We start from the raw sequence: 63,333 nt of genomic DNA on the forward strand, positions 1-63,333 counted from the left end.
TACGTACAGTCACCGGCAATAAAAATGAGACACCTAGATCCTGAAATACTTGCTTCCCTGCAAGACGTTTCTACGACGGAGGTAGAAGTTGCTATTGAAAGTTTGCTATTAAAGTCCACTTATCGCCGTAGAGCTAGGAAACACTCACAACGTCTTGCAGGAAAGCGAGTATGTGCTCCGTGGTTGCATACACACAGGATAACACTTCATTTATTTTCGACAACTCTTTTAGATGAAGCCTCAAGGACAAGGTGTTATTAGGATAAAGTAGTGGCAACACCCTTATCTACGTATTTACCAAATGTTTTCTACATCAACCAAACACACACACACACAAGATAGTGCTGTTAGAATTATAAGAACAAAAAAACAAACAAACGAACATAAAAATGAAAGACATGATTCTACAATAACTATATTTATCTCGTTCAACTCATCTAGTAACATTGATCATTATACACAGCTCGTCTACCACATTCACCAAAGAACACATTTCCTTACGGGGTTCATCCTAGAGCCCACGGGACAATTCCATGCTCTGGCGAATCCTTCCGAATTGCTGACGGAGCCAAGGATGCGAAATTTCCCCGGGCTGTGGACATCCGACAGAATGTCATTCAGGAGGGCCTGCGGTGTGGCCATGCTGCAGAACACCTGCGGGAAAGATACCTGGAATCAGTAAGCTGGAATCTGGTGCTACTCTGAAACTTGATCTATCGTGCAAACCATGCGTAACTTGGGACCTAACTTTGGGGGCGGAGTGGGGGGGGGGGGGAGAATCAAACTTGGGGCTTAACTTTGGGAGGGAGAAGAATGGAAAAGTATTCTATCCAAGACTATTTTCTTAAATAACTGTTGCATTTGAAAAATCATAAAAAAATTAATAATTACTCTGCTCCTTTTCAATAAACCTAAAAATTGCGGGGGGTGGCGCAAATGCTTCCCCTTGCCCCCGCCAAGTTACACCTATGGTGGAAACCGAACAGCTGAATCGCCACTGAATATCGAAACGATTACGAATTGGAACGATGGAACTCTGAAGGAACGAACATACTGCACTCTCGTGTACTGCTTGTATGCAGATGGGTCTGTGTGATCGTAGTGGTACAACTTATTTCGAACAGGCTAACGAACATTATCTGTTATTTTCTGAGACATAATTCTAAAATAACTATATTTATATCTTAGTTTCCGCTAAATACGTTCCGCTGCATTAAACCAATACCTTCATTAGGTTGGGAGTGATGCAAGTGATGTGAAAATTTCGAAATCTTCTTTGTTCAAGAAATTGTCGGCTAGTTTAATATTGAGCTCGTTACTACCAACAGTGCTGTGAAAATACACTCAAGGTGGGTTCTTTTCTTTACTGGCCATGGTTCTCTCTCTCTCCTCTCTCTCTCTCTCTCTTCAACATTCTCCCTAACTTCATCCTTTCACTTTCTCTCTTATTTCTTTGTCTCTTACTTTCTCGTTGTGCGTTTGCCTCTTTCAATTCTCCCTTTCTCTACTTCTCAGTTTCTTTCACTCCATTTCTTACTTTCTCGCTCTCCCTCTCTTCCACGTAGTACACCCTGGACTGCATTTTGCAGACAGAACGAGGCTCTGTCATCTGGACCTACGGCCAGTATAATCTTTGTAGGACTGCGTGTGTGTGTTGTCCTGTGTTTTGTTCTTGTTTGTGCTGAGTGCCCCTTTACAGCCTCAGCTTTTAAACCAGGTACGGCTATTTTAGTTTTCTGGCACTCTCTTATTTTTGTTATGATAAGGGGCTGCGCCCCGTATGGCGTATAGGATGGCGGGTGCAAAATAGTATAAGTGCTGATGCACCCAAATTTTTTAATTCAAATTCAAATTCTAGTTTACTATAGAAGATCATATGTTTATTGGTGTTCGAAATTCCTCGTACAGCTTTATCTGTGGTCCAAAGTGTGGGCTCATAGTCGACGGCCCTGACTCCAACTTCGAGATGAACAGTCCGCAATGCGGAACGATGATTGTAATGTTATTTCACAGTTCCAGGCTGTGACAGTCCTTTCCTATTACAATCTCCTTGCGATGTAGGGTTATGAAAGACTCCTTAAATTATGGCTTCTCAGGACTTTATGACACTAATTAAAACCCAAGGTTTATTGAGGCCATATCAGTATTAACGAGCACTCAGTAATACAATGACACTGTTATCATAAACGACATTACCCCAATTACCATACAATGCTCTTTTAAATGTTGGCTCTTCCACAACTTAGCATGTTGTCGTATCTCTCCACCTTATTCTGTGTCATCAGCGCCTGTTGCACTTGGATAGTGCCTATCAACAATATATCTGCATCGTGGTTAGATTCTGGATATTTCTGAATACTTCTGGAAACCGGAAACATGTTCAGATTCCGGTACAGATGCCACGGAATGTAAGGCAACTCCATTGTCGACACGAAAAGCTTTTCACGAAGACGAATTTGGTTCAGATTCAGATCGCTATTTGTGTCAAATGATAAAGTATTTGTCACGAGCCGGCATAAAATGCTGTATAATCATTTATAATCTGTTACCAAAATTATTTATAAAATATAAAGGTAACATGTAATTGAAATTAAATTGAGAAACTGTAAATGGCTGATAATTCATTGACCAATATTCCGATTTTGCTAAAACTTGCTGCATTAAAAAGCAAAAATGCAGTTATTTTGTGACGCAACAGCCCTGACTCCGACTGCCGTCCTCACTCCCACCTGCCGAGGTGGGAGATCATTCAACCAGTCGTTGTTGTAGGTTTCATGACCGGATTACGTTACTCATTAGTTAGTCACCGGTCCCATACAGAGGCCGAAACCTCAGGACCACGGTGCGGGACAGTTCCTTCTTTAAAGTGAAATTCAATAACTATGGATGCAGTAATAATACAAATAACAAACATTAACAATAAAACATAATAGTAACAAGATACTCACCGCAGCATATCCTAAAAAGAAGAGTTGTTCAGGTGTGTAAGGCAAATCAGGAAGCATAAGTTCCGGTCCATTCGTTTCCACATACTGAGAGTATGCTTTGAATGCTTCTCTCACGCCGCCATTATCCGCTATATTTTCTCCCTGAGTGTTAAAACCATTCAGCTGCAAGTAGCCCACACATATACTGTATTACTTTATGCATGTAGCAGAAGCGCAGGATCCTGTACAAAATCGAATCAACTAAAGCAATGGTTCATATTCATGTATTCACTGCTGAGCAGGTGCTGGTCAATATTACTAGGTTCTAGTTCAGAACGTCATTGCTGGAGACAACATGGCGGCAGGCGTTCGCATAGCAATGGATGTTACAGCCAGCGTTTCAATTGTTTTGAGGACCTTGCACCCTCCTTTAAAATGAAGAACACTTCTTCGTGGGGGACCAACTTATATTCTTGCGTTTAATGGAATAAGCATTACTTTTTTCTCACGACTCCCTCACGTTATTTAATTATCTTTTTTAAAATTATTTTATTCCATTTTCTTTACATGTTACCTTGCTCTAACCCTCGGTGCTTGAAAAAGAGAGTGAAATTTCTTTCTTGCAGATTATTGTTTTCAGTACGATACGATTGAAAAATGCCACTTTTACTTTAAAATAGCGTTGTAATAAAGTAAATTTTACATTGTCTATGTAGACTACAAGTAAATGTAATCTATACGCACGCGTAGATAACACATGTAGACGTAGATTTATAAATAGTCTACGGAACATCACTGTCTGTCACTGTATTTAACAATGAAAAATATATCTCACTAGGCAGAACAATGGGGCTTAAACAAACAACCAGGATCTTTTCGAACAGGACTCATTAGAGTTCAAGTTACATTATGAAATAATTCCGTTGTTTCTTAATATTTTCATATTCTCTTTCACTATTAGATTCGTTTGACATGTTGACGAAAAGGTCTAAAAGAGATAATAATATTTAAGGAATGTGGTGGGTGGGAGTACATTAAGGCGCATTACATTTTCGAGGCGAGCACGTGGCTTAAAAGAGTTGAGGAACACAGTGACATCTAACGTGCATAAACATAACTATCTCTAACGAGCCAAAGCCCGCTACAAACGGGCTATGACTGCGCACCAACAGCTCCAAGGGTATTTTCTAGTTCAGTTCCATTAGGTTTAACATTAATTTATATTTAAATATATCATTCCCTTTAACTCAAATGCTAATCTGATCAGTATTCCAAGGTATCCAATATTTATATAAATCTGGCGCAATATACCTCAGGCATTTAGCAGCTTTGAAAATTTCAGATGAAAAAAGCTCTAACTTTACTACTCATAGTGGCACCAAATTCAATTTTAACCACTTAGTCCCCCCCCTTTAAATAACTTGCTATATTTTAAAATGTTTATTACCAAAAGTAACCAAATTATAACCAAAGTTTCATTAAAAAATAAGACTAGAACCAGGTACACAACAATTCGGTATAATAATTTTCAATAATTGTTTTCTGTTCCAGAAGTTATTCATAAAACCATTTTCTATTTTTTAAACATGCTTGGTAACCATTAAATTACGTTTTTAAGCTTTCACATGAACCAGTACAAATTATCTACATTATGAATGACTCTTGCCCTCATAACCAAATAACATCGTTGGCAATATTCTGCTAGAGATGTAGCTGTACTATATCAGTTAATAATACTCCTTTCCTCAATTTCTTCTTTTTACTACAAACACAGTTGATATCAGATTAAGTGTGATTATGGTCATTTACCTTAGCTTCTTTTTTCATCAAGCTGTCTATCTCGGGAACACGAAATGTGCTGTATTGGTCGATGAAACACTTGGCTTTTTCCAGATAACTTTGGAGGGTGTCATTACTCCACCATTGAATCAGATCTCCCAGTTTTCCAAATTGACGACCTGAAATATAAAAAATCAGTTTAGTTCTGCATTATTCTTAGTTTCAATTTTAAAGTACCTTCTATTCAATTCTATTGCCTCTAATTTTGTTGTGAATCCTCGTAGCCCATTTGTATGGATATTAGGAGGAATATTCTCAAAGATGAGAAAGTTCTATATCACAATTTAGGAATCGAATAGATATCTAATAATGCATTTTTATTTCAAGATGACCAAAAGTTCCGAGTTCGAATCTAGGCCTGTGCATGGGTGAGTGTCCCTTCATTAATTTCACCCATCCTCATCTTCGCGATTAGCCAAAAGTGGCAGAAATGCAAAGTAAAATAAACCAAATCAATCAGTCAATCAATTATTTCAAGTTAACTAGCAGGAACTAAATTCTTTTTTCAGCCTGACCTTCCACTGAGAGAGTGATCAGGAGGTAAGGTTCATCAGGACTCTTGCCAGAAAGTGGCAGGGTCATCATTCCATAATTATCAGGATTTGGAAGTAACAAACGTTCTTTTTAAAAAGTAACTAGCGGTGACTGTAATAGAATTACTTCATTGCACTTAAATTGCCAATTTGAAAATTTGAAACGTGATAGAAGAGCAAAATTTGGCAATCTGTTATCAACTAGTGTCTTCTCTGGATGCTAAGGTAAGAGACTTTTCGTGGAATCGCCTGAGGCAAGGAAGCGAGTCTGCGTTACATACTAAATTTAGAACAACCACGCTTTATTGCAATTTGTCTTTTCTAAGCGTACGCGAAGACTTCAGTGTTTTTTGGTGGATTGTCGCATTCACTCGGAATGTGGTATAGTCTAGCTAAGACAAAGGCATTATTTATTAGCAGAATGTGTTTAAGTTACATATATAGATATACTAAAATACAATGATGATCGTTCAAGCAATGCTGGCTCCTTGTTCCATCACTTTTTGTTTTATTTCTTGTAATAATATAGCCTATATATATGAAGACTTGTATTATGTTCCAGAAACATAAACAAAACACATGTAAGTCTACGTATATTTAATTTATAACAGTTAATTATCATTTATAAAATCGAATATGGTATGGTTGTAAGACAATTTCCAGAAAGTAACTGTAAAAGTATTGTAACGTAGCGGCTTTTCAAATGAGTAACTTTTTGAAACAAATAACTGTAACTGTTACTCAGTTACTTTTTTAAAAATAACTTTCCCAACACTGACAAATTAGAATATGGAAACCACGTGCATGAAAATCTTGCATCGGTTCAGTAAAACTATTCCGTCAGTGCTTGACACTTGAATCCACCAGCGAATGCCTGCCATGTTAGTTCCCTTACTCTATCAATTAAAACTTCTACCTCATGACTCATTCACCAACGTCCACCTCTTTGAACAGATTATAACAAACATTTTACCCGTTTGATAACCTCTACACACTGTGAAAGTTTGTGCGATGTACGTTGTTTATAATATACAAGGTGTTTAAGAAACAATTTAGGGGGTTATAAAAATTTATTGCAAGTAAACTATTGAACTTACGTTAATGAAACCAGTCCAGAACAAACGAGGAACGCATTCTGTTCATGCGCGTATGTTTTATTAAGGCGAGGAGGGACAATTTCCCCTGGGTCTTTCTCGCTGCAGCAGCTGCCGATCACTGTTACCAACTTCGCTCTTTTTTAGCCAGATCTGGCTCTTTCGTGCACTCGTTTGACTGTGAACTGTGGCACCCGCCCTCTGCCCCATCATGATGCCACCACTGGCTCATTTCATATGAGCATCATTGGATTATTGAGATGGGTGATGCCGCCAAATCTAGGCGGTGAAAACTAAGAATAAATTGCCATCACTTTAAAGCTAACTGTAATAGCAGCGCTCCCACCCCTCTGAGACCTAAAATTACCCTAGGATACACTTTATGCAGCCATGGTTAATCTAGCTCCTTGAAAGTCATCTTTAGCTCTAGTAATGGTGAAATGTAGCTCTTTTATGCACATCAGGTTAGGCAACAGTGCGAGGATGGCCGTATGAGGCAAGGAGAAATGCATTAGGTTTATGAAATCATTGTTTTATTCGTTCTCTCGGGAATATCAAACATCCAATGACGTAGAAAAGTACATGGACGGAAAAATGACACGTTGAACTATGTCATAGTAGTAGGAAGGGTCGAAACTCCCATTTGATTAGCCGTAACTTGAAGTTGAAGTTCATTTCCCATAAGGAATACATTGGATTCTGTAAATACTTATTAATCATATTTTTCAAACATCGTGTCTAGCTTATTAATCAACTTGAAAAACAGTTTTCACTTGCAACATGGAGAGAAATTCATACTCTCTTGCATACTAATACCTTTTTTAAATAGCAGTGCCCAATCCGACGATATTGAAATAAATGCACAACTAATGCGTGCCTTAAGGCGAGGAGGGATAATTACGCACTAGTTGTGCATTTATTTCAATATCGTCGGATTGGGCACTGCTATTTAAAAAAGGTATTAGTATGCAAGAGAGTATGAATTTCTCTCCATGTTGCAAGTGAAAACTGTTTTTCAAGTTGATTAATAAGCTAGACACGATGTTTGAAAAATATGATTAATGAGTATTTTCAGAATCCCATGTATTCCTTATGGGAAATGAACTTCAACTTCAAATTACGGCTAATCAAATGGGAGTTTCGACTTTTCCTTTCAACAATGACATAGTTCAACGTGTCCTTTTTCGGTCCATGTACTTTTCTACGTCATTGGATGTTTGATATTCCCCAGAGAACGAATAAAATGATGGTCCCATAAACCTAATGCATTTCTCCTTGCCTCATACGGCCATCCTCGCAGTGTTGCCAAACCTGGTGTGCATAAAAGAGCTACATTCATCATGAATAGAGCTAAAGATGACTTTCAAGGAGCTAGATTAACGAAGGCTACATAAAGTGCCTCCCAGGATAATTTTAGGTGTCAGAGGGGTGGGGGCGCTGCTATTGCCGTTAGCTTTAAGCTTTAAAGTGGTGGCAATTTATTCTTAGTTTTCACCGCCTAGATTTGGCGGCATCACCCATCTCAATAATCCAACGATGTTCATATGAAATCGAAAATAAAGAATTCCCGGATAACAATATTGCCATCTTCACCTTAGCCACAGCCCTAAATATAATAATACCTGGGGAGTAAAGAGGGGTGGGTGACGCAGCCTATACGTATATAAATATCAAGTCACGTGCAAAATGTACACTCATGGCAAAGGTTGGTTTTTATGGGCCGGAGCCAGTGGTGGTAACATGGTGCGGCAGAGGGCGGGTGCCACAGTTCACAGTCAAACGAGTGCACGAAAGAGCCAGATTTGGCTCCAAAAGAGCGAAGTTGACAACAGTGATCGGTAGCTGCCCCAGGGAGAAAGACTTAGGGGAAATTGTCCCTCCTCGCCTTAAGCTGAGAGTTCACATTCCTGCCGCTAGGCGACACATCACTCACAGTGTTTTGGTCCTGAAGATCACCGGACCTTAGACCGTGTGACTTCTTTTTGTGGGGTTTCATCAAAGACAGGGTATTCGTCCCGCCGATGCCGCGTGATATCGCAGACCGAAGGGAGCTTATCGCAGCGATAGACACCATCGACAGGCCCATGTTGATGCGGGTTTGCCAAGAACTAGACTTATCGTGTTGATGTGTGTGGTGTCACCCGTGGTGCACATATTTGTAGGTGTCAAAAGAAACTCTTTACGTTCATCGTTCGTTCTGAACTGGTTTCATTAATACTTTACATACAATAAATTTTTGTAACTCGCCAATTATTTTTGAAACACCCGGTATATTTCGAGACTCGAGATAAGATCGAGACTCACCATTCGAGAACCAGACGAGAAGGAGACGGATCTATATAATGCGAGACGAGACCGAGAACTAGAAATGCATTTTCAAACGGGTCGAAACCGAAATATGTACTGCCAAGTATCGTCTCGTCTCCTCTTGCTACAATTCTTAGTTCACGTTCAGGTTATGATTAGAGCTGAGCCGATACCACCATTTGCCGATACCGATACAGATACTTGTGTAATTCCAGAATAAAATAACATAGGCTAGTTACCGAATCATACTAAAGGCCGAATCACACGGAACTGGATACCCAGTTAGTTGGCGCTGAACTGGCTAACTGCCCGGATGTCATGGCTGCTTGGCTGGCCGCTTGACTGGTTTGGAGGAATAGGACATGTTCTAATTGCTACTGACTTTCCTCGACTGGATTCTGTGGAACAGCCAATCAGAGCAAAGTTTGGCCATGTGAAGATAATCTGTGAGTTTGCAAAGGGGAGTTTTTTGTCTGTTGTTAGTTTCTCGATAAAAAAAAAGGAAAGAGATGACGTGCAGTGCATTCGTGTTTAGTTCATTAATATTTTGGTATTTATACAAAGCGTTACCCCCACACCCCTATACGCCTTCATGGCGTGGTGCTAAGCACAGGGGAACACTTTACCTTTTTTTACCTTTTTTACAAAGCGATGAGATGTGTACGTGGCAAATTTGATTAGCCGAATATGAGAATCCTTATTATTACAAGTGTATTAAATTAAATCTTTGATTTTTTTCTTTAAAAAAATGTGAATGAATCCTGCGAATGTCATGTATGAATATGCATAATAATAATAATCCGTCGCGCAACAGCCCATGAAGGGCCTAGGCATACCTACCGACTGCCGGTCTCCCTCCCACGCTTTCCTTCGTCACCTCTAAGCGTGGAGATCTTCAACCAGTATTGGAATAGTCGGGGGGTCAGCCCGACGTATCCCCAGCCGTTATAGTAGGTCTCCGTGACCGGATTACGCTCACTCACTCGGAGCTCCCCAATTTCCTCACGATGGTGGGTTGCCACCGGCCCCATACGTAGGCCGAATAAATGAATATGCATACCCGAGTTAATTAAAAAGCTTGTTCGGTACGCATTGATTACCATCTTTTTTTCGAGCCAATCTCTAGTCCATACTTTTCTATTTTAATTTTTAATAAAAGCACAAAGTAGTAATTCTCCTACAACATTCTTCAAATTGCTCGTCCATCTTTACAGATTGTCTGCTCTGCGCAATGTCTTATGGGAACAAAGTCTATCGACAAGTATGGTAACAAGTATCGTGTGAGGCGAAAACTAGCAAATGGGTAGCTAGCTAGTCCAGCGCCAACTAGGGCATTCGTACTAGAAATCCAGTTCCGTGTGATTCAGGCGTAACTCGTCCCATCACTAGGCACGTATTTAGAAATATATTTGGGGAGCCAGTCCGAGCCAAGTGTCTCAGAAATATAATAATAAAAGTGTTTCTATTTAATACGTTAATATAATTATAGGTCGATACGTAAATTAATTAATTAGTACTTAATTTCTCCGATGCATATGGAGTGTTGTTGTATGTAACCACAGACTAATAAACGGAGGAAAGATAACGTTAATACCTATTTGGTTCTTTGTTTCTTGACTAAAAAATATTGTTATTAAAAAAATAGTAAAAGGACGCTATAAAATCAGAGATAAAACAGCAAATATTCATCTAGCTTACGTGTAGTTAAGACCGCTAAAATTTGTGTAAAAACAACTGTCATGGCAAGGAAATTAATGTCAAAGAAGTAAGGAATTGAATATTTATTGATTAACAAAAAGAATAATGGTACGTCCATTTGATGAAAAATAAAGTTCCTGATAAATATTTTATGTACATTATTATAAGTAGTGGTGTACATAAATCTTTAGAGGGGCCTTCCCGATGGTGTAGTGGTAACGCCGCCGCCTTGTAATCAATAGATCCAGGGTTCGATACTCAGTGGAGGCACATAGTGGTTTGGTTCCCACTTTAAAATGTAGGTCCAGTCCCGATTAGCCTATATGTGCATAAAGTGGACTTGAAACAAAAACTAAATCTTCCTTAGTACTGTCATTCAAAGCAGTATGTTCCCAATCTAATCTCGGCGGAAAAAAATAACCCTCATTGGCCGATACCGGCAGTAGCCATTGGCGTGGCGTGACTTTTTCAAAAGTGTTACCGGCCATCAGACGTTATCATATCTAACCTACCCTCCCCCCCCAAAGAAAAAAAATATGCCTTTTATCTAGGTTTTTGTTCATTTCGTTCTTTTTTTTTTCAATGCGTTCAGTGATTTAGCCACAATCACTCCTAGAAAGAACTACCACTCATGAGAGAGTTACTGCGAAACTCCAGTGAATAGTAGCCGAGCCTTGTCAACCATTTCTGTTTCTTTGCAAAGAGGTGGAAAGGGGAAGAAGAACCACAGATTGGGGTCAGTTTGACGTTTGTGCGGTGAGCAGACGAGAGAATTTCCCTCCTCCAGCGGTGGAAGAGAAGTCCAGGTGTACGTACTACTGTTGCCAACTTAGTTTCTTGGAGCAATGTTTGTGCAAATCACGAATCGTATCAAGTACTTATCTTTTCGTCTATTACGTCAACGGTCTCAGTTGTAATTACATCCAGTTTTGGCTTTGCAGCAGGGTGCGAAATCATTTAAGACTGGTGGGGGGGAAGAAATATCATAATCTACAAACCCCCTCCCCACAAACATACACATACATTACACGATATACATATTTATAATGTTATTAAAAGTAAAAATAAATTACTAAATTAAAAATATATTATTATTAATTACCCAAAAATAAATAAATTTGTTACTTTAAATATATCAGATATTATAAAGTAGCAAAGTACGTCCTTTAATAACTGGTTAATGATGTTAATAAATAAATTAATAAATAGTTGCAGTGGTTTTATTATGTGTAAGTTTTTATTAAGTTTTTGCTTTATGTTAATATAAATCAAATAGATTTCATAGTTATTATTGTTTTGTATTCTTGTTTTATTTTTATTGTGCGTTTTGTAGGTTTCTTAATGATATCTTGAGAGAGAAAAAGCATTGAACACTCACAACTACACAAATTTGTGTATGTATTCGATATTATTCTTAGTACGTACAGTATATTTGAAATTAAAAGTAGGCTAATTGTTTATCTTTTGTTTGTTGTAACAAAAACTCTGCCCCGAAAATTTTTGGTGGGGGGATTTTTGAGGCCAAGATTGTTGGTGGTGGCCAATCCTCCCGTCCCCCTGACCCCAGGATTTCGCACCCTGCGTTGCAGTCTAGCTCTAGTTGCTTCAGAGAAATACAGTGGGTATCCTGGATTTTCATAAAGGGCATGCTGTAAAAGAAAAATTAAAACATATATATTATGGAATGGGGGATAGCATTATACGTATTCAAATTGACGATTTGCACATTAACATTACTAAATATTGCATAACGTATAAAGTAATGAAATAATAAAGAATGAAAAAGTAATAAAGTAATGGCCTCTAAATGACAGCTCTTGTTTTGCTAAGAAACATACACAGTCTATCAATCGTTTCAAAACTTCCCTGTTTTTTTGTTATGGCCTCATTATGAAGCTTTACAGATATTTTCCTTTGTTGATTTATCTGAAGATCTATTCTTGCTCGCCCAAATGTCGAATTTGTTGGACCCTTTCAACACACTCCTGAAAATGCCAAAGGACGACAAAGGGAGGTGGAAAATGTAGAAACGTACGTAAAGGTACCTTGTAAACCCCGGCGGGTGAATAAACGCCCAAGTAAGCCTTTGGAAAGTTCGTCGTCGTCTGATGAGTATTATATAATAGGTCCGATTTGAGAAAGTTAAACATGGAAATGGCTAAAGAAAATTTGACTCAGTTAATAGCTACTGTACCTATAGTTAAGGAAATTAATGCTGATAGCCTGTATCGATTTCTGTATGTATTGCAGGGTATTAAAGACAGAAAAATGTTTCCTTCTCACGAGATTATGCTCGCCGTTTTACCCAAATTAAATGCTGATATGGGTAAATTATGGATGAAATGTATAATTGAAAATATCCCCTGGAATGATGTAGTTCAAATGATTTTAAATAAGTATGCAACTTCTATTGGGAGGCAGTATTTATGTAATAAGTATTTAATGGGTAATCAAAGAGATAATAAAACTCCCTTAGAGTATTTCGAAAGTAGAGCTCGAGCTGCTAAGATTTTGCAGTATGACATAGATGAAAGTACTTTTGTAAGTTATCTTGTGGATAGACTTAAACCTCAGTGTTCCGATAAATTTTATCTAAAGGGGAAATAAGAGACGTACAGGATTATAAGAGCAGAGCATGGTTTCGATCCACGTACCTCTGGGTTATGGGCTCGGAAACCGATAGTACGTTTAAATTGCTAAATCCATTCTTAGTCCACACACTTGTTCTATCAACACCAAACAATAGACAAGGCCAATAGAACAACCTCTCTGTAACATCACAACCTGCTAACCTGCTAGTTTTCTTGTATTGCGCAGTTTGAAAATGTCCTACATACTCCTGTTTGTTATTCTTATGATTACTACACAGGCCGCTTAAAGAAGGGCAAGGTCTATCATTTTTAACTATTTCTTGTTTTTCCGAGAAAGAACGAAAGTTGAATGGTTCTTTTAATTAGGTCCTGTATCACACCCTCTGTTTCATTTTCCGTCATTTTTTAAATATTTCGGGAAAATACTGCACTAAGTCATGTGGAACTTTCAAAGAGGCCCAGAAATAAAAATAAACCAAACTTTAAACTAAATGTGCACTGCACTGTATCTCCAAGGAGAAAAACCAATCTCTGCCACTGCTCTTTGTTCAACGAAACAACAAGCACACTCTTCTCTGTAGCTGTCACCTCACCGCATGCAGCCAACGCGATATTCACGCATTGTGAGGGGGAAGAAGCACGCGAGCAGCGCTTGCCCACGTTAAAATCTTTCTTCGCTGATGCAGTCCATCCTTTAGAGAGAGCGCAAGCATGTTTTCTGGGCGAGGAGAATGAAGCCGTGAGGGGAAGGGGTGAGGTAAAACCGCCATCTTGGGATGTGCCACAGTTACAGCTAGCTGATACAGTGGTGGAAGTAGGGATCTTCGTTTATAGTGCATACTATCTGTACATTTCAGCGACACTGCGAGTAGATAATAAATAAGAACCTATGGCTCTATTCGCAGCTTTCGGATGCAAAAATAGGAGTAGCAAGAAATGTTTTTAAAAAAGAAGGAATTGAGAGGTCCCAAGATAAACAAGCTTACAACATATTTACGTTTGTTATACACGCATTTCTGTTGTGACTTTATTAGTGGTATTCTTATTAATTGTATGTATAAAATTTTAAATTCAAAATTGTGACATATCCGAATAGTGAAAACCATTCGCACGTTTCATAAAGATAACTATTGCAAATGTTTATACGTGTTGGGTACTTTGTGGAATGTAAATTCATTGAACGAACAAAGAGAGACTTCAGACATGGAAAAAGAGAGACGTGTCGCTTGGAAACCAACCATCAGAAATAAATTAAACCTTCCGAACCGAAGCGACACGCCAAGTTGCACGTGTCGCTCGGACTGGGCCGTTTTCTTAATACCGTCGCCTCGGTCTGTTGGTGGCTCATGCACGGTTAATTATTTTGCTTCAGACTGGAGCCCGTGTCGCTTGTGGCCTCTAATAATAGAGTTTTCAGATCTAAGGTACACGCAACTCATGTCGCGTCGGAACGAGCAAGCCAACGTTTACACCTGCCTTAGCGGCAAGACAGGCCGCACGAGCCTGCATTGATGAAATCCTCAAGCGACACGTGTGGACTGAAGGGGCCCTTGTCGCTTGCCACTCCAGTGTGAATTCTCAGGTGCTCGCGCGACACATGCCGCTGGGGAACAAGCCAATCAACAGCAACGTTTCACATTGCCGCTTTTCTAGCCACTGAAAATCTTTGGTATCAGATGGTATCGGTAAAAGAAAATCAACCTATGTACTCACCTATGCCGATACCACCGGTATCGATATCGGCTCAGCGCTAGTTATGATATGATCAAGAAGTGGAAAAGAATTCTTATGATATGCGTATAATCATTTCTCAGACACGATTCAGAATAGAACTAAGATATTTCTGTGAGCAAATTATGAATAAAATAAGAGAGAGTATGTAACGTACCTTCATCATCAAATCCATGTGTGATTTCATGTCCTATGACAGCACCCAATGATCCGTAATTAAGTGCGCTGAAATACAAGAAAATCAATTTATCGTATCCTGGTTGTAATTTAATGCGCTAGCTACATTTTTCTGATAAACCGACAAACACTGATTTAAATAGTTCCACGGTTCTATTCTTTACTTTCAAAATTGTATTTTTTAATTTTCTATTGAGTCATTTTCAGTGCTATGGTTTTGTGTAAGGTGGTCTCAGTGCTTGTGTTCATGTATTGCTGCAATTGGATAACAGAGTGAACTACTTACGATACAGAGCCCTTTGAGAAGAATGGTGGTTGAAGAATTCCGGCAGGAAACACTGGAATTAAAAAATTATATATATTTCCGAATGTCTTATTTTGCAAGGTATGCTATTTCACTTTTGGCTTATTACTTAGTCTCCTTTAATCTTATTGTCTACTAATTATTTAAAATCCTTAGATCACAAGTCAGAAATTCTAAAAGTGCAGAATAAAAATAAGTAAATGCAGAGAAGAATAATAATTTAAATTCAGAAGAATATTTTAATAATAAATATCTGTTATATTTTACAAAAAATATTTTCGTCTCTTATTTTTGTTGTTATTAGGAGCAATATAGAGAAACAGTAATCTACGTACAATAATGTTGAAATTTTAACAATACTTTAAACTATGCCTGGCATGGGGACCCTGACCTCTACCAGACGCTTCCCTCGGGTGGCGGATGAGGGATCCCACCAGATATGGTGGGATGGTCCGAATATAGAATAAGGGCTCGTGGACCAACAGGGAGCCCAGTGCCTGGGGGCTTAATTCTGGGCCATCCTCTCTCTAGGGGTTAAAATATAGAGAGCCGGCCCGGAGGGCGAAGACCAACCGTTCCAGAGGCGGAAGAGGATCATAGAGAAAATCCCAACGGCAATGGAAGCGGAAGAGTTACGACCTTAGTGGCCAATATGAGCCACTAAGAAGCGGATTGGATATCTCCGTCAAATATCCAAAACCAACTGCTGCCTTGCAGGGGTGTGGGAGCACCAAAGGATATGGGAGAAAACCCTGAAAATAAAAATCAGGCTGGTCGTTGGGCTAATCCCCCACACCAGACTAAAACTAGCGGATTCAGAGAAATAAAGGTAGCCTCGGAAAGGATGGATTTAGTAGAAGACGACAAGCAAGGAAATGGAATATCCGAATTGGAACTTGGAATATTAAAACAATTAATGGAAAAGAAGTGGAGATTGTAGGAGAAATGGAAAAGTATAAACTAGCAGTACTAGGACTAAGTGAAGTAAGGAAGAAAGGCAGTGGTATAATGGGCCTTGAAAGAGGATATGTGCTGAGATATGCTGGAGTAGGTAGAGGAAGAAGAGCTAAGGAGGGAGTTGGAATAATAGTTAATGAGCAAATGGAAGAAAGGGTGGAATCATGGGAACCAGTGAATTCAAGGATAATAGTAGTTAGACTGAAAATGGAAGAAAGAATAACAATAATACAAGTTTATGCCCCGACAAATGATCAGGACATATTGGAGAAAGAAGTTTTCTATACTCAATTACAAAGAGTAGTGAATAAAGAGAATGAAGAGAATAGGAAGGTAATATTGATGGGAGATCTTAATGGTAGAACTGGAAACAATAGGATAAGGTCACATGGTTGTATGGGACCATATGGAGGGGAAAGTGTGATAAATGAAAATGGACAAAGATTAATAGAATTCTGTGTAGAGAACCAATTGCTACAAGGAAACTCCTTTTTCCAGCATAAGAAAATTCATAAAATCACTTATGAAGCTGACGGAAGGGAGGCAAAGAGTATAATAGACTACATAATTTACGCAAGAGCACTTCGATATGCCTTTATGCATGTAAAGGTAATTCGAGGTGCTGAATTGAGTACTGACCACAGACTGCTAATAGCTATAACAAGATTTAAGAGGAATAATAGAGAAAGAGATAGGAAGTTTGAAAAGATACAAGTAAAGCAGCTGGCTAAGGAAGAGAAGAGAAAACAGTATAAGGAACTAGTAGAAGAAAAATTGAATGAATTGGAAATAAGAGGAATGGAAATTGACAGTATGTGGGAAAAATTTAAGGAAGTGATACTGTATGCAGCAATTGAAGTATGTGGCAAAGTTAGGGTGAATACAAAAAGGAAAAGAACTAATTGGTGGACGGAAGAAGTAAAGAGGAAAGTGAAAGAGAAAAAGAAGGCATGGAGGAATTACCTAGAATTAAGATCAGAGGAACATAGGTTAATATATGTGCAAAAAAAGAAATGAGAGTAAATTGGCTGTAGAGGAGGCAAAGCGAAATTCATGGGAGAAGTTTGGAAATGATATTGAACAAAGTTTTGTAGAACATAGAAAGCAGTTCTGGAATATGGTCAAAAGCCTGAAAGGAAAATGGGGAAAAGCAGCAAGAGCTATAAGAAATAAGGAAAATGTACTAGTCATAGGAAGGGAGAATGTGATGGAAGAATGGAGAAAATACTATGAAGAAAAGTTCAAGGATAGGACAAATGAGCAAGAACAAGATGAGGAGCAGGAACAGGAACAGGAGGAGGATGAGAGAATAAGAAATAGAGAAGAGGAGGAGCATGTAGAAGAAGATATGTTGATAACAGAGAATGAAGTGAGAGAAGTAATTAAACGGATACGAATTGGGAAAGCAGCAGGATGGGATGGAATAGCACCAGAACTTATAAAATATGGAGGACCAAGAATGGCTGAAATACTACTAAATATATTAAGGGAAGTATGGAGAACTAAGACTATACCAGAAGAGTGGAAAAGGAACATAATTGTGCCAGTACACAAGAAAGGGAGTAATAAGGAATGTGATAATTATAGAGCAATATGTCTATCATCAGTGGTATATAAGATGTATACGAATATATTGGAAAGGAGGCTGAGAAAAATCATAGAGGGAAAACTTGAAGAGGAACAAGCTGGATTTAGACCTGGGAGACAGACTCAAGATCACATTTTTATATTAAGAACAATGATGGGGAAAATGCTGGACAAAAATAAAAGAATATACTTAGCATTTCTAGACTTGAAAGCGGCATTTGACTCGGTACCTAGAAAATATCTATGGGAGGCATTAGAAAGTAAGGAAGTACCTAAGGAACTTATTAAAGCAATAAGAAGTGTATATAAGGATGTAAAAGGAATAGTAAGAATAGAAGGAAACGAGTCTAAGGAATTTCAAATAGAAAAAGGAATTAAACAGGGAGATAGTCTCAGTCCTTTACTTTTCATTAATGTAATGGATGAAATAACTAAAATTTGCAAAAGAAGAACCCCAAGAGTACAAATAAGATATTGGGATATGAGAGTAGTACAACTGCAAGTACTGCTATATGCTGATGATATAGTCTTAATTGCTAGCAGTGAAGAGAATTTACAGAGGAGCGTAATAGAATGGGGAGAAGAACTTGCGAGAAAAGGGATGAAGATTAATATTAAGAAAAGTAAAGTTATGCAGGTGGCAAAAGGAGAAAAGATCATGAAATAGCAGTTAGATATGGAAACGAAAACTTGGAAGAAGTAGATGAATATGAATATTTAGGAACCATCATAACAAGTGATGGTAGGTGTGATGAAGAAATCCTAAATAGGAAAAGAAAAGCAAATACAGTATATTATCAGTTCAGTAAAACAATAATGGGAAAGAAAGAAGTGGCAGTAAAGACAAAAATGCAGCTATACAAATCAGTATTGGTCCCTACATTAACATATGGAATGGAAAGTTTACCACTTCAAGATAAACATCTGAGTAAAATTCAGGCTAGTGAAATGAAATACCTGAGAATAGCTGTTAATAAGACTAGGAGAGATAAAGTGAGGAATGAAAGAATAAGAAGAGAAGTGGAACATGTGTCGCTAGAGAAAATAATTGAAAAGAGACAGCTAAAGTGGTGGGGACATGTATTCAGAATGAATGAAGACAAAAAGGTAAAGCAAATTCTAGAAGTAAAGGTGCAAGGTAGGAGAGGTAAAGGAAGACCAAGGATAATGTTTGAAGACAGAATGGAAAAGATTGGAAGAGAAAGGAATAAGACAATATGATGAAGAGAATGATGAGAAACAGACAGGAATGGAGGAGATGGATCGAGGCAACCAACCCTACGCTATGATGGCAGAAGGGGACTAGAGGAAGTAAGTAAGTAAGTTAAACTATGACTTCCTTTACTTACTAATTCTGTTTTCCTGTGAGCTGTAGTAGGCATTAACGATAGTTGGGCGAACTGTCCATCTTAAAAGAAAAGAATGAAAAATTAAGCGGGATAGAATCAAATTCAATACTATGTTAATGTATACGCTTAATTATATTACTGCATGATACAGATGTTATTAATTTATTTTTATTTATATAAGTAATAATTGTCTTGCAATATTTTCTACAATGTTCAACAAATAAAGAGTTAATATAACGTTGATCTTTCCAAATTGATGAGTCAAATTTAGACTTCCAGAATAGTTTAATTTTTCAAATCACTGTTCATATCATGCTAGTATTTAGCTTCTTTCGGACACTCTAATCACTATTTTCCAAATGTACCTAAGAAATCAAGTGCCTAATCACAAAAATAATTAATAGCTACTTAAGAATGGTTGATAAGATAATCCGTAATAGGAAATAATTTTAAATTCTCTCATCATGTATGGTTAAAAAGTCTTTACCTTGATCTGTCTGTTCGCTTGTGGAGGTCCTTTAAGTTTATCAAGGTGTTGATACGAATCATCTTTTCAATATTTTGGAAGTGGCTCTTTCCAAATGTTATCTGAAGATGAAAGGAGAATTGTAATATACTAATGTAAGAAAGGTATGCATACACAAATAGTACAAATGTTTCGTTGATATTTTCTTCTATTGTGTCTATTACATAATATGATCCTTACTCAATTTGCACTCCAAAATTTATGGCTAGTGGCTAAAGGTTTTGTGTATGGTGTGTTTCAGATTGATATATTTTAATACAGGGTGGTTGAATAAAATAACCGAAATAGTAAGTAGTTAATACTTTCGATTACCTTTTTTGGGTCATCCTGTAGTTTTGTGATGGGGAGTAAGTAAAGTTGAGTATCGATCTGTATCAAGTTCCTTCTTCTCAAACGTATTACAATGACTTGGAGGGGTTTTCTACTTCTTATCACGATGGATGAATACCGGTATATATTATGAGCCTGGAACCAAGATGGAATTGAAACAGTGTAAACAACGCTCTTTCCCAACCTTCAAGAAGACTATACCCTGTCCCAACTATCTGTGGAGCATGGCCGAGCATAGCGTCAGAGGAGGGGAGAAAAACGAGTAGGCGGAGCGAAGCAGTACACACTGCTGCGAAGGCTGGTAGAAAAAAAGTACAACACACATATATTTGCCGTTGCGTAGATACCAATTTTCGTTTCGTCTCCCTCTCTCTTAGCATCACGTGTTCTACCCTGCTCGCCAACCTTCGCCATTGTTGCCATATTGTCATTCCATTCCTGGACACACTCGCGCAAACATCATTGAAAACAATTGAATAGTGCTCCAGTTCGCGGTTCACACCGTTCGGCAGGGACGGTAATGTGGCAATATAGCACGGCGTAGTGGTTGCTTCTTTTATGCAGTACATGTTCATTGGCTAGCTAGTAACTAGTGTTGCCAACTGTAATAATGAAGCACTATTTCTGTCAAGGAAGGGGAAAGGCAGGTAAAGTGACGGTGAGTTTTGTTGGATTGGAAGCACCATATTCTTATTTTATACTAAGTATTTGACCGGTTTAACGTTGTGTGCGGATGCTTCTGAACTGTATACAATTTACCGAACCCATAGCTGTGTTCTGTTATCTACGGGTTATAATCAGGGCTAGGATTTATAGGTAAATACATACTTTTAGTTTGACTAAATATCGCTGAAAGTTTGTGATATCTTTACGAATAGTAATGTTTGTAGTGATTTAAGGTACATTTTATTGTCAATTTTTTTCCATATTTCTAACTTTAATAAATACTTACTTTTAGATATTTAAGGAAAATATACTTAATTTTACATATTTCAACAGGTTTAATTCACAAATTGTTCATATTTCATAATTTTGGAATTGTTCAAAATAAATAAATTATGTGGCTCCAACAGCATTTCAACTCTTGGCTCCGGCACGTGTTCTTGTAGAAATTGCATAGAGGAGGCTGTCATTTTTGCTGCTTAATGCGATGCATATTGTTTTCTGTGTTAAAATTGCCATGCTTTGATGAGTGACCAAGTTCATAGCAGGGCCGGCGGAAGGGGAGGGCGAACCGTACCACCGCCCAGAGCGGCAAATTTTGAGGGCGGCAAAATTTGAAAAGAAAAAAATAAGCCTATTGAAAACTGTGGTCGAGCAAGATATTCTTTTGCGCTTAATAGTATTGAAATAGCATAAGAAGTCTCATTATTTATTTTATATTTTGATGTTTTACTTAGGAATATATTGATCTTCAATTTCCCGTTGCTGCGTAATGACGGGGGGGTTCGAAATGGAGCGGCATCTGCCGCCACCGCCCAGGGAGGCAAAATGACTAGCGCCAGCCCTGCTTCATAGCAAAAGAAGAAACCGCGGAGCTTATCGTCTAGTGGCAGTATATGTACTTGTTATTGTTGTGGAAGCCGGCATCGTTTGTAAATGTTACAACAAAGGTAACCGACTGTCGCCGATCACAGAGAGGAAATAATAATACTGCTTTAGGAGGAGTATTGTGGTCCAATTGTCGCGGTTTAACACGTTCGCATGTTATTATCTCTCGTTGCAGTTCCGTACCAGTGTATACGGGTTTTGGGAGTGAACAGTTAGAACGCCACCAGTGCATTAATGCAATGAAAAATAATATTTTTTATTATTTTGTTTGAAATCACTCAAATAAGAAATCGTATGAAGAAGTCTTCTTTTTTGCAGCATTTTTGGTAATTTTACGTATATGTTAGTTCATATTTTGCGAATTTTTAGTCAATATGTATGTAGCTACATACAAAGCCACTTGTATATATTAATCCTATTCCTGATATAATGAATGACGTTTAAAACTCAACGTTAGATAGACCTGAATTCTCTAATTTTCTTGTTGTACGTAACAGCTGTGCATCGGCGCACTGCAGCAATTTTTCTATCTGCTCCATTAGCAACACTGCTTCTTGAGTTGTGTTGCGCATCTCACGGCAGAAATATCTGTGTTGGACTCTAACTGCATTCACTTTCCCTCTCCACGCAATCCCGTTCCCTCTCACGTGTTCATTGGTGTTGCCGTCTCGCGTCACAACTTGATCAGAGACTTGTTTTCGTTCGCTTGCTCCAGAGATAGGTGGGACAGGGTATAGTTTGCTGAAAATGTCTTGCTTTTCGTTGTTTAAGGAGGAGGGGAATAAAGGATATTATTTTATCTGATTATTGCAAAATCGTGTGTGAGTCAAGCACGGTACTATTAATAAACGCCATCAGACATTTTTCTTAAAATGGGATGTGGATTAGCCTATGGCTACAACGCACCAACTCACATATGCGACTGCGACCGCTGATGCACCCCGAAGATCAAAGTATCGCATTTCACCGCACCCACCATATTCATTTGATTTGTCACTTTCTGACTATGGAGTAATAGTTAATAATAACATTTGGGTTGCATTCAAAAGGTATTGAAATATTCCACTTTACTCTTCTTCTTTCGGAAACTAAAAGACGGACCGTGGCAAGTGTTTCCATAACGACCAGAAGGTGATAAATGCAGTGGAAACATGGTCTCAGATGCTAAATAATACATTTTGTAATGACGAAATTCGCAAATGACGACATGGATGGGAGAAGCGTAACTCTAGCAGCTGATACGTAGAGAATAAAATAACATATGTCTTCATAGTCAGGGGAGAAACTCTGTGAATATGAGATTTCTGTTGCTACTTCGGTGTCTTGATTTGTCGACTAAGGATCTCGTTCCTTTGTAAGTGATTCTTCGTCAGTTTCATCGAATCATCATTTATCCTCATCGGGCAGTATTAGCCTAAATTGGAAAACAAGCGGCGGAAAGTGAGAAAAATACCCCCAAAAAACAATATTTCTGTTAGAAGTAACCCCGGCATTAACTTAATAAAATATTCCTCAGACGATTAGTGGTTTGGATGCAGTTTTTGTTATTATATTTGTAACGACCCTGCGTGGTCGCCACATTTAACGATCCTGTGTGGTCGCCATATTATATTTTATTAAGAAGATTTGGATAAAGAATGTATGCTAAATGTCCCTGCGAGGCGTACGCTTTTAGTTTAAATGTGTTAACGGATCCACCTCTACGATAATTAGTTTCGCTTATTATTTGACCCTGCGTGGTCGCTGTATTCTGTAAACGCTAACGGATCCACCTCTATGTTTATTAGTTTCGCTTATTATTAGACCCTGCGTGGTTGCTGTATTCAGTAAATGTTATTAATTATTGTCATTTACACTGTTCAACTCGTTGTTTAGAATTGCAGAGTCCTGCGAGGCTCATTATTAATTGTATTGTCTGAATGCACACAGTTTTACTTTATATTAACGCGTGCATCTAGTGATTTTCCCACTAGTGTTTTCTTAATTTCACTTCTTGGAAGTTTCTCAGTACGAAGGTTGCTATATGTAAAAAAATGAGTTAGCAACGCGTACTTGTAGTTAAAATTTTCACCACCAATGCGCCGCCCCCGCGAGTATAAAGCCAGCGCAGCCAAGCCCGGAGCTCAGTTGGCTCCCTGATGTCAACAGGCAAACATCCAGGGTTAACTGGCCTCCCAGCCTGAGAACTAGAAGCCATCCCAGAAGGAAGGACGGAGAAAGAAGAAAGAAGAACAAGAGCCCAGCAGCAACCTACCTACCTGGTCCGCTCGCTTAGGCTGATAGGTGCCCAGGTTCTACCTGCCCAGCTTGTCTGGGAGCACCCGGACCTTCCTTTCTAACCTGCCGTCCCTGCATAGGAGACACCGGTTGGCTTGCCAATTTCCAGCTAACGCCGGGGGTGTCGCGGCATCCTTTAATCCTTTTACCCGGCGCCCGTTATTCGGGAGTACCGATTGGTTTCGGCCAATTCCCGGCTGTGGTTGGGGTAGTACGCACAACCTACTCTCTTTTACAGGGAACCCGTGACGTCAGCGGCGACCAAGGCCCTAAATAAAATTAGATCTCCATACTCCCCCTGGCGCCTCACAGCGAGGAATAAATTGGATGTTCCCTGCCCCCCTTTTCTCTTCGAGACCAAAGGTGGTACAGGTAAAAGAACGTGCGTGGTACAGGTAAAAGCACGTGGGTGGTACAAGTAAATGCACGAGCGTGGTAAGGATTTCAGGTAAAGACACGTGTGTAAGTGTGCTAACGGACACCCTTATGTTGAGATTATAATAAACATATATATTCAGCTGGTATAGTCTTTCCTTACACCCAGCAAGCCCTGAGATAATTCTGAGTCCATGTTCTACGGCTGACAAAAAGTTAGCGCATATGGGTAGACTTTTGCCGTCCACCTAATTGCAAGGTTTAGTGTGTAAAACGCAGCCCGTGCCAGTACTCCTGCGCTGTGTTGTTAGTGTAGTGTGGAACACGTGGGGAGGACGTTGCATATTACACAGGGTGTACCAGAAGTGATAGCGCTAACTGAAACGGTGAAAAGTACACGATAGTAGAAGCAAAAAAGTCTCAGTAAACATGGGGTTGCAAACGAACGGTTTGCGAGATAATTGCGAATGATTGTTTGTACACATCGTATGCTTTTCGCGTGTGAGGTGCTATAGTCCTACTTAAAGTGTAAATCACCAACCCTGAGACCTTCTCTAAACAAACCGTCTCACCGATTCGATGTATCACTCCGCGTCAACTGATTCATGACCGCCGACTACCGCATAGAACTCGCCATGTTGAAAGTGGCACTACTTCCTTGCTGTTCACATGATTATTTTTAGAAAATAACCAATGTTATAAAATATCATTTTGTACACAAATCTCTAAGTTCATTGAAAGTTGCAACGCATATTTCTACCAAATGTTCTCATTTATCTTGCCTTTCCATGTCACCAAGTTATTTTACGAAGTGCACTATATTTGGCGGAACAAAAATCGTTATTAGGATGCTTGTCAAAGTTTCCAACCGCAATAAATTTACGAACTTTCTTTGCCTTGTTTTGATCATCATCAATATAGTCTATTTATTGGACTTACAGCATTGCATATGGCTGTTTATGTCCATTATATATTTTATTTACATAAGATACAATTTACATAAAATCTAAACAAATTTCAAATGCACTCCTATCTATATCAAACCTTAGAAATATACATTACCATGTTATATCATTTTGTCTAAAAAAATGCAAGTAAAATATATTCAATTCGCATGCAAGAAAGAAGCCAAATTTATGGGAAATGTTTACTGGTGCAAAGAGTTAACCATAAAGTTGAAGCAATAAGTACAAAAGAAAGAGCATTGCATTTAAAGTGAGACGTCATTTGCGGCAGCTTATCCCATACTACAAATTGGCCGTTGTTTTACCTTATGTAATGAATCCTGTAACAACGCTAGATTTTCGTGTGGATTAATTTACTTCTATGAGTTTGCAATGCTTTCTGAATGCACGTGGTTTTGTTTACAGAAGGTCTCAGGGTTGGTGATTTGAACTTTTTTTTTTTAGTAACAAATAACAAAATTAAAAAGTTCACCTTGTTACATTATTGTACAAGGACTGTTGTACTGTGTGTATGTTACATGTTCGCAGTGTTCAGTTTTAAACAAACAGACCTCGGAGTGCTCAGGGAGACAAGCTTACGATGTGTACAAACAATCAAGTCAGTGGCGGATCGTAAACATACATTTGGTTCGTTTGGAACTCCATGTTTACTGATACTTTTTGCTTCTACAATCGCGTACTTTTCACCGTTTCAGTTTGCGCTATCATTTCTGGTACACCCTGTATTTATAGGATAAGAGAGGGGAAGGTAGACTGCTTTATGAAAATAAGGAGGAGGTAACTGAAATGGTTGGGAGCTAGATTCAGAGAGAACAAATAACGATTACCTTCTCATAATAGTCATCCACGGCTGATTGGTTGCGAAACCAGTCTGGATAACCAATGAGTCTTACGATAGCATCCGCCTTCTCTTGCGCTTTCGTCTTGGTGTCCTCGTCCATCCACTCGTTCTCTCTTAACAGTTGACGGAAAGCTTCTTGGATATCTGCAGCTACCGTCTCAGCCTTCACATGGGCGACAGTGAAAACAAAAACACACTTACATAAATAAACTAAATATTAATATATTTTTAAATTATATCAACGTATGATAATATTTTAAAATTACATAATTTATCATTAATATAACAATAAAGTTCACAATATTTCATCACTTTATGAAGTACATTACATATGTCTAATTAGCATCTCTCTTGCAATCTAATTCCTTTATTAGGTGGCAGACTGCAGACATTAGCATTAACTACATCCAACACTAGCGTCTAGTCAAAAAAACAAACTAGATCCCGTGGTAACGTTATGCATTTCCAATCTACAGTCCTGTGTTTTTTTAGTTTTAGTTTACTTAAGATCGCGTAGAAAAGTGGCAATAAATATCATGTAAATAATTGTGTAATTCTTTTATAGCTGTTGCAAATTGAAGTGATACATTCAAGAATTTGCTATATTTTTCAAATAACCTAATCCGCAGAAAGTACTATAGAATTTTAATTAAATTTACAGTAAACTATGTATCCTTCAGAACTAATATGCCTACTGTTCTATTTTATAAGCCAAAAATGCAGAGTAGTAGCCTAATTGTGTGAACAAAAGTTCGGGCCAAAAATATGGTGTTACTATTAAGAGAAAAAGTGTTTTTATTATTTAAAAGCCTACAATTAATAATTTTATTACTGCAGAAGATGTAAGGCGACAACATGAGGTGCCACATACAAATCATTATCTGCCCCACAACAGGCTGAAATTTCAACATTGATATGAAAAATTAATATCGATGTATGGAAAGTTACTTTCGCAATGTTAGTATATTCCTAAACAGAAAATGAGAGATGAAACGAGATGTTTGAAAAACGACTCTTGTGCTCTTTACGATATGAACTAGAGAATGAAAGCTACATATTTAATAAAAATAACTAGTTTTTACCGATTTCTTTGCTTCCTCGTCGAAGTGCTTCTGAACATACTTGTAAGAAACAGCAAATCCCAAATTCAAATTAATTAAGTTGGCACATTCTTGCCACCTGTTAAGAATATATAGAGTACATTAGAATTAACTTATTTAAAGATGTTAATTTTTTTATATATATATTATGGTATATTTTAATGGTTCGACGTAAGAAGTATAATGTACTATTACGAGTTGCTCCGTGCTAGAATCAGAGTTAAAAGTTATTTTTCTTCCAAAAGACATGTGTTACCTTCACATGTGTATGCGGCTCGTATTGCCAGTCATGATGTTGTTGTTTATTTATTTATTTGCCAACTACAGAGATAAGATATCTAAAATTACAGGGGCATTGGAACAACATAAATAATGTAAATATGAATACAAATTAAATTAAGTAGCATGTTCACATATTACATGGATATTACTACAACAAAAATTTTCGTATTACATAGAGTACTGACGTGCTCATATAAAATATAATATGTATAAACTATCCATTAATCCGAAACCAATACAGGGAGTACAGAGACTAGATAAGGTTTGTCCAGAATAAATATAACCATAATAGGAAATAAATAACAACGAAATAAATTCATACACATATTAATGGACATATATCCATACATACATATATATCTACATTATACATATACACACAATGTATGAGCAAAATAAGACCACCATTCCTCATGCATAAATAATGCTCTGTTCTAATCAAATGAGTTTCCTTACTATTGAATATAGCAAGTGACTTACCTTTTAGAAAAGGAATATTTAAAAATTACTATACGTATTACTAGGTTACAAAATATATCAATATTGTTTGTGATAAGCATATTTTGAAAGTGTTTTTCATTATCCTCATATTTCTTATATTACAATTTTATGATATATGTAAATGTTTACCGAAACAATGCAAATATCAGATATCGCATTTGTAACAAGTTTGTGTCATTATATTTTGGACTTTACTCCTAATTTGAAGTCAATAGTGTTATTCAAAATACTCAAGGGCTAACTCTCTCTTGCAGTGCACCATGGAAATTGCACTGTTGCAGGAAAAAGAGGCTCCGATGTCTGAACTACAGCCAGACCTTTTCTTTACTTAGTGCATTGTCCTATATTTTGTCCTTACTTCTGCTGTTTGTCTCCATACAGGCTCAACTCCTATTATTTCTCTCTCTCTCTCTCTCTCTCTCTCTCAAGACATTGCAATTTTTAGTCTTTAGAAATATTATAGTTTTTGAAAAGGAAGTTGATCGCTGTATTATTCGTTTTAAGAAATATCTGAAGTCATTGTACTTTACTATACATTGTTGATGTTAAGGGGCAAATTCCCGGCAGGCCAGAATTGTATTTCGGGAAGGTCATCCCTTATCAGCAGCCGTCATCGAAATGCAAAAACCTGTATGGCAGAAGCTCTCGCCAGAATTGTATTTCGGGAAGGTCATCCCTTATCAGCAGCCGCCATCGAAATGCAAAAACCTGTATGGCAGAAGCTCTCAAGATGAATTTCTCAGTACATTTCAACTTATTATACAATATGCTTAACCCTGCTAAGGAAGTAAAATTAATTACCACTATACACCAGTGTTGGCTGGTGGTCTGTGTCTCTGGGTGTGCACCTTGGCCTCGCGTCCAGAAGAACTGTTGTTACTCCCACCCAATTATTCCTGCCCGTTTCTGCTAATCGTATTTGCAATCCAAGTTATGACGCACTTTTCATGAAAATTTATAAAAATAAGGTATATTACAAATTCGAAATACCGCAGTGGTTTCTTTAATCTTTCACACGAGAAGATGTGTAGTTTGGTCTCTTTCGTGACCTGTAGAAAATTCAGCATTCGACGACCTCACAAAACCACTCACAACGCTATACTGATAAACTGCTATGTTTTGTAAGGGATAATAATATCGCCAGTATTTTGTGTAATTATTACCAGTGGCGTAGCATGGGCATTTCGGGTGGGAACGCCAAGTCCGAAGGAAGGGTCGGCCCTTTCTTGCTTAATAATTTACTTATGGTATTAGTCGCCACAGGTATTGTTTATTTGCCAGAAGTCAGCTGGGTTTTCAATAAAACATCATCTATGTACGTTTTAGCTAGAAAATTAGATGCCACACTATGCCACAAATGTTTTGAACTCTGGTGTTTTATACATTTTTGTTATACCTTTCTGCATGCCGCAAGTCATTAAGAAACCTACCTGAATCACAAGCGCCTCTGAATAGCAGTAGACGTCATTGTTGTGGATGATCCAACTACTGATTGATTTGGTTTATTATACTTCGCTTTTCTACCACTTTTGGTTAATCGCGAATATGAATATGAGTGATGATATTGATGAACTTGATGAGGGACACTCACAAACAACACTCGTGTTCACCCGGGGATTCGAATCAGTGGCCTTGTCATCTCGCTGTGCAAAACACTGACACGGAGGTGGGTGAATGATTCAACTATAGTACACTCAACTGACGTAACAGTGCCGATTAGTAATTCAGACCATTGTTTATTACATCTTGAGAATGTTGATAAACATTTTAAAATAATTTTGTCCAGAGATCATTCGATGTTAAGAGTTTTCAAATGAATGCTAAACATTTCCATTGACAGATACTAACGAAAAAATAATAATAATAATAATAAAGAATAGTTTTGCGGGTTAAGTGGTAGAGCAGCCACAGGTTGAACTTCTACCATGAGGACTTCACCAAGTTATTTGACAAAAACTGTGTTGATCTTTTAGTTTCTAATGCACATCGCTGTTCGTGCGATAAATTATACAATGCAGTGGGCATTATGAAGTGGTATATTTGAGTTTGGTAAAGTCACGTCAGTCAATATTGCGTATTGTAGCATCACATAGCACGAGTGGCATGAGCGCGAAGAACCGGGTAGGAATTCTACCGCTGTCGTCTGTTTCAGAAGGCAGGAAGGGTCACATGAACCAATCACCGTAGCCCTCTGCTCCGTACGCTGGCGTACGAGAGAGCATTTGCGCGCGTTCTGTAGAGATCCAAGCTTTCCCTCCTGATAGACAGCAAGGAATATAGAGTCCTTTACGCCGAACCTGCCCGGCGTCCGGCCAGGAAAGGCATTGGAAAACAATGCTAGAACGAGTGTTGTTAGTGGAGCGTTGCAAACGGATCGCGAGAAATAGCTATTATAATGCCATGAAGGTCAAACATATATGGAATTAGTCAAGTTTTACTTTATATTTACAACATTTACGCATTTTTGAAATTTTAAATCTGGGAACGCCGGGCGTACTATAACGCTACGCCACTGGTAGTATGTATATTATCTTTCTTCAATGTAAATATGTCCCATCAGAAACTCAAGTTTAATGCCACATAAACATTTCATCGTACACTAAAGTTCAATACCACTTTTAATGTACTTATTCAATTTAGTCATTGTCAGGAGGATCATCGAAACCCTAATCAAATGAAACTAGTTCTTGCCAGTACCTTTACAAAAAGTATGTCAAATCTGCGACATAATAGTACAAGTTACAAATTCTCGTATGCACTGAATAAAGAATTGGGTTGACTGTTTGTGACAAAAATACAAGATTAAACTCTGATTACTTAAAAATTTTGTTGAAGTTCCAAATTCAAGTCAGAGCGTCTAAATGCACCAATTACTTTACGACATTGTGAATGTTTTTAATTCAAACCCCTGACATTTTATAAAACTATTTTTCCAGCACCTGCATCAACGTATTCCACTCATCGTATCTCTCCTTGCATGGTTGAATACGCTTGTCACTACACGCCACGCCCTCTCCCTTTCCTTTCCCGCTCTGTCCTCATTCGGATTTCAATGCTATGCTCAGAACCGTGTGAGGTGAGAGAGATCGAAATTTCCCTTGCTGAGAAATAAAAACCTCAATTTGCAATGATGCATGGGTTGTTTTCGCCTCCGTCACACGGCAAGGAGTGGAAAGATTGCAACACTACATGCCGAAGAAGGAACAGCGCATGCCCGTAGGTACACCCAACGGCGAAAGAAAAAGTAGGCGAATTGTCCACCACCATTTTCATTCGGTCTGTATTACACAATGTGATGGCAATGAATTGAAATAATGACATCAATAAGCAGAGAACAATGCCTGCTTCTAACCAACATAGTTTCGTTCCATAAAACAACACAGGATGTAAAATAAAAAGTAATGAAAATAGAAGTGGACAATTTGCCTACCATTATCTTTGCCGTTGACTGTACATATGTCTCAATTCTTGGTGCGAAGCGAGTTCGAAAGCCCATTGTTCCAAGTCATAAGAGCCTTTCTGCTTTCTCTACTAGCCGTCGAACACAGCTCTATTTCGGTATGCACCTGTGTGCACTTCCCAATTTTGTCATGCACATTCGACGCGAGTTAAAAAAAAAAAAGCTGACGTCAGGAAGTAAATGGAAGGTGATGTGGCCCGGGAATATTTGATGTTTTGGATTGCGCGAATAGGCAGCAGCCGCTACTGCTATACACTATTTAAATTAGATATTTGTAGTATTTCGGGGGGGGAGCTTCAGCTCCCGAGCCCTCCACCTGGCCACGTGTCTGGCTCCAAGTATAGTTTTAATATACGTAGGTAACAACAATGTAATAGAGTGAAAGTTTGTTTGAGAAGGAATAAAAATATTCATAATGCAAATTATTGTATTGTCTTGGTAACCAATCATAAGCCTATTTCAATAGAAGTACTGGCGTACGCAGGAGTTTTTGGGGGTTTGGAATTGTAAAAATGGATAGTACATACCTTCGTTGTAGGGAGTGGTATACATTTGGAACTTTTCACTTTATTAAAATTATCCTCAAACACAAAAAATTATAATTGGGAGTAATTTTAATTGGGTTTGCATTTAAGAATTTGTTTTTTCCCCCAAATTATTTATTTCTTTCATTTCAAAATATTAATTCTCTCAAAATTTCGGCGTGGGGGTGTAGCATCATCAACTCCCCCAGCTTACGTCAGTGACTTATATTAGTTTTCTTAGTTTGAGTTTTTGTTTGAAGTCCACTTTATGCACAGAAAGGCGGCTAATCGGGACTATACCTACAGTTTAAAGTGGGATCCGAACCACTATGTGTCCACACGGGTATCTTCATTACAAGGCGACTACTACGCCAAGTTGTCTCATTGGGTAACCACTTATCTCCCTTTAAAACACTACCTGGGTACTTGTTCTTTGGTTCCTGTAGTGACTTGCTCGAAGTGAAATTCTAGCTCCCGTAGTTTCTGTGTCGTTTCTCTGCCGACCTCCATAACCAGTCGCCAGTGTAGATAATTTGCTGTAGAAATAAACATAGTTCTAATCCCATGCTTCTATTATAAACTAATCGTAATTCAAAATACACAAATTTTGTTCAGAAATAACATGGAACTTTCATATCAAGTTTTTTATCCAATTTGGAGAAGAAACTTCTCCATTGTCCTAAGATGTCGCCCTATTGCCCGTCAAAGAGAAACTTCTAGTAATGAATAAATCGTTATCACTGGCGTCGTGTAGTTTACAAACAACAAAGCATAATTATTGTAGATTAGGCAAATAAAAATTTCTTCGTAACAAAGCGTAATGTTCAATACTTACATATACATTTCCATCTGTGCTTCCGATTCATATATATATGTACTGTATACATAAAATATTATACAGTGTGTTTAAAAAAGAATGACCCGATTTAAAATAATTATTTTTAATAATTAAAATGTATTTTAATCAATTACTTGCCTATCACATCGATAGGAATCCTTCCCAACAACTTGAATAGTTGGATGAGATATTCAACTTCCCTCACTATAACCACATCTTCTCCTTGGAAAGTTGTTCCGGTTCCTTGGAAAATATTATTTAAGAACGATATCCAGTTAATCTGAAAAGACAAGCACAAGATGTCTTGAACAGTTTCAACAGCCTATTGCTATTATCTGTGCGTAGCTAAAAAAATACTAAAGCTAGATGAGAGAACGTTAAACGAGTAAACACTTGCCTTTGTATTAGAAGAGGAAGATCTATCAGTCAGTTTCTGAAGATCTCTCAGTGTCATAGCATTATACATGCGATTTGCATCCCTCCTGTCCTCTTGTTTTGTGGAAATCTGTAAGAATAGTTAAATAAAAATAATGAAAGCTTCTGTTCTGGAAATCTGCAAGAATAGTTTGAAGAAATTGTCAATGGAAGCCTGTGTTCTGCACATCTTCTCTAAATTGCTTCGTTGGACACAAACGAGAATTAATTCATATTGCTCAATATTTATAATATTTTTCTACTAATACGATAATATGGTAGTACTAATATGGAAGTTGCGAAGCTAGAATTTCTCAATCCGAATAAAGCATTGGTGTTTGAAGTGACATAATTGTATATATGAGTTAACAAAATGAACTAACGTTTCCGACTTCAACTCCAAAGTTGTGAATGGCTTCTGCTTCTTCTTCTATCAGCTCATCCCCGACGCTAGAGTGTAAGAATCCCTTCATTTCCTTCGCTACGAGCTGTATCCAGTTCCTGTATGCTCGATGCTCTTTGTCGTAAGTCTCAGGATCAAGTAAGATGGAACGAGGCATTTCCAATTCCGGTTGATCAATCTGAAATTAGATATATTTTTATTTGATTTATTTCTTCGCGATGAGAATGGGAAGAGTCAGAAAAAAAAGTCAAGAACTTTTTCAGAATGGAACATTTCTGCTTTCTACAGCCACAATTGCAAAGAAAATACAGGGATGAGCATAATTATCTCGGTTTTAAAATAGCAGAAATAAAACGAACATGTTTCACTAGAGCATATTATGTAAATGGAATAAATTCTACACTACAGATTAATTCAAAAAACACAAACACACACACAAACCAGTGCTTCACGTGGAGAATGTTAGCTGGGGGATGCTTTGCGAAAATTATGCACGTCCTCTCTCACTTCGAGTACTGGCACAAACTGATACTAACCAAAAACAATATATTTTAAGTGGTCACCTTGTGATGCTACACAGTATTTTAGTTTTATTGAGCAATTGAGAGTTTTGGGAAGGATGTCTTGAAGCATGTTACGTTAAACTTCAGAAAAAGACTCCCAATGCTGTGTAGCATCACAAGGTGACCACTTGAAATACATTGTTTTTGGTTAGTATCAGTTTGCAATGTGTTTGTGTTGTTTGAATTAATCTGCAATAAGTGTACAGATTAACTGTTTCTGTATCTTCTGTCAGCTAATTATGCTCATCCCCTTATGTTGTTGTTATATACTCTGGATCTGGTGTTTGCTAGATGTTCTATGTTGAGTGGACAGTGACCATGACGATTATGCCTTTTCATCGTTATTAGTAAGACCCTTACAATTATTTTCTTCTCCAAGAAGTCTTTCTGTGGCGTAGTTGTAATTCTGCCGGTTTGCAATCAAGGGAGCTCGGGTTCGATCCGCGGTAGGCGCAGTACACAATGGTTAGAATCCCACTTTAAACTGTAGGTTCAGTCTCGATTAGACTATCTAAGCATCAAGTGGACTTAAATTTTGAAAAGTTTCTTCAACAGAGTAATCTGAAGAGTTCATATTGAATCTGTTATTAAGTTCTTAACTTTCGAGTGAAATATGACTCAATTAGAACTTATAGCAATTGCGGTGCCATATCTTCTCAATGCTGATCCATTATGTTATCTTCTGATAAAGTACAAATTAGCTCTATTGATGGTGTCCGAAGATTTGTTCCAACTTACAAATGCTCATTATATTAACCTAAGTATAAAACAACAACAACTATTAAGTAACTAAAATATGTAATTACGAAGGAACAAAATTAATAATTATGTAACATTGAATTAACAAATTAGAAAAATAATATTCAACAGATCTACATTGGAATATGTCAAGTTCAATGTAGTTCATCAACAAATTTAAGACTTCATTATGTCGAACTTAATGTAATGCAATTCTTGTTGATCATACCATTATCAGTTGCCAGTGCAAATTAAAAGAACTTATATAACAAAGCAATTTACATTCACTAAACTTCGATTTGTATTTTTATCATCCAAGGCTACAGATACATCGATCAATGGGGCAATTCCAAAGCGTCTGATCATATCGGCTAGCATTTTCTGGAAATCGAAAGTGGAAGATGATCTGGTGTCCATTGAAATCCTCCAGCCTCCGTATTCTTCCAAAAGATTTGCCAAAGGTCGAAGTCCAACCTTCTCCAAGGTATCTGAAAGGAATGGAGCAACAGATAAGTTATTTACTAAGATCTACTTTTAACAACACAAGAGTTCTGATCTGTTGTTAAGCGTGACAGATTTAAGGCAATAAATATAGACAATAAGAATTATTGTTAATTTCACTAATGTCGTATTGAAACTTCTGCATTAATTGTCCACCAAATGAGACTAACTTTGTCACCATACAACACCAAAGCCACAAGAGAAGAAATAAAAGATACCATAAATACAAATTTAAAATAAAATGTATTATAATTATTTAATAATAAAATTCAGTACAATTTATTCCTTTTGTATTCAGAAACCAGTGCCAGGGATTAGTGAAGGTAGAGAGACTCAAGGATTCTCTCTACGAGTGAATGAATATACAATCAAAGTATATCTTCATTTCTCACAACACTTTCTTTGTAATGTTTAAAATGAAAAATTATATGATACACATGAATGTACTTACGGTTTTCTTGTTGGTTTTTTTAACAAAAGAAACCTTAGATTTATCAATTACTATGCAAGTCATTAATGTTGTATTGTCTAATTAAATTCAACGTTTTATAGTTAAATTAATTGCTCTCTTACCTTCGTCAATGCAAGCAACATATGCCTTTTTAGCAGCGTTGACAATTTTTGGGTCTTTGCAGGTTTCATTTTCCGTCAATAAATCTGAAGAGAGGAAGAAAAAGGTGAAAAAATACATTTGTGCAAATTATTTCCGTGTTCGAAGTTGTCACGATACTGTCAATGAAAACCATATTCACTTACAATGGGTTTTGGTACTGAAACTATTACTTCATAAACAACTGGGCCTCCCCGATGGCGCAGTGGTAGCGTCCTCGCCTTGTAATCTAGGAGTCCCGGGTTCGATACCCGGTGGAGGCACATAGTGGTTCGATACCCGGTGGAGGCACATAGTGGTTCGGATCCCACTCTAAACTGTAGGTTCAGTCCCAATTAGCCTTTCTGTGCATAAAGTGGACTTGAGACAACAATCAATTCAATTCATAAACAAATAATTTAACAGAGATATGGATGTTCAAAAAAAATATGTACGTAAATATTATAAAGAAATAAGTACGAGACGTGCGTATTGGGAAGAATGTTGATATCAATGCAACAAATTTCAGCTGAGGAAATTATAAAGAGATTTTCTGAATATAAATGTTCTTTTCGTATATAAGTAATATCAGGATATTGAATAAACTACTAAACAGTTAATAGTTTGCTGAATAAAATTTTGATAGGTGCCATGGAAGCAAAGAATATGAACAAAGGAATCAAAACGAGTCTCATTGTAAATAATAACATGTTAGAAAAAAGGTATAAGTGACACGAAGATGAATACACAAAAAAATCTAATGATGATAACTTAAGAGCCATAACGACTCTATATTTCTTTGTTTCTTGGGTCCCTAACTTGTAAATTTTAATAAACCTGAACATTTGGGTAGGCAAGGGCCTCCCCTTGCTCCCGCCAAGTTACGCCTATGACGAACGACACTTAAAAATTGCACGCCACCAGGTACGAAAGTATGTTGGAAGTCCATTTTAAAGGCATACCAACATTCCAAAATAAAAGCATACAATACGTTTAGTCTCGAATATCTACCTCTCACCCGTTCATCCAATGTTTGTGAGAGAATAGAAAAACTGTCCCATCTGGCCCTGGTAGGAGGGATTTTGTTCCTGGACATCCAACCGCCGCAAGAGAATTGATAGAAGTCGTTGCATGGGTCTGCTGTTGAATCGAGATACTGCTTGACTGTCTTTGCTGGAAAGGAAAGAAGAAAAAAACATATTTTATGCATGGAAATATAGTTTTGTGCAAAAATGCAGGCAAATTTTCCATCACTATTTCAACTCACTTTTCTTTAATATCTTACACGAGGTTGATGCACAGGTGGTCTTTGGTCTGCGTTTATGTTTCAATTTCTACACTCGGTTCTACTAGGCCTATGCCCAAATCTGACCCTGTTAGTAGTGAAAAAGAATGTTGTAATACGTTCACAATCTGAAAATATACGAGGAATGATCGGAAAGGAATAAAAAACCTGTAAATTTTAGTAGGTATTTATTATGTGAATACAAATTGACTCACGTTCAAGAATTCTTCATACACTTCTCGACATAGTCAGGCATCATGAACCTCATGAAACTCTGGGATACATGCCTGAACCGGATGGGAGACCATGTTGAGAAGTGTGTGAAATATTCTATCACGTCAGTATTCATCAATAAACATCTACTAGAATTTAAAGGCTTTCTATTCTTTTTTCGATCAAATACACGCACCCAATCATTAGATATCAGTACCAAACTTGCTGGTCTAATTGTCATGGAAGAGTAAATCTTTTCTAATCTTTAAAACGAAAGGTAAAATTTGGAAACAATAGAATGATTTTGAAACAACAAAATGGGCAAGAATAACATTTTTTTTTGTTTCTTACCTGTTTCAAAGCAAGATTGAGACAAACATCTTTCGCCTTTATCCTTTGCACCTGGATTGTTCGTCAAACTTTTCATCAGCAAACGACTCTGTCCAAGCAACTGATAGTTCCCTGTAAATTTGCATCATTCACTTGTCAAGAAATAGGATATAAAAATTCAGTGAAAGCAGAAATATATTGGATATACATTTTTTGGAGAAAAACGTAACTTAGGAATGAAAATTCTACATATAAGCTGTCTGTATTTGTATCGATCTGTCTATAGTATACGTGCGTAAAGGGTGATTGTCTCGTTAATTGTCCGTGACTGGTTGAATGTCCAGTTTCCTGGTGCATCGTCGGTCGGTCGTGGTCCCGTTGAGTGGTCACAGAGGTCTCCAGATCAATAGATTTTGGCCTCTGGGGTCATTTAAAGACGCTCGTTTACTCACGTAAGATTCAGAACATCCAGCATCTGAAGGAGCACATTGTGTAATGTGCAGACATGATTATGCTGGACACTCTGCAAAAGATTCTGGAAACGTCGCGTGCACAAATGTATTGATGTTCAAGGTACACACATGTAACTTATATGTAACCTGACTTTTGACTCACCCTATATCAACATCCTGTCTGGTATTAGAATATATCGCAGTGAGAAATGAATTCGTGGTTTCAAGTTGAGAAATAATATTTATATTGAGACTTGATTCCAGCAGCGTAACCAAATACACAAAATGTACTTCATTTTTTGGTCATATAAATTACATTACACAACTAGTGAGTATCCATTATTTAGATGGTTTAATAAGAAGAGAGTCTTACCATCGTTGTTACTGGTATGTCCAACAACAGCAATAGGTAGAATGCACAAGGAAATTACGATAACCAACAACAATAGTGCCAGTATTTTCTCAATGGATGTTATCCTTTTGCAGAAACTGTAAAGAGAAACTACAATCACAAAGTAGTGTGGGCTAACTCATTAAATATAAGGATGTATATAACACAGAGCAATTTTTTGTGCATAGTTATATTGTAGATATTACAACAGCAGAGCCAACTTCATGTACATTTTGGGGAGACAAAGTGACATAAAAATATTATATTACATATACATATATGTAATATCTGTCTTTCTTGAGGACTTTGGTGGGGGGCGGAGAGTGCCTTTCAGCCTCAAAGTTCGCACATGCACATTGTAACCCAATGAGTACTGTAATATAGCCTACATGAAATTGTGAGTTAGATTTACCTGAGTAATCCCACCAAACGCATTGCAATTTCTGTTATCTTTGGTGCATGAATGTTGGAAAAATTAAAGCTGGAATCATTTTTCCCATCCTCACTTTTTTTATCGTCGTTTTCAATACTTTATACCTCTGTTGAATGTGTGCTGCAGTCTAAACTATTGAAAGACTGATGTGCCTGAACTATAATGTTATCCTTTCTTCCTATATATAATCCCTTGTGCTATTGTCGTTCGATATCCTTCATTCTTCATTTGTAATTAAGACAATATAAGCGTACAGAAAATGTTAGCATCTTTATCATGTATAGCATACTACATCAATGCGTTACAACTTGGTGCAAGAACGAAAATGTAGCAAAGTTTTCATCCTCAACAATAGACTTGTATGACTTTGCAATGTACCTCTGAATAGCTTTAACATGAAACTGATGACATTCTCATTTACAAAGCTCTATTTTTTTTACTTTTAAATCCATTTTATGCTCCGGTAGACTAAGCAGAATTGAACCTACAATTTCAAGTGAGGTCCGAACCATAGTGCAATGCAATGTTATTTTAGCAAAGGAAAAAACTGGTATCAATTGATCACACGATAGCAGGGCAGCTTATCATGAAAATGTGGACACACCGGACAAAATCACCAAATTTTTTCCAGGTACTACTTAGGTGCTTAGCTTTCAATTTTTGATAGGAACCAACTCCTCCGTCGGCCTTCTTGGATTTTATAGCGGCCATTTTGAAATATAGGTATATTATCAATGTCTCGGCTTCTAAATCACTAAGGACCACAAACTTGGTGTCTAAGTATACATATTTGGGGTCAGGGAATACAACTACAAAATTTTTAAATGTATCAGACTATATATTTATTCACTAATATATGTACCAATTACAAACTATTCACCGATTAACAGTTTGGAAAATTAACAAATTTATACAATCGTATGAAAGAAGTTTAAATGCGATATTCACTACACATATTACTAATGATATGCTACCATTTACAAACTATTCACCACTTCAAATAATACATGAAAAATGAGATAATTATACAATTAAAAATGTAATAAATCGTATTATGAAATCCTTTATGAAAGCTGTTGAATTATATGAAGGATTGCCGTTATATGAATTGCTTATGTCGTATTCAAACATTGACATTTGCACAGTTCAGTAAAATTCCAACGAACAGCTTTGCAAACACACCTACCAGTGCAGACTCTTTGACTATTGCAATTACATTTAACCAATTCAGTACATGTCTTTGAAGCAATAGGTAATGTGTTCCATACAGGAACCCATGATGAACTGTCTACTTTCTGAGTCCAGCTCCAGTCTTCTGGATTAGGAGCATGCTGTTGACTGTGCTCACTGGTACACCATACTCCTGCCTGATATACAGCTCGCTTGGAGTGTTGGAGTAGTGCATCCTTCGTTGGTGGAAGTTTCTCCATTGACTTACTCATCTGACAAAACAGCTCCTTCCTGGCTTCATTCACATTGTCTAAATCACAGTTCTTATCATACAATATCACGGTGCAGCGTTCTAATAGTTTAAAATTTTCATTATCAATATCAAGTTCTGTCTAAGGGTGGAGTGCAATGTTGGTAAAGGCATATGTCACTTGAGGATAACAATACCATGCCTCTGATGCAGATTTCTTGCCACGTCCAAAAAATGATGATGTGGTATCACATTCAGTGAAACTGTGGAGTACAGGGAGGGCCAAGGATTTTTCTACACCAAGCTTCTCATAGATAGCATTAATGTCAATATAAGTAAATGTGTTGCCTATACCAAAAGCAACACAAATCTTCAAATCTGCACACAAGGTCATCAGGTGATGGAATTTGCCAATGAGGATCACCACTACGTCCATGTCAACAGTACGCACCATACAGTTATTCATCCATTCAAAAGTGCATCCTGTAAGTGGATAATCAGTCGGGTGTCCGTTTCCTCATGGTCACATGATGGCATGGACCTATCAGTTCCTCGAAGAATAACTTCGGCATCACATGTGACGACAATTGCCTTGCTTTCGGCACATTCAACATTTGCCAATTTGTTTGAAAAAATGCAAAAAGTTCGTTTGTTGGTGTTTTTTTTAAAGAAATTGGGTCCACTTAATTGGGAGCTTGTTCCTTCCTTCACACTTTCTCCTAACAACCTTACCTCGCTTTTCTCTAGTGTCTTCTTTGAGGCTTGTCGGAATGTATTTGTCCCACACTACATCAACTCATTTGCAGCTTTCTAATTGTTTATTGATGTGTGGAATGAATACATGATTAGCACAATCATCAAATGTGACAATGTTGGTAGTTGGGGGTGAGGAAATGCACAACAGTGGCTCCATTGAGAAGTTTCACATCAACATAATCAAGAGGATCATTTGGGGAATCCTTGTTCAGAATGTTCATAAGATCTGACATCTTTCCGAAGCGCAGACTTCCATAGTCAGATAGTGAAGGGGGAAAATTATGATTCTCATGGCTGAAGAATGTAGTCATGTCATTCTCCCTATGCAGCATCACTATGTACAGTTGAGAGAACAGAGAAACATCAGTCTTAAGTAATGATATGTTTCTCTTATCTTTTGTCTTTATCTTTTGTATAGGAGTTCTGAATAAAGGAAGTGATTTTTTTTATTGGTTCATGAATGGAGCGAGTACAATCACTGATAACTGATTTTCAATACTTGTCATACTGATCCTGGCCTACACTCTGAACTTCCGCACCGTATTCACTACACTTTCATCTAAAACATGTCGTGTGTCAAGAGTCAATAACTCGTCATTGTCATCCATAAACGGATTTCCAAAGTCTTTTATGACTGTATATAGACTCCATGATTGTTCCTTAAATGTTTTCTGTGTGGCAAATCCCTCTTCATGATGATGATAACTTTTGTCTTGATTAGGGATGTTTTTATCTTGAAACTCCTTCAATAACTTAGCTTGTTCAGGCCCTGAAACCATCCATTTTCTGAAGGCTGAAGGATTTTCGGTCAGACCAACAGCACCTCCTGAACCCTTGACGACCTTATTATTTTGCTCATGTGCTTGGTCGATTGGTATACTTGAGAATCGGTTCTTGGTTTTGTGGATTATCCAGTGACCCTGCTGGAATGGAAAGTGGAAGATTCTCCAAATCTCGGATGTGTATTGGGATCCATCGTGCATAATTCTGATGGTCGAGAGTGAAGAACCAAGATGCCAGGGCCTTGAGGCTTTCCACATACATATTAAAATTCCTCTCACCCTGCGATCTGATGAAAATGAGGCCCAGCAGCTCCATGTTAAGAATCGTGTCCCAGTACTGGAATGTAGGACTCTTTTCTACCATTGCTTTTCTCCATGAAACCTTGGTTTCATCATCATGTGGTCCTTCAGTTAGTAAGAAAGCATCCTCCTGCAGTTTTTCCAAAGTCAATGCTGTCACTTGGTGAGAATGCCTTGTTCTAATCACATGCGAGGCCGAAGGGAAAGAGTCGGTTGTGCCTGATGAAGCAATACCAGCTTCAGCCAATGCGCAAGTCCATCCTGATCCCTCCAAGTAGTCACCAAACGTTTTCCACATCGCCATCTCAATATGCAAGCCACCCATCATTACTATGAACGTTTCATCTACATGAGTATAAGGCCACTTCCACTGTGTGAACTTGGCTAGGGCATACAAAGGTGCATCAACTGCAAAAACGGGTATATGTCCAGAGTTTAGATATTCTGTAGCCCAACGCACGACATTCATAACATGGTTCATCATGGATTCCTTAGCTGCCTTCTCATAGAAGAGGTGAATAGTTTGTAATTGGTACATATATTAGTGAATAAATGTATATTCTGATACATTTAAAAAAATTGTAGTTGTATTCCCTGACCCCAAATATGTATTCTTAGACACCAAGTTTGTGGTCCTAAGTGATTTAGAAGCCGAGACATTGATAATATACCTATATTTCAAAATGGCCGCTATAAAATCCAAGATGGCCGACGGAGGAGTTGGTTCCTATCAAAAATTGAAAGCTAAGCACCTAAGTAGTACCTGGAAAAAATTTGGTGCTTTTGTCCGGTGTGTCCACATTAACGTGAAATTCGATGTTAAGGTGCCCCACTACGACGATACAGTGTTACTACTGCACTATCTAACAAAACTAATTAGCTGCTATATTCGTACGTGACTAAGGATGTGAATTACAGATGGTTGTTTCATCCTTATGGTAGTGAAATTCGTCCCCATTTTAGTAGGCTGTGAAACCACGTTTCCACCAGCGAGCATGTTCTATGTGAGAGCCCTGTTCTAGAACAATAGCACGACAACGGATCTTCCATTGTAGGAGACATCTATTGAGCACAGCCTGATCAAGTTTTGCCCACTCGTCCTTGCACACTTTCCAAAGACCACCAAGCGCAGTCGATCGACGTTTTTTAAAGTTCCGTTTCAAGAGGCCAAAAACACAAAAGTCCATGGGTGCTGCATCAGGGGACTTGACAGGTATGTCTCTAAATGGGATAGCCTTCACACCGTCTCCTGTTCCCAGGACATGTAAGGCACTGTTCTTCTCGCATTACGGCTGCTGGCGTTTGCACTTTGTCGATATCATTTCCAGGGCCAGCTCTACCATACATGCAACACGTGCATTTGCACGGGGCGGCAAAATGTTTAAAAAAAATGGAAGCTGCATTATTGATCCAGTTTGGTCTTCTTGGGGCGGAGAAAATTCAAATAAAATACATTTGCATATGCAGTATAAAGCAGAAACGGAAAGCAAAGAGTAACTGCGAAAGAAAGCGGTGCCGAAAGTTTATATTAGTTGTCCTCTTACAAATGCAGCTATTATTGTTTTGTCTGTGAAAAATGGTAAGCAACGTCTACTGTGCATGTGCGGTGCCAAGTTACAACGCTATCTATTGTTTGATCGCGGGCCAGTTCGCCAGTCCTCCACCCCCGCCAAGGTTTGAGTTAAACTGACGTGTCGCATTCGGTAGTCGGAAATACAGCTGCATTGTTCTTTAACGTGTTGATCGCGAAAGGTGGTGATGATAACAGTTGGGCTGAAAAGTTCGTAGGCTGACTCATAGATGGCGTTATTAGAATTAAATCCATGTGATTTTTACTTAGCACTAACCTTCAAAAGATACGTGTATAAATTTCACAGCTGCCGGATAATTAGTTCGTGAGATATAGCATTGTGAGTGAAGCCGCTTTTGTTATTGTGAAAAAATGGATAAAAAAGAATTTCGTGTGTTAATAAAGCATTGCTTTTTGGCGAAAAAAAATACTGTTGAAGCCAAGGCTTGGCTTGATAAACATTATTCGGACTCTGCACCAGGAAAATCAACCGTTGAGAAGTGGTTTGCTAAATTTAAACGAGGCGAAATGAGCATCGAAGACGATGCACGCAGTGGACGCCCCAAAGAGGCTGTTACCGACGAAAACATCAAAAAAGTCCACAAAATAATTTTAAATGATCGTAAAGTGAAGTTGATCGAGACAGCTGAGACTTTAAAAATATGAAAGGAACGTGTTGGACATATTGTGCATGAATATTTGAACATGCGAAAGCTGTGTGCAAAATGGGTGCTGCGCGTGCTCACAATCGATCAAAAGCAACAACGTTTTGATGATTCGGAGCAATGTTTAGTGATATTCAACCGTAATAAACACGAATTTTTCCGTAGATATATTACAATGGATGAAACATGGCTCCATAACTACACTCCAGAGTCCAATCGACAGTCAGCCGAGTGGACTGCACGTGATGAACCGAATCCAAAGCGTGGAAAGACGCAACAGTCGGCTGGCAAGGTTATGGCATCAGTATTCTGGGATGCGCATGGTATTATATTCATCGATTACCTCAAAAAGGGCCAGACCATCAACAGCGTTTATTACATAGCGTTGTTGGAGTGTTTAAAGGATGAAATCACGAAAAAACGGCCCCATTTGAAGAAGAAAAAAGTGCTGTTTCATCAAGACAATGCACCGTGTCACAAATCAATGAAAACGATGGCAAAATTATATGAATTAGACTACGAATTGCTTCCCCATCCACCATATTCTCCAGATCTGGCCCCCAGTGACTTTTTCCTGTTTGCAGACCTTAAAAGAATGCTCGCTGGAAAGAAATTTAGCACTGATGAAGAGGTAATCGCCGAAACTGAGGCCTATTTTGAGGCTAAAGAGAAATCGTACTATAAAAATGACATCGAAAAATTGTATGACCGCAATAATCGTTGTATCGCCCTCGAAGGCAACTATATTGAATAATAAAATCGAATTTTGTCAAAAAAATATTTTTTACTATGTTAGCCTACGAACTTTTCAGCCCAACTGTTATGTATTGCCGAATCACGCAAGACCCAATAGTAAGTACGAATATCCGCCGCTTTTGTCGTTGCTGGTTGTACCTCATTTACGATCTTGACGGTGTAACGATAGTGCAGTTAGCCTTGACGTCCACAGGATTTTTTCCAGGGAGGGACTAGGAAGGTATTTTTTTCCAGGGGGGGAAACAAGGCACATTTTCCCCAATAATAGCTAGTGTTGTTCCGTCAAAAAACATTGCTTAAATTTGAATTTATCATGTTCGTGCAATAATTAACACACATTATTGTGGCTGAAATGAAATTATATGTGTGAAATATATAATTTTTGGTTGACTTTCACTTTCCAGGGGGGGCACGGCCCCTCTTCCGGACGCCCATGACAGTTAGTAGTATATGTCGTGTGTGGGAACGGGCGCACGTTTGAGTGTGACAATGTATTGAGAGACCTGTGTATTTGTGCTGTCATTAAAATAACCGTAAGGGATTTAAAAATTACACATGTCAACAAATTTTAACTTTGAAAATTGTACAGAGAAGAAACATTGTGATCCTGTATCAATATGTGATGCTGAATCCCAAAATGTAACCCATTTTTTTACAGCACCCTCAGATTTGTTGTTATTTTAGTTTTTCATACACTACGTACAAAAAAATGCAACAAACTTGAAGAGCATACATTTGCAATAATATTGCATGTTGTTGAATATATAATGGAAATTGACATTCAAAATGACAAATTAAATGTATGACAAACATTATATTATACATATTATACATATATGTATATCATTGTAACAATACAGTTAAATACAATTTAGTGTAATACAATAGATGCATCTGTGAAAACTTGCATTTACATAGTGGAATGCAGGAACCGTTTCAAGACACTTCTTCTTTTATGTGCTATCGAATCCTCTCTTTGAAGGACCCAACAATAGTCACTCATCATAGATGGATCCCATTTTCCTTTATAACGCTGCTCCATCTGTAAAATGTCCTGTTGGAAGCGTTCACCTTCTTCGTCGCTCACATCAGCCAGATTGTTAGGGAAAAAATTGAAATGGGAATGTAGGAAGTGGATTTTGAGAGACATCCTGCACCCCCAATGCCTTGTAATTATCAAGGAGTGTTTGCACTAGTTTTTCACTATCTTCTTCTTTCTTATTGCCAAGGAATCCTTTCACAACAGCTTTAAATTAATCCGATGCTGCAAGTTCCTTGGGAGAAAGTTTTTCTACAAAAAGGCTATCATTAACAATTTTCTAATTTGTTGTCCAATGAAAATTCCTTCTTTTAATTTTGCATCAATCACAGCAGGAAAAATTGAACGTAAATATTTAAAACGTAAAATATTTAAAAATTTGTCCTGTTTTGTCCATACCTTTTACAAAAATTTTCATTAGTCCTAATTTAATATGCAAAGGAGGAAGAAATACTCTCTGAGGATCAACTAAATGGGTAAATTTGACATTATCTTGACCTGCCGTGAATTCTTCTCTTACTGGCCATTCTGTACGTATGTAGTGGTGTTGAGTATCACGGCTGTCCCAGAGGCACAGAAAACAAGGATATTTGGTAAATCCACTCTGCATGCCAAGTAGAAGACCAATTACTTTAAGGTCTCCGCATATATGCCAACGGTATTCCTCGTATTTAATTGCTTCAAGAATATGGCACATATTTTCGTAAGTTTCCTTCATTGCTACAGAGTATGCTACAGGCACAGAAGGAAATTTATTACCATTATGGAACAAAACTGCTTTTAAACTAACTTTAGATGCGTCAATAAATAAACGCCATTCCTCAGACTTATGTTGCATACCTAACTTTAACATCAGACCACCTACATCGTTGCATGCACAAACTCCAGAATCTGTAATGTTGAAAAATTGCAAGAAATCGTAATTTCTGCTTCTGTACACTGAAACCTTTGTACCTTTATTAAGCAACTTCCATTCTTGAAGCCGAGAACCTAGAAGCTCTGCAGACTGTTTAGATAGGTACAAATCACGTACCAGATCGTTAAGTTCCTCTTGTGTAATGAGATGAGGCCCTTCTTCTTCATTCTCATCTGGAACATAGATGTCATCGTTTGAGGTAGAAGGATACAGCTCCATATCATCATCAGCTGGCCCAATCAAATCTGGCAATGTAGAAGGTGGCACTGGAAAGGAACGGGTACGTTGTCGCCGTGCGGTATGGGCCTTATTGCGGAAGGGAGGTTTGGATATTGAATACACCTCTCGTTTTTAGATGAAAAACCACTCACATTTGTTAAGCAAAAGCAACAGTCATCGGTATGTTTTTTTTTGGTTCACGCCAAACCATTGGAACACCAAATGACAAGTGATCTTTCTTGCCCTTCAACCACTGAGTCCGTCTTGCGTTACAATTTGTACAGACCACGTGAGGTGCCCAATCACTATCCTGATCTCCAAGAGCACAGCCGAAATACAACTTATATGCTGTCCTCAGTAGTTCGGAAATCGAACGCCTACGAGTTTTCGGTGTAAATTCACCGCAAACATAACAAAATATATTTGGTGAATTTTTACAACTACGCCTTTGCTTCATATTCGAACACTGATCGCTGCCACACACGATAAAACACTTTACTTCGGCTGAAGAATATGACTCGTTTGTGATAGCAGCCACCCGAATGACACGCGTTCGTTTAACCTAACGCAGCGTCAAACAATGCTTCCTTCCTACCTTCTTTCCCCCTGGTTGTCGGTGTGTGAAAATGATACTTTTTAACAACAATGTAGCCTTCCAACAATGCTTATTTAAAATATATATAATTAACAAAGGGAATCAGGCTCGTAGATAGATGGGGGGCAGGGGGGCGACTGCCTCCCCTGAGAGCCTGCTCTGCCCATCTGTGAAAAATACAGAACACATTCCAACCTGCAATTTTCACTAAACTTTACAATTATATAATGTGTTACTCTAGCAACATTACAAAGACACTTATTGATTTTGTGATTTATTAGGGTGTACGGGATTCCGTATAATGTCGTATCAGGATTGGGGGTGGGGGGAAATTCCCTTCCAGATTAGACTTCAGGAAATGATTTCACAACTTTCAGTATCTAGAACAGTTGCGACATTTTGAGTAGTATTGTACTAAAGGTGCCTAATGTGTTTGGATGTTTTTCTTGGATGTGTTGCTATGAACTTTGAATTGCTTAAATTTTTGTTTCCCAAGTCTATCTTTTGGTAATAGTGTGGTAGAGAGAGGGAGTGGATATTTGATTTTTGTAATTTTGCGTTGCTTTTCTGCCACTTCTAGCTAATCGCAACAATGAAGGATGACGTGACACTCATAAACAGTACCACAACTACAGGAGGCGAGGGGCGTTGTCCCCTCCCCCTGACCTCGGACAGAAGTCTATTCTAGGGGAAGCAAACATTGAAGTCAAAAAACAAGACTAGGAGAATCTAAGAATAGCAGGACAATTGGATACTCATGATGGAATTAGTTTTTACGTGTTCCTTGCATTTTTCTACCAGATGGCCAAGGGCACTTGCAAGGGGCAATTGCCCACCCTCGATTTCAAATTTTATTAAAAAAAAAAACATTTCGTAAAATTTTCTTGCTCGCTTCGCTCGCAATTTCAACTGTTCTCATAGTCCAAGTTCAGAGCCATAGCTATGGAGCGGCAGGAGTCGGCCCTGGGAGCCAAACGATCTATATGGGAAGAAAAAATGTTAAAGAGAATGCCATGGTGCTCCGTGAAATTATTGCACCTATTAAAACAATTTATTTCTATGAACCTTAATATGAAATATTAATTTGAATTTGAATTTTAAAATTTGGGTGCGTCAGCACTAAGGCTATTTTGCACCCGTCACATTATACGGGGTCCAGCCCCTTATCGTTACACATAACAACCCTAACGTTGCATAACTAAAATCATAAAATATTCTGACTTTCGTTAAAAGCTGAGGCTGTAAAGGAGCATTCAGCACAAATAAGGACAACACAAACAAAATTATACTGGCCATGGGGCCAGTTGCCAGAGCCTCGTTAGTCTGCAGTCAAGGGTGTACTAGGATATGTGGAAGTGAGGTTGACTATTGGATGAACTACATGGAAGGAGCACCCCTTACACCGCATGAAATATTAATGATGACACTGTAATCCAAGAAGTCATTGATCAATCAAGGGATTCCTATTTGTTTGTCAGGTGTCAAAAAATGTATTTCAACTATAATATAATGCAATCCACACAATATTTTGCAAAATGGTTAACGTATCCAGTAGGCAAACGTTGTCTCCCCTTTGAAAGAAATAGAGTCCGTGATGGACTAAGGGACCCATGTTTTAATGGTGTTGTTGGATTATCGTTAGATTCCTTTGTGCTTAAAAATCGTGCATACTGGAAACTAGAGGGAATCATTATGAAGCATCATTTATAAAGGACTCCCTTAATCAGTTCTGCAGAGAGGCCCAAAGTTGTTGGTGCATATTAATCGTCTATTAACATTATCGACCTGCAAATATCAACTAGATACAGTCCCTATTAGCCTACCTAGGTATTTATGTTAAACTTCATATTCTTTGGCAATCTGAAAAGGTCATTATCGAAATATTGCTATTTGATGTTGCTTGAAGTTCTTTTGTTCGTTGTAGTTTCAAGATATCATCCCTTTTCTGTTACTTATCTCTTTCGGGCGAGGGGGCAAGTGCCTCTGTGTACCCTGTTATATCTGCCAATGCGACACAATAAATTAAAAATTTGCCCCCTCTAGGATTGACTTCGCCCCCCCCCCTACAAAGAATTCCTGGCTACGGACCTGAAGGGAATACGATAACTTAAATGGAAACAAACACATCTGTTTGTTGTATAAAAACCTAATTAACATTTACTTTATGGATGAAAAATAAGATCAATCAAAAACTCATAAACCTTACGTGATGGGAAAAAAACTAATTACTTTTTTTGAATTCAGCATCACCGAATTAGTAAAGTGCACTAAGTTTCTTCCGTGTACATTTTTCATTGTTGACATGTGTTATTTGTTGCATTTGTAATTGTAAACTAAGGTATGTCTGATAAAAGGAAAAAACTCTCGGGTGCAGAATATCGTAAACGCAAACGAGAAAAAGAACGCAATATAGAAAAACAAAGTGGAGCTTTGCACAAATTTCTGAAACTTGAGGCAAGCGATGTAGTGAAGGCCGAAGAATTCGAAACCGAATTTGTAAATAGAAAAGCTAGAAAAGTTTATTTGTAAACTTTCCAACTTAAGGGGGGAAATGATACAAAGTTAATAGTGTAATCATGAAGAAATCATAGTTTACGAAGCGTACATAATTGTACATACAGAGTTTATTGTAAATAGTAATGAAAAGAAGATATGTTACTTCATGTAAAACGTTCTGGAAAATGTACATAATTTTGTACAGTATAAATAGTCATGAAGAAATAGTGAAACAAAACAGAAGAGCTGAGAGTTCTGCCCGTCGGCAGAAACTATGGTGAGTAAATGCAACAGATATTTTTTTATTATTAGTCTTAAATATATATATATATTTTATTTATAAATAACATATCTTCTCACATTATGTATTCCCCTTCATTTTATTATGTTAAAAATTGGTTATACCATGTGAAATTGCACTGATAAAAGCTTAGTTGTTTATACATTACGTTTTCTTTGTACGTATTTTGGGGTGGGGGTGGCAAGAAGTAAAATTGCAAGGGGCGGCAAAATTCCTAAGGCCGGGGCTGATCATTGGCATACAAAGCAGGAGCATGTTGGCGGTAGATGGGGTCTAATACGTGCTCGATGTAGTAGGCTGCATTCACCTTCACAGTCGATGACCAGGGACTGCGAACCGAATTTGAACTCGAACTGAAACATGTTCCAGTTCGACTTATAGTTCGCATTCGAACCTGAACTGAAATGTTTCGCTACATTCTGGTGCACCATAACCCTCCGTTTACTTTCAGTTTCAGTTCAGTTCCGGAATGAAACCTCATTGTGAACACTTTTGGTTCGCACCCGAACCTGAACTGAAATGTTTCGCTACATTCCGGTGCACCATAACCCTCCGTGTACTTTCAGTTTCAGTTCAGTTCCGGAATGAAACCTCATTGTGAACACTTTTGGTTCGCACCCGAACCTGAACTGAAATGTTTCGCTACATTCTGGTGCACCATACCCTCCGTGTACTTTCAGTTTCAGTTCAGTTCCGGAATGAAACTTCATTGTGAACACTTTTGGTTCGCACCCGAACCTGAACTGAAATGTTTCGCTACATTCTGGTGCACCATAACCCTCCGTGTACTTTCAGTTTAAGTTTTGTTCCGGAATGAAACTTCATCGTGAACACTTTTGGTTCGCACCCGAACCTGAACTGAAATGTTCCGCTGCATTCTGGTGCACCATAACCCTCCTTGTACTTTCAGTTTAAGTTTTGTTTCGGAATAAAACTTCGTAGTGAACAATTTGGTATTTTGGGGGCTGCCAGATCCGAATATTTGTAAATAGATAAGATCCCTCAATTTTTTTGCCTGAGAGTCCCCCTTGACATAATTGAATATTTCTGTGTACCCCCTGAATTCTCAATATTTTATATACCTAAAAATTGTATGAAATAAGTGTGAAAAATGACACCAAACACAAACTCATTGCTTCCAATACGCTCATAATAATATGGGTACGTAGTTATTAGTTCTGAGTGGCAATATGTTTGTAATTCGTATATCTTGGTCGTGTTTGGTGTCATTTTTCACATTTTATAGCCCAGATTTCAATTATAACAAAATAAATGTAATATTGTTACAACATAAAAAAATAACATTGTTGATTCAAATAGTCAGTAGGTGACTCACTAGTCACTACGTCCGTCCGGTCCAGTTTCTATTGCGTCACCACCTGTAGGAAGGGAACAGGAAGTATGTATTTTCCAACAGTGCCTTACATCGCATTGTATTCCCGTTCCCAACCAATCACGTGGCCTCCTACCCGACTGCCATGCCATCAAACTGTTTAAATCCAGGTACTATAAATAACCCTGTTCATACAAGATATTAATCAAATCCACATTGGAATCGTGTTTTTCACCACAGCTGCAGCGCAATTCAAGAAATAATTCTCATATCGGCATTGTCCTAGAGTGGTGGTCATTGGTTCTGCGGTCACGAAAGAAGTTTGATCGACACACTGTCGTCTTAAACCACAATACATTTTCTTTCAATGGGTAACTGGGGAAGGCAAGTGCAAGGCGCATTTTTCCCACTTTTCATTGTGGTTACTCTTGGGAGGGCGCATTTTTCCCACTTTTATTGCGAGAGCGCACTTTTCCCGGGCGCATTTTTCCCGACACCGGTGGTTTTGGCTGCACCAGCCACCCAGGTAAGCGTGGAGCGGTTGTTCTCAAGTGTGAAGTTTGTAATGTCAGATTTGAGGTGCAACCTTTCCTCTCCAACACTTGATGATCTCATGGTCTTGCAGACGAATGCTTTATTCCAAAAGCGTTCTGATCAGCACTTGCCAGCCTTAAACCAAGATGAAAATTCTTTCAGTTCCTCTATTAGCTCCAGTAGTGTTTACGAGTTCGTCGAGGAGGAAGGTGAATAGTCGTTGTCTTTCATGCTCACATGTTTGCTGTCGTTTTTCATAATTCTCGTTTGGAAAGACATTTAAAAGATTATCATTGTAAGATTTATGTATGACCTAATTTCCTTTTTTATTCAAAATTTAAATAATAGCTGTTAAAGTGCAAATGTTACATACGAGGAGGAGAAACTCGTACTACAAAATTATGACATGTATCATTTACAATCAACCAAAGTTTGTGAAGCATATTTTTAAGTGCTCTTTCCTTAATCCATGGTTATTTGTAGGTGTGAAAATATCCATCGAGGATAGATGCTTATTGCATTTTTCATAAATTAACAGTTCATACACTATTTTATTTTAATTTTCTATTTTCAGGAATTCAGAAAACCAAACAAAATGATGTAATTACATACGAAAGAGTAAATGCCATTTTCCATGAATTGGAAAATTTTCTGCCATAGGAAAATCTAATGTGTATTAATCTTATTGATGTAGTTTTGCGCAAAAATGGACACACTTATGAAGCTAGCCACAGCTCACATAGAATTGTATCTGTTTTATTCTACAATTTGGTTGCTGTACTGTGATGACATACGCTACTTTCATAAAAGTATTTGTTTAACTACTTTCTGTACTGTGATGTCATACGCTACTTTCAGAAATGTATGTTTGATTAACTACAATTTGGTTACTGTAATGAAGATACGTAACTTCTTTCACAGTTAATTTTCATCCCATTGTTTGATGCCATTTTGAACTGAATCAACTGAGGTAAAAGTGACGCGGCGGATTCATATACACTTTTCGTTTTCATTTCACAGATAATTACAAAAAAGTACAATTGTCAGTACAATGTGAGATACAGTTCTTAAATGAAAATAATGTAAAAGTTACTCAGTATTTTTCTCGATCTCAAACATAGCAAAACGCGCCCAGATCCTTAACATTTGGGTCTGGAAAAAGTCCATTTTCGCGCAAAACTACATCAATAAGATTAATACACATTAGATTTTCCTATGGCAGAAAATTTTCCAATTCATGGAAAATGGCATTTACTCTTTCGTATGTAATTACATCATTTTGTTTGGTTTTCTGAATTCCTGAAAATAGAAAATTAAAATAAAATAGTGTATGAACTGTTAATTTATGAAAAATGCAATAAGCATCTATCCTCGATGGATATTTTCACACCTACAAATAACCATGGATTAAGGAAAGAGCACTTAAAAATATGCTTCACAAACTTTGGTTGATTGTAAATGATACATGTCATAATTTTGTAGTACGAGTTTCTCCTCCTCGTATGTAACATTTGCACTTTAACAGCTATTATTTAAATTTTGAATAAAAAAGGAAATTAGGTCATACATAAATCTTACAATGATAATCTTTTAAATGTCTTTCCAAACGAGAATTATGAAAAACGACAGCAAACATGTGAGCATGAAAGACAACGACTATTCACCTTCCTCCTCGACGAACTCGTAAACACTACTGGAGCTAATAGAGGAACTGAAAGAATTTTCATCTTGGTTTAAGGCTGGCAAGTGCTGATCAGAACGCTTTTGGAATAAAGCATTCGTCTGCAAGACCATGAGATCATCAAGTGTTGGAGAGGAAAGGTTGCACCTCAAATCTGACATTACAAACTTCACACTTGAGAACAACCGCTCCACGCTTACCTGGGTGGCTGGTGCAGCCAAAACCACCGGTGTCGGGAAAAATGCGCCCGGGAAAAGTGCGCTCTCGCAATAAAAGTGGGAAAAATGCGCCCTCCCAAGAGTAACCACAATGAAAAGTGGGAAAAATGCGCCTTGCACTTGCCTTCCCCAGTTACCCATTGAAAGAAAATGTATTGTGGTTTAAGACGACAGTGTGTCGATCAAACTTCTTTCGTGACCGCAGAACCAATGACCACCACTCTAGGACAATGCCGATATGAGAATTATTTCTTGAATTGCGCTGCAGCTGTGGTGAAAAACACGATTCCAATGTGGATTTGATTAATATCTTGTATGAACAGGGTTATTTATAGTACCTGGATTTAAACAGTTTGATGGCATGGCAGTCGGGTAGGAGGCCACGTGATTGGTTGGGAACGGGAATACAATGCGATGTAAGGCACTGTTGGAAAATACATACTTCCTGTTCCTTCCTACAGGTGGTGACGCAATAGAAACTGGACCGGACGGACGTAGTGACTAGTGAGTCACCTACTGACTATTTGAATCAACAATGTTATTTTTTTATGTTGTAACAATATTACATTTATTTTGTTATAATTGAAATCTGGGCTATAAAATATGAAAATGACACCAAACACGACCAAGATATACGAATTACAAACATATTGCCACTCAGAACTAATAACTACGTATCCATATTATTACAACCTTGGTGACAATGAAGTTCGACCAGAAAGGAATACGTGATTAAATGCACAGAAGCATAGGCGGTGGAATGGGTGACCCGCAGAAGTGACGCATGTGTGTAAGAGGAGGCGTGTGAGCAGGCAAGAATCGTGATCCCAGCATGTTGCACCCAAGGTCACGTAAAGAACGAAAACGGGGAACAATACACGTGACATTGAACTTCGACCATTCACCAGACCCATACGGCAAATTCCAGATAGTGGCGCATTCGACGGGAGCATGACGTCACGGACACGATAAGGGAGTCCGCCGTATATAAGCGCGTGCTGTGCACCGAGGAACAGCAGTGCATCATCACCATAGCCAGGGGCAAACCTATTGACAACACCGTGAGGAGAAGAGTGGTGGAGTTGCAACGGGATGGACTCAGTGAACGGGAAATAGGGCGCCAACTGAACTTACCCAAGTCAACCGTCCACTGTATCATCAAACACCACCAAAGTACGGGTACTACAGAGCCAGGTAAGGCCCCCGGTCGAAAACGCCTGCTGAGCGTGCGTGACCTACGGATATTTAGGCGCTATATCCAGACCAACAATCATGTTTCTGTGGCCGAATTACGACTGTGGACTCGAGAACGCTTTCACATTGAAGTGTCAACCAGAACCATTCGCCGTTACCTACAGCGATGCGGTTACCGTGTGTACAAAGCGAAACGTAAACCCTTCCTTTCCATGTTGAACAAAGGCAATCGACTACGCTGGGCACGAATGTACCGGGGATGGACATTTCGGCAGTGGAACAGGGTTTTGTGGAAGGACGAATCCATTTTCAATGTTGTGTACGGGAAAATACGGAAAACAGTCATTTGTCGGAAGGAGGAACAGAATGAAGCAAAATGTTATGCACGTCGGGTACAGAAAGCTGCGTCAGTGATGATATGGGGATGCATGACGGCATCTGGGGTTGGCCCACTACACGTCTGTGAGGGCATTATGAATGCACACGCCTATACACGCATACTGGAGCGGCATCTTCCCACAGTGCGAAGGCACCTGTTCCACAGGTGGCGTCTCATCTTTCAACACGACAATGCCAGGCCTCATACAGCGCGGCTGACAAGAGAATGGTTGACTCGCCATCACGTGCGAACTCTGCCATGGCCACCATCGAGTCCCGACCTCTCGCCCATTGAGAATGAATGGCTTGTTCTTAAGCGACGTGTGCAACAGCGGGGACCCACGACAGTGGCTGCTCTTATCGCCTGCCTGCAGGAGGAATGGCACCGCATCGATGTGAAATACCTTGAACGACTCGTCCGCAGCATGCCCCGACGCATTGCCACAGTTATTCGCCGACGGGGCGGCGTCACACCATGGTAAACAGGATCCCCTCTAACAGTGGTCGAACTTCAATGTCACGTGTAGATGGACGAAGATGTTTTATTTTGTGTGGACACCATACGTTGCTGCGTTGCAGCGGAAATTTATGTTTTCCTTTGTTCCATGTAGCCTGCTGAATAAAATATGTTTAGCATATGCATGTGTTCTCCTTCTTTCACAACGCACTTCTATATTTGTGACTGGTCAAACTTCATTGTCACTAAGGTTGTATGAGCGTATTGGAAGCAATGAGTTTGTGTTTGGTGTCATTTTTCACACTTATTTCATACAATTTTTAGGTATATAAAATATTGAGAATTCAGGGGGTACACAGAAATATTCAATTATGTCAAGGGGGACTCTCAGGCAAAAAAATTGAGGGATCTTATCTATTTACAAATATTCGGATCTGGCAGCCCCCAAAATACCAAATTGTTCACTACGAAGTTTTATTCCGAAACAAAACTTAAACTGAAAGTACAAGGAGGGTTATGGTGCACCAGAATGCAGCGGAACATTTCAGTTCAGGTTCGGGTGCGAACCAAAAGTGTTCACGATGAAGTTTCATTCCGGAACAAAACTTAAACTGAAAGTACACGGAGGGTTATGGTGCACCAGAATGTAGCGAAACATTTCAGTTCAGGTTCGGGTGCGAACCAAAAGTGTTCACAATGAAGTTTCATTCCGGAACTGAACTGAAACTGAAAGTACACGGAGGGTATGGTGCACCAGAATGTAGCGAAACATTTCAGTTCAGGTTCGGGTGCGAACCAAAAGTGTTCACAATGAGGTTTCATTCCGGAACTGAACTGAAACTGAAAGTACACGGAGGGTTATGGTGCACCGGAATGTAGCGAAACATTTCAGTTCAGGTTCGGGTGCGAACCAAAAGTGTTCACAATGCGGTTTCATTCCGGAACTGAACTGAAACTGAAAGTACACGGAGGGTAATGGTGCACCAGAATGTAGCGAAACATTTCAGTTCAGGTTCGAATGCGAACTATAAGTCGAACTGAAGCATGTTTCAGTTCGAGTTCAAATTCGGTTCGCAGTCCCTGATTTGCACAGAAACCTGCCACTACCATAAACCCTTTCGGGAAACTTGTAGTTAATGTGCATTAGATGTGCAAAAAGCTACAAGCCCTTCACATGTATGAGTGAAAGAAATAAAATATTGAGAAAAATCGGAAGAATACAGGATAATACATATTTTGGAAAGTACAAAATAATGAAGTACATTTTTTTATAAAGCTTATATTTTGTTCAAAGTAATCATTCAACTTATACATTGCTGTGATTCCCCCCCCCCTAACTATGTCAGATCACCTGGCTCACATGTGTGAGTTTGTTTTTAGTACTGAAATAATACAGATGGCTCCGAAAGGTAGGCTATTACTTATTCTGGGTATCATATGCAGTGCACCAATGTTGGTCTCAGAGAGGGTAGAGACTAGCTGATCCTTCACGGGCGACTCAAGAAACAAGAATGCACGGTGCGCTATGACGCTAGAGGTCCCAGGTTCGAATCTCGGGCTGGGCATGGGTGTTCTTTGTGTGAGTGTCCCTTCATCAATTTCTTCATATCATCACTCATCCTCATCCTCTCGATTAGCCAAAAGTGGCAGAAAAGCGAAGTAAAGTAAATCAAATCAATCAATCGATCGAGAAACAAGAAAAGCTTTTATCCACACATATGGGTATAAAAAAGATGACTCCTTCTAGCTACGAATTATTATCGAAATATTATGAACTCCAGTGTCTCTACAAATTGATAACTACCAACCTCTTATTCCAGGGTAACAATGGCACTTCTTCCTCCTTCTTGGATCCTAGTGCAGAGAGAATGTAAACCATCATCTTCCCAACAATATGTACTTCTACAAAACTGGATAGTTTCTTGCGCAGAGTCGCTTTCATATATGATGGAAAGGTAAACGTACTTATCTAAGGGAAAACCCACCGTCTTATCCACAAAATCCACAAGGTAAATTTAAATCATTGCTGTAAATCGTTCCTTTTGGCAGATTTCCCGACTCTGGGTATGGGAATGAGTATTTGAGGGTAGTCGTTTTTCACGTATATTAGCAAAAGGCAGAAACATCTAAAAAAAACTTCCAAAGATTACGTTTATTTGTTATAAAAATTACGAAAAATTTCAAATTTGTATTAATATCGGACCCGTTATCCAAAATTTATTAGGAGGATTATGATTTTGAATTTTTTGGATGGTATATCACTGTATATGATAGACAAATTACTTGTAAATTGAAGGGCTCGGGTGTAAAACATGGTAAGTGGTCATTTCTGAGTTCATTGATAAAAAAGGTTATTACAAGCTATTCAGTAGATATATTGTTTTCGTGTTGTGTTTACCAATTTCAAAAGGCTTCACTGAGTCCAATGCAAATTGTATGACATGGCAATTTCACTCGAAAATTGAAGGATGGCACATTTTACTTCGTAACTCAAAAATGACCAAAATGTCACTTACCATGTTTTACACCCGAGCCCTTGAATTAATATAGCCAGGAATACAATTTTCTTTAATCAAGGAAAATACATTTAAAACGTTTCTAATTTGATGCACTGGTTCTTTTTTACTAGATCCCATTTAGTACTGCACTTTCTACTTGACCTCAATGCTACTAAAGGAATGATAGCAAGTTTAACACGCAGAATGCATTTCAATTACATATTTTCGAAATTCTTAAAAAATCATTATGTGGCGGCGGTGGCTCAGTCGGTAACGCGTCTTACTACCAAACTAAAGGTCCCGGGTTCAAATACGGGAACTTTTCTAACGATGGAAGCGGTCCCGGCGCCCACCCAGCGTCGAATGACATGGGTACCTGGGGGAAACCCTGGGGGATAAAAGCGGTCAGAGGCGTGATGCTCATCACATCACCCCCACTCACGACCGGATCAAGAAAGTGTGGGGTGTTACCCCCACACCCCCTATACGCCTTCATGGCTTGGTGCTAAGCACAGGGGAGCACTTTACCTTTTATTTACCTTTTTTTAAAAAAAAATCATTATCAGGTGAAAATTTCGATTACCTAGCTACCTTAAAGTCATGAAATATCACTTGTAATGTTTGATGAAAATAACTTTGCAGAAAATTTTCTCACTTTGTAGAAAGTAATTAAATTGGATATCAATATGAATCATTTAAATAAAACGAGGAACTAAGCGTATATTTACAAAGAGTAGGTAATTAGTGTATAAAAATTAAATTGTTCGGCACGTGAAAATCAGCCTTGTAGAATAAGTTTAAACTTATTATTTACGTATCGAAAAAGAAGATTGCCTTAGTTTCAAGCTTTGCAACAACCTCGAGTTGCTTTTAGGACAAGACTTTTTTGACGGTGTAATAGCTACGTGAGAAATATAAGATGAAATCTTCCCATGTCCTGGTGTTAAGTTTCTACAGAGAATTTCGTTGGGTGGGCTCAGCAGCGGACGAAATATTTTAAAGTGGGCCTTGATTATTTTTCCTCCTTGTCTATTTCTTTCTTTGTTTCTCCAACCTTTCTTTTCTCTCTCTCTCTCTCTCTCTCTCTCTCTCTCTCTTTCTCTCTTTCTCTTTCAACCTTTACTTATTTCCTCTCCCTTCGTTCCCCTGTTGCTCTATGTCTTTCTTACTATAATTCTTTCTTCTTCTCTTTCGGTATCTCTTTCATTTGTATTTCTTTCTTCTCGTGCTTTTAAATTCTTTCTTTTCCTTCTTCGATGACTCTTTCATTATCTCCTTTTCTCTTCGTTCTTTTCTTTCTCATCTATCTTCCTTCCACTGGTTTCCTACATTTCTTCCCTTCTCTCTCACTTTCTTTCTTCCTGTGTTTTTCCTATCTCCTATCACTTTCTATGATAAACCAGAGCCCTTGAAACCCATTCATTCACCTAGTCTGTTGCGTCAAAGGAGAAGTAAGCAACGTGATTGGTCACTTACGGAGTCGCCTCTCCTGCGCATCATAGCAGGCTCTCGAAACAGCCAATCAGACGATCACGTTCATGAAATCTGCCCTCGCTCTTATGATATTGAAGGACAGAAATAACGTCGGTCGTAGCTACTTTATCTCTAATTTTCTCTCAAGTTTATTTCTCTGAATGCGTGATTTTAGGCCTATTATAAATGAATCTAGAAATATTGGATGCTCAGGAGATTGCGCTAATATTATTTCAAGGTGGGCTATGACCCATCCTCGCGTACCCAGCGCCGACTCCCCAGGCTTACTATATGATTGGTGAGAGCACCACGAAAAGACACGGAAATTTGTATTTTTTTTCATGCATCTTCAATTCGATCCTTTTATAGTGTTCTGTTGATAGGTATTCGCTACCTGATGCGATTATATTTTATATCCCTTGGTACCTCACGAATATTCTTTAAATTCAGAAAATATGTTTCAATTTAAAGCTTACTGTTTTGTTTCTTTTCCTTTTACTTTGTTTTCTTCCTTAATGACCTCTTTCCTACCTATTTGCTCTATCTTCATTATTGCATAAAACTTTGTTCTAGCTTCCATTAATTTTTACGACGTACTATGCTTCTCATTAAACTTCTCTTTTATGTTACTTGCTATATAAGCTATACCTAACTTTATTTAATCTTAGGTTCATGCCTTACTAGAAATTATGCTCTCATTACTTCATAAGCACTCTTATACGTTATGCAACATTAATATCTTTCCATTGATAATGGCTTCCAAAGCTCATTTTCCTCATAATATTTTCAATGCGGTCAGTTCACGAGCCTTGGTTTATACATTGTGACGTCAAAGTTTGTCGTGAAATCTGTTCATTTACAAGGTAACCAAAAAAGTTCTTGTCGTTCTAGAGCAGTGATAAACAAAGAGCAATACAGTGGACGGTACGTGCCTTTAGGTTTCGAAGTAATCTCCATCAGCATCCAACACCTTTTGCCAACGTTCCTGCAGCTGCACATACTCTGGTGATAAAACTCGGCGGGCTTGGATGCAAAGAAGTCCGTGAGTGCGTTCCTCAGGTCTTCCTCATTTGCGAAGGATCTCCCACGGAGGTGGTTGTCGAGGGAATGAAACAGGTGGTAATCGGTTGGTGCAAGGTCCCGTGAATATGGTGGATGGCACAGTGTCTCCCAGCCAAGTTGCTGAAGGGTGTCCTGGGTCCTCTTTGCCACATGTGGTTTGGCATTGTCATGCAGGAACAGCACACCCTTGTGATTCACCAATGCCGGCTCCTTCTGCCGCAATGCACGGTTCCCCCATTTTGCAACTGCTGAGAGTAGAGGTCAGCCAGCAGTGATGGTCTGACCAGGTGGAAGGAGCTCGTAATGCACCACTTGCCGACAATTCCACCATACAGAGAGCATAACCTTTCGTGGGTGCGGAGGTGGTCTTGAGGTGTGAGGAACAGGGTCACGTGGCAACAATCAATGTCTGATACGCTTGAGAGTGTCATAGAGGACCCATTTTTCGTCACCAGTGAGCAAGCGATAAAATATGGGTGTGTTCAGGTGCCGAGTGAGCAAGGACAAACAGGCTGTCACCCGTTGTTCCTTGTTGGCTGCAGACAATGTGTGGGGTACCCACTTGCTTAACTTGTATGACTTCCCTATCACATGCAGGTGGAGTCTGACTATTTCAGCGGAAACATGGAACCTTTCTGCAAGTTCATCACACGTTAGACCACTGTCCTCCTCGATGGCTGCTTTCAGGACCTCGCCATCCAACACATGTGGTCGTCCACTGCGAGGTTTATCCGAAAGGCTCACATCTCCCGAACGGAATTTCTGGAACCAATGCCTGGCAGTGCGTTCGTTCAAGGCATTCTTCCCAAATGCCTGGCAAATGCGGCGACTTGATGCGGCAGCTGACAGGCCCACTTTAAAGTCATACAACACGCGAACAAGCTGCTTCGATACCTCCATTTCTCTTCGACACTGGGCGAGCTATGACTGCTGTGTGCGCGCAACGTGCCTGTATTACTGACAGTCGATGGCCAGACTAACTCCCGATCGCTTGGCAGGCACGTGCGTCATTTCGTTTCCTCTCTGTGAGCGCATGATTAATGGGACGTCAAAAACGGCAAGAACTTTTTTGGTTACCTTGTATATACTTACTGCTGTTGTGCACGGCTTATTTCTCTCTGAACTTAGGATTGAGGATTGCTAATTTTCAATTAACGTGCTTAAGATTGGTCTTCTCAGTGATTTGAACGGAATAATGATAGACCTATGGTAATTTCAATCTTTTGTTTTTTGCGAATTTGCGAATGACAGTAGCTCAGCAACACGAGTAAAAGCGCTGGCAATTAGTATTTTATGTATTATGCAAACTTGAAATTATTAAACAGAACCAGTTCTTACTGACAGATACTAAACATAATCGTTGGTAGAATCCGATAACACATCAAAATACTTTTGAATACATTATGTATTAAGGAATATAATAATTATATTAATAACAATAATAACAACCCGTGGCGCAACAGCCTCACTCCCATCTCATCCTTCTCACTCACTCATCCGAGGTGGGAGATCATCCAACCAGTTACAGGGTGACGTGTGGTCAGCACGACGAACCCCCAGTAGTTGTAGGTTTTCACGACCAGGTTACGCTACTCATTCGTAGCGCCCCAATTTTCTCACGATGGTGGGTGGCCACCGGTTCCATACACAGGCCGAAGTCTCAAGAGGAAAGTTTTTGGCTTTCCCCAGGAGACTCGAACTCCCATAGACGAGC

The 63,333-nt window shown here is 38.5% G+C and overlaps 1 protein-coding gene across 2 annotated transcripts; it reads right to left on the reverse strand.

The window, feature by feature from the left end:
- Positions 1-428: 428 nt before the first annotated feature.
- LOC145987173 (neprilysin-like) lies at positions 429-58,469 on the reverse strand. 2 transcript variants are annotated; one of them, XM_083121684.1, is made up of 19 exons: positions 58,395-58,469; positions 38,526-38,641; positions 37,722-37,832; positions 36,884-37,045; positions 35,857-35,940; positions 35,065-35,270; positions 33,462-33,659; positions 33,062-33,169; positions 32,803-32,944; positions 32,245-32,362; positions 27,042-27,138; positions 25,946-26,122; positions 19,582-19,682; positions 19,095-19,153; positions 15,184-15,235; positions 14,878-14,945; positions 4,737-4,885; positions 2,949-3,110; positions 429-654 (listed from the first exon to the last, which is right to left on the reverse strand). In XM_083121684.1, the coding sequence occupies exons 1-19, from the start codon at positions 58,466-58,468 to the stop codon at positions 478-480; spliced, it is 2,361 nt and encodes a 786-aa protein (XP_082977810.1). In that variant the 5' UTR covers position 58,469; the 3' UTR covers positions 429-477. The 2 variants fall into 2 exon arrangements, with proteins under 2 accessions (XP_082977810.1, XP_082977811.1); XM_083121685.1 differs by lacking the exon at positions 58,395-58,469 and adding an exon at positions 38,956-39,116.
- Positions 58,470-63,333: the final 4,864 nt, after the last annotated feature.

Source organism: Lepisma saccharinum, chromosome 4, assembly GCF_977018435.1.
Source record: "Lepisma saccharinum chromosome 4, izLepSacc3.1, whole genome shotgun sequence".
Taxonomy (NCBI): Eukaryota; Metazoa; Arthropoda; class Insecta; order Zygentoma; family Lepismatidae; genus Lepisma; species Lepisma saccharinum.

Coding starts and splice junctions, on each gene's coding strand:
- LOC145987173 (XM_083121684.1), bottom strand. CDS start 58,468: ATGATGGTTTACATTCTCTCTGCACTAGGATCCAAGAAGGAGGAAGAA. Junction 32,945..33,061: donor CTTCCTCTTCTAATACAAAG/GCAAGTGTTTAC, acceptor TTGTCTTTTCAG/ATTAACTGGATATCGTTCTT. Junction 15,236..19,094: donor CTCACAGGAAAACAGAATTA/GTAAGTAAAGGA, acceptor TTTTAATTCCAG/TGTTTCCTGCCGGAATTCTT.